The sequence below is a fragment of the Salmo trutta genome, chromosome 4 (assembly GCF_901001165.1).
Source record: "Salmo trutta chromosome 4, fSalTru1.1, whole genome shotgun sequence".
Lineage (NCBI taxonomy): Eukaryota > Metazoa > Chordata > Actinopteri > Salmoniformes > Salmonidae > Salmo > Salmo trutta.
In genome coordinates, this window is record NC_042960.1 from 57,247,182 (window position 1) to 57,319,270 (window position 72,089).

Consider the following 72,089-nt stretch of genomic DNA (forward strand, 5'->3'; position numbering starts at 1 on the left):
ATTAAAAAAGACCCAAGCTACTAATAATAACAACAATGCAAGCCTATCGATACACTTTCCTTCTCATTCATTACTGCTTCAGTGCTTGTTGTAACGCTGAGTGGAAATAGGAAGAAAGCGCATTTTATGTCTTATAAAAGTGTTGAATACAAAGTGTTGACAGTGCTCAGTAAGAACTTAAACATGAACTCAATCATAAAAACAGCAGTTCTTTGCTGTATTCGTCATAAAAACAGCAGTTCTTTGCTGTATTCGTCATAAAAACAGCAGTTCTTTGCTGTATTCGTCATAAAAACAGCAGTTCTTTGCTGTATTCGTCATAAAAACAGCAGTTCTTTGCTGTATAGTTGACAGTCTCTCTCTAGTCATGGTTTTAAATGTTTCAAAATCTCACAGTATCAATTTTGCTGTAGCTACGTTACTGTAGCTACGTTACTGCAGACATGATAAACATCCGATTGGCCAGTAGTAGGTTTATAGTGCGCTTGATTTGCTCTCTGTGCCCACTGGGACGGCAGAGTTTGTACCTTCAGACACATGAAATGGTTCAAAATGGCAGTCGATTGCGATTGATCCGACCACTGCTCTAGAAAGTTAGGTTAAGTTCAATCTCGTGCTCCTCTCCGTGGTCTGATATTTCTACACAGTTTAGAGGGAACATTGCCTGGGGCAGGGGCGCAACTTTCACTGGGGATGGGGAGACATGCCCCCCCACATTCTGAAATTGCATTTTTGTTCCCCCCCAGTTTTATAATTGGAATGTGATACAAAACGAGGCTTGTGTGCTTTAGGACCATGCAGTCGGGTAGGCTGTTTTGAGTGTTTATCCGACTGGATTAAATAAACAAAATCCCCCCCCCCACACACTTCTAAAAACAAAGTTGCGCCCCTGGCCTGGTGTGTCTGTGTAGAAATCCAACAGGCAGGCAGACACCTCTGTTGCTTTGTAAACCATCCAGGCCCAATCCGTTTTTTAATTCACACAGAGAGTGGCTCACTGGGGAAATATGGCCAACACAGACGGCAACCTGTGATCTAATCCAGGGTCCTTAGTCACTGAGATCTGTCGTAATCTGAATTAGTCTAGGTTTTGCTGTAGAAATTCCTAGACCGGAAAATCATTAGTGCATTGGAAAGAGGACACTGGGAGTGTGGAATGTTTTAGAAATTATTATAATTCCATTTTTTTACTCAACTGATATAGCTGTTGGTATTTAGATAGTTCAGATGATCTGTTCCTTTTCTATTTTACATTTTCAAATTCAGATCTGATGTATTTCACCCATAATAAACTGTATTAGACTCCAGAGAATCAGGTTTGGAACCTGTTGAAACACTGGCCTGTAGACTATATGGCACATAAAATATCATCTTCAACTTATAACATGTTTTACCAGAGGAAATAGCTTATCACTTTGTGATTTTGGTTTATCACTGACTTCTCAAGACTTCATTCTTGAGATGTTTTTCTGACAGACAATCCAGACAATATATCCCAAAACAACTGTGTAATGCTCATCTATTTTAGGGACACATCAATCAATCAGTGTCAGTATGCCACCCGTTTTAAAGTGGTACCTTGAAAGTCTTATAATTATCAAGTCAATAAGACTCAATCAATAAATAACCACTAGCTTGTGTTTGTGCGTTTAACGCGTTGTGTTAGGTCTCTGCTTGACTAGATTGAATGGAGAACTAAGGGGAGTTGTCGCTGTCTTTCCAAGTGCCGGAACTGCACATTGGGCTTCGGTTGGTCATTTTAGTCAATACCGTATTTCTCCGGAGACTGCTGTCCGAGTCCTCTTTCTTGAACTTGTAGCGTAATTTATTACAGCACGGGAAACAGAGAGTAAAGTCGTGAAGGAGATGCCCGCTGAAGATCATGTATATCCACGGGTTACAGCAGCTGTTTAGACTCGCGAGGAGCGCGGACAGTGTGACAGCGGTGTTCTCAGATTCTGGAAGGAAACGGAAAAAAGGAAATGACCAAAGATAACTAATTTGTCCAACAGCTGGGGTATAAATCAACGGTGCCGTGAAATCACAATCACTTAATACAATCTCTTACATGCTGATCTATATTTAAACACCTGACATCTCCATATAGTGCACGTTATGGTACATGATTAAAACGACTTTGTCTATGATGTCAGGACACCATACATGTTATGCATATTTAGCTACATTTCCACTTAAACGATTTTATTATTATTTCGATTATATGTATTCTGTGTTTAAATTTTGTAACGGAATTGTGCGGTGTGCCTGGTGCTCAATAAAGGATTATGCACAATTATATCAACACGATCTCACACTCAGTTTGTGCAAATATGTACAAAAAGTATTTCAGCAGATTTCGTTAATTTTTGTGTGGCTTAATTCGTGTGAAAACCCACAAATTTGTTTGCGACTTCATATATATAAAAATACATTTTCGGAGGGCAAACTTCGGAACAATGCATTTTGGTCAATGGTGTTCTACATTGCCTTTTTGTGTCCCACATTTATTTATATATATTTAAAAAACGTGTTAACAACCCAATATTTTTAATCAACCAGGTTGTCACCGATTTCGCTAAATATTTTGGGATACTGGTGCTATGCGAGATTTTATGATGGTTGACAGATTAGAGTAAAAAGCTTTATTTGTCTTATTTTTTTTGTATTGATGAAGGTATTTGATTGGGGAATGGGGATACATTTTCAAGATGGGAAATTAGTTCACCAATAAATGTGGGGAAACAGAAGACCTGGAAAAAAATCTGTTTGTTTTAAATTCCCCTGGTGCAACTGCATGGTATTTGCCACTATAATGAGTCTGGACTATGATCAATTAAACCATATCAATGCAATTAAACAGGTTCATGTAAAATAATGAATTATGTTGGCTTACACTTATGACACTTCCAAGGGCGTTTCATGATGATTATTACGGTCGTGTCAATCATGTTATATACTTAGGCTATTTTAACAGGGCATATCCCAGCATTATAGGCCTACTGCCTCTGCCCAGAGGAATACTAGGCTTTCATGGCAATGGCCGTTAGAGTTCACTTTGCCACATTTGAGCCAGGTTAGACTCCCTGTTGCAGCTTTCACTTTCGTCCGCTGTATTGGTGGAAGTGTTGGGATCATGTCCAGATCATGTCTAGTTAGTGATCTAGTGGTGGGAAGCATTCTGTTTTTCAACATTGTGTTGGGTGTAATTACATTGATATATCTAGAGAACAATGGATAAGCAACAATGGGCATGGCGGATGGAAGTAGTCACTACAGGTGTGATCAAGCGTTGAAGTTGAATTTGCCTGAAGCTGAATGGAAAGTGCTATGCCCTGATCAGTTATTCAGAAGAAAATCCTCTGTGACTGTCTATTCTAAATAAGTTAATTTACCAGGGTTGACCCAAAACAAACACACTGTAGGCATATCAGCACCGGCCTGTACCCTACCTGCCCTAAGCTCTCTCCTGGCCCCTTACACTAAGTCTGAATTTGTCCTGCTAGGTGACCTAAACTAGGACATGCTTAAACCACCTGACCAAGTCCTAAAGCAATGGGAGTCCCTAAACATTTCTCAGATTATTACCAATCCCACAAGGTATGACTCCAAACATCCTCGATGTTATCCTCACAAATAATCCTGATAGGTATCAGTCTGGTGTTTTCTGTAATGACCTTAGTGATCACTGTTTTACAGCCTGTGTTCGTAATGGCTGCTCAGTGAAACTGAGTCATTAGTTCTGACTTGTCATAGATGCTTGCTAAAAACCTTACTTCATGACCTGGCCTCTGTAAATTGGTACAGAATCAACTTCATTCCCTCTGTCAAAGATGCTTGGACCTTCTTTTTTATATATTTTCTGTGATATTGTTATCAAACACGACCCCATAAAGAAAATTAGAACTAAAAACAGGTTCAGCCCCTGGTTCGACCGTGATCTTGCAGAGTTACTCCACCTCAAGAATTACATTTGGCGAAAGGCTCGGCACACATACTCAGGCTGACTGGCTCTCATTCAGGCAAATTAGAAGTAAGTACACCCAGGCTATCTGGAAGGCCAAAGTTAGTTACTTTAAGGAGCAGTTCTCTCTCTGTGGGTCTAACACCAAGAAGTTCTGGAAAACGATTAAAGACATGGAGAATAAACCCTCCTCCTCACAACTGCCCATGTCCCTTAAAGTTGATGATGTGGTTGTTACTGACAAGAAGCACATGGCTAAGCTTTTTAATAAGCACTTCATTAAGTCAGGATTCCAATTTGACTCAGCCATGTCTCCTTGCCCATCCAACATTTCCTCATCTCCCACCCCTTCTAATGCAACTAGCCCTGATGCTCCTCCCTTTTTTCCCCTGCCCGCTACAAAGTTTCTCCCTGCAGGCGGTCACTGAGTGGAGGTGCTAAAGGAGGTCCTTAAACTTGACCCAAAAAAAACATCTGGGTCAGATGGTTTAGATCCTTTCTTCTTTAAGGTTGCAGCCTCTATCATCGCCAAGCTGGTCTCTGACCTTTTTAACCTATCTCTCCTCTCTGGGGAGGTTCCCATTACTTGGAAGGCAGCCATAGTTCATCCTTTATTTAAAGGGGGAGATCAAGCTCATACTAACTGTTATAGGCTTATTTCTATTTTTCGCTGTTCATCAAAACTTGTCAATAATCTTGATGTCTATAGTATTCTCTCTGGAATGCAAGCTGGTTTCCGCTCAGGTTATGGATGTGTCACTGCAAACTTAAAGGTCCTCAATGATGTCACCATTGCCCTTGATTCTAAGCAATGTTGTGCTGCTATTTTTATTGACTTGGCCAAAGCTTTTGATACTGTAAACCATTCCATTCTTGTGAGCCTGCTAACCAGTATTGGTGTCTCTGACGGGTCTTTGGCCAGTTTTGCTAACTACGTCTCTCAAAGAGTGCAGTATATAAAGTCAGAATATCTGCTGTCTCAGCCACTGCCTGTCACCAAGGGTGTACCCCAAGGCTCGATCCTAGGCCCCACGCTCTTCTCAATTTACATCAACAACATAGCTCAGGCAGGAGGAAGCTCTCTCATCCATTTATATGCTGTCATGCCCTGACCATAGAGAGCCCTTGGTTCTCTATGGTGTTGTAAGTCAGGGCGTGACTAGGGGGGTGTTCTAGTTTTCCTATTTCTATGTTGGTGTACTTGGTATGGTTCCCAATTAGAGGCAGCTGATTATCGTTCTCTCTGATTGGGGATCATACTTAAGTTCTCCATTGTTCCCAACTGGGTTGTGGGATATTGTTTTGAGTGAGTGCATGTAGCACTACGGTACTTCACGGTCGTTGTTTGTTTCTTGGTTTGTTTAAGTTTCGCTAAAATAAAGATGCGGAACTCCAATCACGCTGCGCCTTGGTTCGTCTCTCCTCACGACCGTGACATATGCAGATGATACAGTCTTATACTTAACTGGCCACTCCCCGGATTTTGTGTTAAATGCTCTACAACAACGTTTTCTTAGTGCCCCAAAAGCTTTCTCTGCCTTTAACCTTGGTCTGAACACCTCCAAAACAAAGGTCATGTGGTTTAGTAAGAAGTATGCCCCTCTCTCCACAGGTGTGATTACTACCTTTGAGGTTTTAGAGCTTGGGTAGTCACCTCATACAAGTACTTGGGAGTATGGCTAGACAGTACACTGTCCTTCTCTCAGAACATATCAAAGCTGCAGGCTGAAGTTAAATCTAGACATGGTTTCCTCTATCATAATCGCTCCTCTTTCACCCCAGCTGCCAAACTAACCCTGATTCAGATGACCATCCTACCAATGCTAGATTAAGGAGACGTAATTTATAGATCGGCAGGTAAGGGTGCTCTCGAGCGGCTTAATGTTCTTTACCATTCTGCCATCAGATTTGCCACCAATGCTCCTTATAGGACACATCACTGCACTCTATACCCTTCTGTACACTGCCCATCTCTGTATACCAGTCGCAAGACCCACTGGTTGATGCTTATTTATAAAACCCTCTTAGGCCTCACTCCCCCCTATCTGAGATATCTACTGCAGCCCTCATCCTCCACATACAACACCTGTTCTGCTAGTCACTTTCTGGTCCCCAAAGCAAACACATCCCTGGGTTGGTCGTCTTTTCAGTTCGCTGCAGCTAGCGACTGGAACGAGCTGCAACACACACTCAAACGGGACAGTTTTATCTCAATCTCTTCATTCAAAGACTCAATCATGGACACTCTTACTGACAGTTGTGGTTGCTTTGCGTGATGTATTGTTGTCTCTACCTTCTTGCCCTTTGTGCTGTTGTCTGTGCCCAATAATGTTTGTACCCTTTGCTGCTGCCATGTTGTGTTGCTACCATGCTGTGCCATGTGTTGCTGCCTTGCTATGTTGTTGTCTTAGGTCTCTCTTCGTGTAGTGTTGTGTTGTCTCTCTTGTCTTGATGTGTGTTTTGTCCTATATTTTAATTTAATTTATTTTATTTTTAATTCCAGCCCTCGTACCCGCAAGAGGCCTTTTGCCTTTTGGTAGGCCGTCATTGTAAATAAGAATGTGTTATTAACTGTCCTGCCTAGTTAAATAAAGGTTAAATTAAAAATAGAAAATGTTTCAAATTACAAAACTACCTGATTAATGTTATTACAACCATGGTGTTCTTGTGTTACTGAAGCTTAAATATATATCTAATAACCTGACAATGATGCACATCATATGGGTAGACAAATAATGTGTGTTATGCAGCAAAACACAACTAGACTTTTTTGGGGGATGCAAACCAGTAATATGAATCACTGTTGATCCATCCTGTTCTGATCTAATGAGATGGATGCGGGATTTTCTACGGACTAGAATAAAAGCCTTTCCCAGTCATGAAGAACGAAGCTAGGCCTCTCTTCTGTTCTCATTGGCGAAGACTGAAGTCAAGTTAGGGTTTATATGTCAGACTCTCCTATACCACTTTGCCCAACATGTTATGCCCCAGAAGTTGTAAATAAACCTTTTTTTTAAGGTGATATAACTTGTATCATTGTTATAGGGCTGTGAAACCCATAGCTGAATGGCTTCAGACTGAGCATTTCTCACTGGAAATTGCTGCTGACATTGAACATAGCTTAGGGTATTTCATTCATGTCAGATTCTCCTATACCACTATTCCTAACATGTTATACTCCATAGGTTGTACATCAACCGTTTTTTAAGCTGATATAACGTGTCATTATTATAGGGCTGTGAAACCCATAGCCAAATGGCTTCAGACTGAGCATTTCTCACCATTTATTTACGGAGAGCAATTTCCGTTTTTATAACAGGTAGTGTCCATTTATTTACAGTAATGTGTTGATTAATTATTGCTTTCTTAATAGGAAATAAAGAATATGGATAAAAATGTCAAATATACCAAAAGCTAAATCAAGCAGAGATTTAAGACAATTTAACCATGTTAATCATTACTGAAACATGCAAACTATAAACATTTAACCAGTTAAAGATAATGAATACATGACAAGTAGATACAAATATTTAATAAAAAATAATTCATAAAAAATGTAAGAGTTGGCTATAACATGAGTATAAACAAAGTGAGTGTGTATGTAAGTGTTTGTGTGTGTGTGTATTATGGTGTGTATTATAGTTTCCCATCATACAAATGTATCCCCATTCCCCAATCAAATACCTTCATCTATCCCACAAAAAAAACATGTTTCTTTTCTCCAATAAAATTGGACATAGCCTTGTTGACAATGCATTATGTAAGAAATGGTTTAATGTACACGAAAAAGTGGAGCCCTGTATTAAATGCATTATGAAGAAAATGTCGTAATGTAGACTCCACGAAATCGTGTAGGCCTACTGTTGTCTACACGAAAAAGGCGTTTGTGACTACAAGTGCAGAAGTTTCCCAAAGTATTAAGCGAAAACAAGCATAGAAAACAGTATTTGCATTCATTTAAAAAACAACGTAAGGCTACTAATATATTATAATTATTTTGGTGACAACCTGGTTGATTACAAATATTGGGTTGTTGACACATTTTTTCTATATATATATATATATATATATATATATATATATATATATAAATAAATAAATGTGTATATATATAAATAAATGTGAGACACAAAAACAGGCAGTGTAGAACACCATTGCCCATCATGCATTGCGCTGATAACTTTCAAAAGATTGTTCCGAAATTTGCCCCCATAAAATCTATTTTCCTACGTTGCACAACAATGTATGTATTTTCACGCGAATTAAGCCACACAAAAACTCACAAAAACGCACGAAATACTTTTTGTAAATATTTGCACGAATTGAGTATGAGATTCTTTTTTACCATGATACATATGGATACATTTCTATTCTGTTTCAATTGTATACATATTCCACGTATGTGGATATTCATCCCAGTTAATTAGTAAAAACAATATTTTTGGGGGCACAGAATGGATACATCACCAAACACTTTGCGTAATCCCCTATATAGACTGTGGTTTTAACATTAGTTATTAGTAGAGGGAGAGAAACATCATTGAGTGAAGATAGCTCATGTTATTAATTCTATATCAAGGTTCACCTTTTGATTTTGTGTGCGCAATCCAATCTACCTTTCCCAATACAGAGAAGTCACTTACCGTCCCATGCGAAATTCTCATCCCACACCGACCACATCTGCACGATGAAAAAAGGTGACCAGCATATTATGTAAACCAGGACAATCACAAAAGTCATTTTGACAGTTCTCAATTTCGCTCTGGATATAGTAGTAACGTTGCTAACAGAGTTAATTCCCATCAGACCGTTTTTAGACGCATCTCCCGCGTGTGTGTTTCTGGTTTTATACCTTATGTTCTTCCATATGCTGTGGCAGATGAACCCGTAGCATATCATCAGAATGAACACTGGGATTACGAATATACTGACGGTTATCCAAGTGATGTACGCCTTTACGCCCCACGGTTCTATGAAGTGGCCCCAACAGTCGTAGACAACCGAGCCGTTCTTGATCTCACTCAGAGAGAAGATAAAGTACTGCGGCATGCTGAGGACCAGACTACACATCCAGGTGCTGATGATCATAATATAGGACCGCTGGGTGGGCTGCTGAAGGGTCTTCAGAGGGTGGCAGATGGCGATGTAACGGTCCAGGGTCATCATCACCATCATGTAGGTGGAGGCGAACATGCCCATCACCTGGAGGTGCTTCACTATCCTGCACAGGACATCTGGCCCGTAGAAGCGAAAGGTGATCTTCCAGCAGAGCTGCGGCAGGACCTGGAAGAAAGCGACCACCAGGTCAGCTATGCTGAGGTGCCGGATGAAGAGGTGCATTCTCGACTTCTTTTTCTTGGTGTTGAACATGGCCAGCAAGACACTGACGTTCCCAATCACGGCCACCACAAAGGTGATGCTGAGGACCGTTATCTCTATTTTGGCGACCTCTTCGTTTCTTCCAAAAGGATCGCTCCCGTTCGGGAGGACGGTGCCATTGCCAAGGATCCCCATGATCGGATCATCCGTAGGACTGAAAACCATAGACTGGTTGACTCCGTTGAAGAGGAGCCCATGGACGGGAGTGTGCATTGCACAAACCCTCTGTGCGCGCTTTGGCCCTAGTTCCAGTTCCAGAGGGGCAGAGTTGTGTGAATCCCCTTATGCCAAATAAGGAGCTACCTGACTCTAAAGGGAAAGGACTCTTCTTGGTTTCTGAGCTGCTGGGCCTTTTAAACGCGAATCAAATTTCGGCCACCACGCCTTGTGCTGTTGTAGCCATACCCACTTGTGTATCCTGTGGCATGCAGCCAGTCATGTTGTGCAAAACTGGACACAACACCCCCACATCACCAAACCGCATGCCCACCGCCTCTTAACGTAATAGTTTGAAGTCCATCTTTGAAAATGTATGTTTTGTGTGACAAAACATTAGCGCATTGGAACTGGAATTACACAAACAAATCATGTACACGTTGTATGGTAAATCAATTGGAAATGTAAAATATTCGGTAATGTAAAAGATTCGGTTGCTAAAATATAGTTTAACATATAAAATTGTTTTCAATCGTTTAAAACCTCTTACAGGAATCCCGTTCCATATAATACCGTCAACAATTGCGGAATGCTTGATGCATTCCATTTAAAATGTAACTAGGCAAGTCAGTCAAGAACAAACTCTTATTTAAAATGACGGCCTACCGGGGAGCAGTGGGTTAACTGCCTTGTTCAGGGGGGAACGACAGATTTTTACCTTGTCAGCTCGGGGATTCGATCCAGCAACCTTTCTGTTACTAGCCTAACGCTCTAACCGCGAGACTACCTGCCGCTCCTTAGACTATTATGAACACCTCTGACAGGAATCAAGTCCTAGATTTGTATTTAGTTGAATTCGAATTATTTCTATACAGCCTACACTTTTTCGTTCTGAACGATTTGAAATGCCGCTCCAACGCAGTTTACACCTCTGACACAGCCAAAACCTCAGCTGTGGGTTACACTTGATCTGATTGAATCAAGAAAATCGCCTCAAACAAAATGAAAATAATACCATTAGAAACGGTTTATTTTCCATCTAGGCTACTGAGAGGCTGGCTGAAAGAGGCTCAGTTGACAAAGCATATATCAAGTTGTTCATTTCTTTATAAACCAACCCTTAAAAACAACTATTTACAAAAAAGAACAATATACTGTGTATGCAAAAGTATGCATATCCATATGTAGGCCTATTTGGTTAGATGTGGAACATGAGTTAGATATGGAATATACACTCCAAAAGCCTTTCTCTTGGTGATGTTAACAGATAGACATTAGTTGAAATGGAAGCTGGAATGTTGGCTTTGATGCAGCTTGTGCACAGCTCAGTTCACCTTAGCTGTGGCGGCTTTATAATCAAGACACTGATGAACTGCTTAAACTTTGATGTAAAAATTGGTGCTCTTGAAATGTGTTGATGTAACCTGTGTACATACTTCTTTAGATTAATATCTAAATGCATAGTGTGCCAGAGAAATCAACTTCAAAAACCAAATAAGCTTCTCAACTGTACAAAACAAAAGAGAGGCATAATATTTCAGGGTCAGATATTTCATAATAAGTCTGATCCTCAGTGAATGGTGCTGTAGAGTCCAATGCTCCTCTGCTGTATAAAGCTTACTGACAGGGCTTGCCTTTCTGCCACATCACAGACAAGGACCAAACACACCAGTTATCTCACAGTATCAGATATGTGAGAATGAAATGATCAGACAGAAATCGCAATTTCCCAAAATACACTGTATATACAAAAGTATGTGAACACCCCTTCAAATTAGTAGATTTGCCTACTTCAGCCACACCCGTTGCTGACAAGGGTAGAAAATCGAGCACACAGCCATGCAATCTCCACAGACAAACATTGGCAGTAGAATGCCTTAGTGAAGCACTCAGTGACTTTCAACGTGGCACCGTCATAGAATGCCACCTTTCCAACAAGTCAGTTTGTCAAATGTCTGCCCTGCTAGAGCTTCCCCGGTCAACTGTGAGTGCTGTTATTGTGAAGTGGAAACGTTTAGGAGTAAAAACGTCGGTTTCCATGGCCGAGCAGCCGCACACAAGCCTAAGATCACCATGCGCAATGCCAAGCGTCAACTGGAGTGGTGTAAAGCTCTCCACCATTGGACTTTGGAGTGTGGAAACGTGTTCTCCGTAGTGAATAATCGTGCTTCACCATCTAGTGGAAAGTCTTCCCAGAAGAGTGGAGGCTGTTATAGCAGCAAAGGGGGGACCAACTCCATATTAATGCCCATGATTTTGGAATGAGATGTTCTAAGAGCAGGTGTCTACGTAATTTTGGTCATGTAGCGTATATTCTCCCCTCCCAGTCTGGGTGAAGAGGAAGAAAGAAGGAAGAAAAATGTAAGAAAAACATTGTGTTAGAGATTAGATTCCTGTCATTCTGTATGCCATGTTCTGCAGATCTCTCCTCCCTGTGATGAAGACATGACGGAGTGTTCCTCACACTGCAATAATCATCATCTGCCCCTATCACTGTAACAGGGTCCAGCTAAGAGATCCAGCCCCAAGCCTGCTGAGGAAATACAGGAAGTAGCATTGTCTCTTTCCTTTTTGACACCGCTTGTAAACATTTTATGTACTACTGATGTATTGTTTAAACATGTTTGTCTTCCTTTCCCTTCTCTGTCACTTTCTCATTTCTCTCTCTGCTGCCCCCATTGACCGTTCCCGTATTCTCACAACAGCACAATCTTTTGCACTCGCTCTACCTCCCTCAGTGCCTCCCCCCCTTCCTCCCTCTCCTGTGGCCTTGTTTGGTCAGGGAGTCTCGTCATTGTGCGGTTGGTTAGAGCTCCTCTTTGTCCAACAATTATAACGACGCCAGTGTGGTTTTGAAGTGACCCCTGAAAACGTTCAACACAATAACTATAGCCTCAGAAAGGCTATTACAAAAACTGCTGTGGTCATTCAACTGTCAAAACCACTTGGTCATGGTGATGATACTAGCCATGTGCCTCTATTGGCATCCTACCACATGACACTGTAGTTTCACCAATGTCTCAGTTGAAAGGACTCTGGCTGTGGTCAGTGATGTAAGCTGATTCTCCAGTTCACACAGGAACCTCGTCTGAATTGCGTCTCAGTTAAATTGGCTTACTGGAATCATCAAGTGTTCCCACTAATCCTCTGTCATAGTGCACTAATATTCTCATGCATCAGAACCACTGAGAGGACCAGCCCTGATGCCACGGGGTTGCAGACCACAGTCTCATAGACATACAACATCTCTGTACCACAAACTCCCAGAGGGAGTTCCTCTTGTTGTGGTCTCCCTGCTTAACGGTCTGTGTTGTTTACTGTCCTCCCAGACCATTCTGGATAACTCTGGTTAGCTGTGTTCGGTTTGCTGCCTGAGGCTTGGCCAGCGGATGGGTTAGTAAGTTAACCCACTGACTGCTGTAGCTGTAACCCTCCCCTGCCTGGGCTGCCCTCCCCGGCCCTCCCCTGCCTGCGCTGCCCTCCCCGGCCCTCCCCTGCCTGCGCTGCCCTCCCCGGCCCTCCCCTGCCTGCGCTGCCCTCCCCGGCCCTCCCCTGCCTGGGCTGCCCTTCCCGGCCCTCCCCTGCCTGGGCTGCCCTCCCCGGCCCTCCCCTGCCTGGGCTGCCCTCCCCTGCCTGCGCTGCCCTCCCCGGCCCTCCCCTGCCTGAGCTGCCCTCCCCTGCCTGGGCTGCCCTCCCCTGCCTGCCTGCGCTGCCCTTCCCTGCCTGGGCTGCCCTCCCCTGTCTGGGCTAACCTCCCTGCCTGGACTGCCCTCTCTTGCTTGGGCTGTTTCTGGGGGTTCATTGAGGAGAGGCTGATCTGTTATTATGCCTCGGGCTTTCTGTGTTTGATTAGCTATTGTGTCTGGCTGTCTGCTCAACATCCTCCATCCAGACCGTGTGTCCCTCCCTCCTTCCCGAAGAACAGAGAACCGAGAGAACCGAGAGAATGTGTGTTATGTCTACAGCCTGAACGGACATTCTAAATCACCTTAATGACAGCAGGCATCGCTCCTTGGCTTAGAGTTCATTAGGGCTCTGCTTATACTTGCAACGTTGTGGATTCTTTGTCGACCTCCTTTCTTAGCAATCATACCTTGTATGGATACTCATGTATAATAGAATATTCCTAAAAATGAGTCTATTGTTTTTTGTTCTTTTGTTTATGTCACTAATGTGATTAATGCCATAACAGTTTCAAATTGGCTTTGAATGATGAAAAATATAATCCATCTTTTTGCTTTACTAAGAATGCCTAATTTTCTATTTATATGCAGAAAGCGCCAGGAAATACTGGGCAGGATGAAAAGGTTTTTGTCAATGTCAAAGCTCGCCTATTCAAACTTTTCCGTTTCAGGATTTCATAAAGTAAAGGGTCACACAAGGATCAGTCTCACCATGTCTAGGTTACAAAGTATAACACTCACAAGGCAAACACGTTTTTTACAATAAACAGTCTTCTCTTTAGCTTCAGATGGCTACTTGACCTGTGGATGTAGGTCATTGTACTGGCTCTAACCACTGACCTATATATTATGAACTAAAACTTGTTGTTGTGTACAAAGCCTTGGGATTCTGGGATTCCTCTCACTAGCTCATTGTTTAGTTAAAATGGGTTTGTTTCCTCTGGCTTGGAGGCTTGTATCTGTGACGGCCGTGTACTAAAGGGGTAACCCAAACTCCTACTGAGAGGTAGGCTACACAATGGTTTCTCCACAAGGCAACCCCATGGAGTTCAATTAGAGATGATTCATAGCAGCTACATATGACACCCACACTCTCTGAAATTTGTCAAAACAACAATAACTCAATAAACAAAGTGAAGGAAAAGAGCTGCACCCTGAAAGGTCAAAGGCCAGTCGGGGCCGCCTCCTTCACTCCCTGGAGAAATACATTTTATTTTACTGTGTTTGTATACTGTATCTGTCCATCAAATTAAATTACAATTATACAAAAAAAATCAGCAATTAAATATCTACAAGTGAATATTTGTCTTCTACTCAAAGCCTAAATCGAATAGGACATTTCATCTAGGTTTTTATAGATTAAGACAAAGTTCACAGAAGTAGAGTTAGTGGATTGACCGAGCAGGGCTTTTGTTGATGCTGCTAGCTATAAATAATGGGTTCTGTACGTTTTATATACAGTACCAGTCAAAAATTTGAACACACCTACTCATTCAAGGGTTTTTCTTAATTTTTTACTATGTTCTACTTTGTAGAAAAATAGTGAGGACATCAAAACTATGAAATAACACACGTAGCAACCAAAAAAGTGTTAAACAAATCCAAATATATTTATATTTGAGATTCTTCAAAGTAGCCACCCTTTGCCTTGATGACAGCTTTGCACACTCTTGGCATTCTCTCAACCAGCTTCACCTGGAATGCTTTTCCAACAGTCTTGAAGGAGTTCCCACATATGCTGAGCACTTGTTAGCTGCTTTTCCTTCACTCTGCGGTCCAACTCATCCCAAACCATCTCAATTGGGTTAAGGTCGGGTGATTGTGGAGGCCAGGTCATGTGATGCAGCACTCCATCACTCTCCTTGGTAAAATAGCCCTTACACAGTCTGTAGGTGTGTTGAGTCATTTTCCTGTTGTAAAACAAATGATAGTTCCACTAAGAGCAAACCAGATGGGATGACGTATCACTGCAGAATGCTGTGGTAGCCATGCTGGTTAACTGTGCCTTGAATTCTAAATAAATCACTGACAGTGTAACCAGCAAAGCAGTCCACACGATCACACCTCCTCCTCCAAGGTTCGCGTGGGAACCACACATGGGTCTTCCTTTGCTGTGGCGGTCCTAATGGGAGTCAGTTTCATCATAGCGCTTGATTATTTTTGCGACTGCACTTGAAGAAACTTTAAAAGTTCTTGAAATGTTCAGTATACTTTTGAGCCAATCAGTTGTGTTGTGACAAGGAAGGGAGCGTATACAAAAGATAGCCCTATTTGGTAAAAGACCAAGTCCATATTATGGCAAGAACAGCTCAAATAAGCAAAGAGAAATGACAGTCTATCATTACTTTAAGACATGAAGGTCAGTCAATACTATTGACTGACCTTCATGCCTTAAAGTAATGATGGACTGTCATTTCTCTTTGCTTATTTGAGCTGGTAAAATATCGGTTGGCTTTTCATAGAAGTCGAAACAGCAGGTGCGATATATAGAGATAGAGAGAGAGAGAGAGAGAGAGAGAGAGATTCGAAAACAGCAGGTCCGGGACAAGGTAGCACGTCCGGGGAACAGGTCAGGGTTCCATAGCTGCAGTCAGAACAGTTGAAACTGGAGCAGCAGCACAACCAGGTGGACTGGAGACAGCCAGGAGTCATCAGGCCAGATAGTCCTGAGGCATGGTCCTAGGGCTCAGATCCTCCAGGAGGGGAGGGAGAGAGGGACAGAGGGAGAGAGAGAGAGAATTAGATGGAGCCTACTTAAATTCACACAGGACACCAGATAAGATAGGAGAATTACACCAGATATAACAGACTGACCCTAGCTCCCCGGCACATAAACTATTGCAGCATATACACTGAAGGCTGAGACAGGGAGGGTCGGGGGACATTGTGGCCCCGTCCGACGATACCCCCGGACAGGGCCAACCAGGCACTACGTGTTCTACTATATGGATGCCTCAGCAAACATTGTATTAGGTTTTATAACCATGGGAAGATGTACCTGCTGCCTGACACATTACGCAACATTTAGTCCAATGACATCAGGAAGACTCCAGTATCATGAGAACAGACGCTTTTATCTGAATCAACCGGCTTCTCTGTATGTTTAAGATTTATACAGGCCACAGTGGCCGTCAAAGTATATACACAACGTGTTTAATAACGGCAAATAGTTACATAACTGAGACTGGACAGACCTGGGCTAGACAACACCTGGGCTAGACAACACCTGGGCTAGACAACACCTGGGCTAGACAACACCTGGGCTAGGCAACACCTGGGCTAGACAACACCTGGGCTAGGCTAGACAACATCTGGGCTAGGCTAGACAACATCTGGGCTAGACAACACCTGTGCTAGACATCATCTGGGCTAGACAACATCTGGGCTGGACAACACCTTGGCTGGACAGCTTTCATATGCTGGATACATCTTTTTTTTAAGTATACCTACTGTACACTAAGATAACAACTCTCCCAGGGTATGTTCTGTTTACATGGGTTGATGAACTTTCTGGGTTTTTGTTGTTGATCTAAATCACTTCTCATGTATCACATCCCCTTTCCTTGTGCTCAGGGGATGCAAGACAAAGTCATATGGAGTCATTTCCACCAGTATTTACCAATAGTTGTGTTAAAGAATAGCTCCTTAATTTTGTTCTACTAAATAATTCACCATAAATAATAAATAATCGATTGTGCTTGTCTAGTTTTAAGTTAATAATAAGAGAAAGTGCTGAACAAAGTAAACATATTTACACCCTAAAATAACAGCAGCTCTGCCAGGGTATGTTCTGTTTACATGGATTGATGAATTTACTGTGTTTTTATTGCTTATCCTGACCAAAATAGGTAATCTTCTATCTAAATCACTTCTTATGTATAACATCTCTTTTCATTGCGCTCCAGGGGATTGAGTCATTTGGAGTAATTTCCACCAGTTCTTACTAGAAGTTGTGTTTAAGAATAGCTCCTTAATTTCGTTCCACTAAATAATTCACTATAAATTATAAATAGTTCTGTCCACTTGGTTTTCATGCAATTTTCAACTTGATTGAGAAAAAAACGAAAATAAATCAAACCACTGAGCTGTATATGTTATGGGAACCTTATGACGGGCCAAACCACTGAACTGTATTCAATATGTTATGGAAACTTATGACGGGCCAAACCACTGAACTGTATTCAATATGTTATGGAACCTTATGATGCAAACCACTGAGCTGTATTCAATATGTTATGGAAACTTATGATAGGTCAAACCACTGAACTGTATTCAATATGTTATGGAAACTTATAATGTGTCAAACTAATGAGCTGTATTCAATATCTTACGGGAACCTTATGATGGGTCAAACCACTGAGCTGAATTCAATATGTTATAGGAACCTTATGATGTGTCTGTAACGGCCGTCGTCAAAATGAGACCAAGGTGCAGCGGAGAATGTGTTCATCTTGAAAGATTTTAATGGACCGAATGAACACTTACAAAATAAACCAAAAAACGACCAGCAACAGTTCTGTCAGGTTACAAAACTAAACAGAAAACATTCACCCACAAAACCCAAAGGAAAAACAGGCTGCCTAAGTATGACTCTCAACCAGCAACAACGATGTACAGCGCCATACCCGGCCGAAACAAAGCAATCCCAAACATATAAAAACAGACAAAAAATGCCCACCCAAATCACACCCTGACCAAACCTAAATAGAGACATAAAAAGGATCTCTCAGGTCAGGGCGTGACAGTGTCAAACCATTGATTATGTCACGGTAGATGTGGACATGTAGTTATTAATATCCTTTTTATAACAGACAAATAACAAACACAGGAGAATATACTGCTTTGAAAACATCTCTCTGTTCCATAACTAACTCTGGTCACTAAAAATAGCTTGTCAAAGAAATGGCCCATACATTTAAATTAGAGGTAAACATTTTGGAGGCCATCACCGTGGGTGACCACCACTGTCAGATCTTCAAACCGGTGCGACATAACCAATCAGAGCTGCAGTAGGCCTATATGCAAATAGACCATTGCCATATATGGATCTGTGACATTTACTTTGAACTGGACTGTGTTTACAGCATAAGCGGTCGTGAGTAGATGCACTTGTTTTTAGATCAAAGCGAGAGCTGCATGTAGTCACGCGCTCAAATTTTGTTCATATCCTTTGCTAGTTAGTGAATTATTAGCCAAGTTATAGATCATTTGTAATCAGCAATAGGGGAGTGATTGCATCCTACAAGTGCACAAAATGTGTACATTTCTAGATTTTTGAAAAGCCAGTCAGGTAAAGAGCTTTTTTTGTCTTAAAGGGTCAGTGTTGTATTTTAAGACAGGCTTGAATAAGCTGTCATATCGTGGCCCTCTTTGGATATAGCAAGCACCAACTCTCTCTCTCTCACCACCTCTCTCTTCCCCCTACACCCAGTCTCTGTTATCTCAGGACGTAAATTCCTGGAGGAGACTCTCTTCCCCCCCGGCCATGCAGTATAGAGAGAGGGTTCACAGTAGAACAAAGGATCTTCTTCTACCTTACAGAACTTGAGAACTGAACAGTATCCATGTTTTGGAGAATGTGTAAATGATCGGTGGAGAATCCAGCTACGACCGGTCCATTTTGTCTAATGTTTGTGACCTCATGAGAGACTATACAGCCACATTACCATAACTCTGTTTATACAAGAGTCTCCGTTATGAGATTTGCATCTAATTATTATTGTATAAAATGAATGAATAAAGATTAAACTATTTGTGAATTTATGTAATGTGATTTTAAACTGTTTAATGAAAGAGAATCCAATTCCCTTTAAAATTTAACTAAGTCATTGGCCCGCCCCATGAGCACAGACATTGATCTGGCGTTACGGGACAGCCCTTTTCTGCTGTTCCGAATATAAACCCCACCTGGAGAAACCAACTTCAGACCAAGCGTACCTCAATTACCGAGAGGGCTAAGGTTTGAGTAGAGACCATGCATTCCTCGGTTGTTGAATTCCTAACCAAACCACGTGGAGCATTGGCTACACTGGAATGAGTGAGCGTTCATGTGCAAAGGGTTAGCATTTCAATTATAATAATTATCAACTGTGTAGTGACTCTGGCTTTCCCGGCCTTCTCAATCCACACCCACTTCCCTTAACTTCTTTAGGAATGGGGGGCAGTATTGAGTAGCTTGGATGAATAAGGTGCCCAGAGTAAACTGCCTGCTACTCAGGCCCAGAAGCTAGAATATCCATAGATTTGGATAGAAAACACTCTAAAGTTTCCAAAACAGTTAAAATAATGTCTGTGAGTATAACAGAACTCATATGGCAGGCAAAAACCTGAGAAAAATCCAACCAGGAAGTGGAAAATCTGAGGTTTGTAGGTTTTTAAGTGATTGCCTATCCAATATACTGTGTCTATAGGGTCAGATTGCGGTTCGTACGGCTTCCACTAGATGTCAACAGTCTTTAGAACATTGTTTCAGGTTTCTACTGTGAAAGGGGAGCGAATAAGAGCTGTTTGAACCAGGGGTCTGGCTGAAAGCCTTGAGTTGTTTATCGCACGCGGCCGTGAGCGCGAGCTCCATTCCCTTTCCTTTCTAAAGACAAAGGAATCGTCCGGTTGGAATATTATTGAAGATTTATGATAAAAACATCCTAAAGATTGATTATATACACATCGTTTGACATGTTTCTACGAACTATAATGGAACTTTTTTGACTTTTCGTCTGGACTTTGTGAGCGCGCCTTGTGCATTTGGATTACTGGACTAAACGCGCAAACAAAAAGGAGGTATTTGGACATAAAGATGAACTTTATCGAACAAAACAAACATTTATTGTCTAACATGGAGACCTGGGAGTGCCATCAGATGAAGATCATCAAAGGTAAGTGATTAATTTTAATGCTATTTCTGACTTTTGTGACACCTCTCCTTGGTTGGAAAATGGCTGTATGGTTTTCTGTGGCTAGGCGCTGACCTAACATAATCGCATGGTGTGCTTTTGCCGTAAAGCCTTTTTGAAATCTGACACAGCGGTTGCATTAAGGAGAAGTTTATCTTTAATCGTATGTTAGACACTTGTATCTTTCATCAATGTTTATGATGAGTATTTCTGTCATTTGATGTGGCTCTCTGCACTTTCACCAGATGTTTGTTTGAGACAATGCATTTCTGAACATAACGCGCCAATTTCAAATTAGGTTTTTGGACATAAAGATGAACTTTATCGAACAAAAGACACATTTATTGTCTAACATGGAGTCCTGGGAGTGCCATCCGGTGAAGATCATCAAAGGTTAGTGATTAATTTTAACGCTATTAACGCTAGCGTCCCACATATCTTAACCAACCAAGCCGCCATATCGGTTTAGCCCACTAGGGAACATTCCCTATCATTTCCTTGTAACCATATCTACTGTTTGTTTCTTTGTGCATTTCTGTGATTATTTAGTTAATTAGTAAATAAATGATTAAGACAATTGATGTATGGATGATTTAGAGTAAAGACTGAGTTCGTGCAGATAACCAACAATTTACGACATTCGGAATGAGACTAACGTGAGGTAAAGAATGATTCATTAATTAGAAGACTAATTGATCAGATATTAAAATATATGAAAAGTTATATTAGGAAAATTAGAACTTTATAATCTGAAGATTTTCCTTGGTGCCCCGACTTCCTAGTTAATTACATTTACATGATTAGTTTAATCACGTAATAATAATTACAGAGAATTGATTTGATAAAATAAGTCTTCACTTTAATGATGCCAAAGACACGACAAAGCTAAGTAGCCAATAGGCAGAGGGTAGCATAATTTGTCTGATTCTCTGTAATAATGGTATGGGCATAATAATGCATTTGATTTTGTAAAGTGGTTTCTTGCATCAAACAACACAACAACATTTTCAGTCACTTCCTTGTCTGAAGTTGCACAGAATTTCACAACGTGCAAGTTTGCACACAGCAGACCTGAAATTTGCTCAGTTGTGAAAAAAAACGAGGGAACATTGGTTATGACTGTGTCATAACGTGTTATAATGCTGGCTGTCAAGTGAAGAGTTACCACTAAATCTTTGAAGGCTCTGTACAGTGTGCTCCAAAACTGATTGAAGTGATTTCCTGGGTAAAATAAGTTGAAGTCTGTGCTGCTGTTGCTTGGAGCTATGATCAGCGTTACTCAACCAACTAACTGTTTGCTCTTTGAAATGTTACTAAATTGAGAAATAGCTGTTCACTGAACAAAGCACGATTTCCATCATCCTTCTAAGATTATAATCTCATCCTGAAGCGGGATAAAAATTTACGTAATTCGCTTTACGGGAAATTATCTGATTCCAGAGTTACCGTTTGGGTATAAACAGCTTATTGATTGTGTAATAGGATGTTGGTTGTCCAGCGTTCACATATAGAGCTTACTGTTGTAATCACTACAATCCACATTTAACTGATATATGTTACCATCAGTGGTCACAGATAATGAGACAAGTTACATCCAAGACAAACCGTAAAAGCCCACTACACCCACATCACGAGACAGTTATTTGAATGAAGATTGATTGCTGAATGGAAAGTCTTCTTTGGCAAGTTTGTATGAATGTGTCAAGTGAACTGGATTGTTTATCATTCATGGGAATGTATGGGCCATCAACACATCGGATCATTTATCAGGAGAATACAGAGTACTAGTTCAATGTCCTCATTGGTCAACCCCCCACTCTGTCCCCATACCCTTCTCCTCTCCGTGGGGACAGGAAAAGGATGGCCGGCCCTCTGATCCCACTCAGTCATCTTGGACCGGAACTCCTCCGCTCCAATGCTAAACACCCCAGTACACTATGTCTGTTTATGTCCTTATCGAACTAGCCCCAGGATACAGATGCATACACATTATGCGGAAACAATTGCTGATGTAAACACATTACACACGTACACAACAGATGCATCTGGCCAGACATGCACGCACACACGCACACACACACACACACACACACACACCTGGCCAAGTTGGCTTGAGCCACCACTGACAGGTTGGGCTGAAGGGTTCCTCACTCTGCAGTAGCTCTGAAGTGGAGCTTGACTAACAGGTTGTATCCCTGTGACCAGCCAGCTAACCAACCCAGAGAAGTAGATATGTGTGTTTTTGGTTTCTCATTGGATCTATAAGTTATGCTTTCACCCCCCCCCCCCCCCCAACATTCCACACTGATGTCCCGTTAAACCCACATGTGGCTATGTACATAAAAAATGCATTATATTAAAAACCCTTCATCATTCTCTGACAGGGCTATGTGTCTGTTTTTCTCATGTTGCGACCAATCTGATGGATAGCTGGAAAGACCACGATGCCTCGCTGAGAGGTGGAGAGGAAACCCAAATATAAGCGTGGTTGGGGAGCATGTAAGCGACAACAGTAACAAGGGCCCTCTAACATGCCCCTTCAGACAATTAACATGCTCTCTCACTGATCATTTACACTCACCTCTCTCACAGCAGTTGAATGTTTTAATCTTCCTGCCCAGGGGCATGCCCATGGGGTTGAACTAATATTGTTGCCTAGTGCACTACTTTTGTAATAAAACATAACAAATATATACAGTACCAGTCAAAAGTTTGGACACACCTACTCATTCATGGGTGTTTCTTTATTATTTTCTGCATTGTAGAATAATAGTGAAGACATCAAAACTATGAAATAACACAAATGGATTCATGTAGTAACCAAAAACTGTCAAACAATGTCACGGTTGTCGTCAACGAAGGAGGACCAAAACGCAGCAGGTATGTGCAGGCTCATCTTGATGTTTATTTACTTTCAAAAATGAACGTACAAAAATAACAAAACACGAACGATCAACAAAAACAGTCTGGTAAGGCACAAGGCGAAACACAGAACAATCACCCACCAATAACAAACACAAACACACCCTAATATATGGGACTCTCAATCAAAGGCAGATAGAAAACACCTGCCTTCAACTGAGTCCCAACCCCAATTAACCAAACATAGAAACAGACATACTAGACTAAACATAGAATACCTGAAAACCAAACAGTGCCCAAAAACCCCGGAATACTTAAACCAAATGCCCCTTCAACAAAACACACCACCCCGAACCACATAAAACGAATACCCTCTGCCACGTCCTGACCAAACTACAATACTAATTAACCCTTATACTGGCCAGGACGTGACAAACAAATCAAAATATATTTTATATTTGAGATTCTTCAAAGTAGCCACCCTTTGCCTTGATGACAGCTTTGTACACTCTTGGCATTCTTTCAACCAGCTTCATGTGGTAGTCACCTGGAATGCATTTCAATTAACAGGTGAGCCTTGTTAAAGTTAATTAGTGGAATTTCTTTCCTTCTTTCCTTCTTAAGGATTAGCCCCCTTTTTTAAAATATACTGCTCAAAAAAATAAAGGGAACACAAAAAAACACATCCTAGATCTGAATGAATGAAATAATCTTTTTAAATACTTTTTTCTTTACATAGTTGAATGTGCTGACAACAAAATCACACAAAAATAATCAATGGAAATCCAATTTATCAACAAATGGAGGTCTGGTTTTGGAGTCACACTCAAAATTAAAGTGGAAAACCACACTACAGGCTGATCCAACTTTGATGTAATGTCCTTAAAACAAGTCAAAATGAGGCTCAGTAGTGTGTGTGGCCTCCACGTGCCTGTATGACCTCCCTACAACGCCTGGGCATGCTCCTGATGAGGTGGCGGATGGTCTCCTGAGGGATCTCCTCCCAGACCTGGACTAAAGCATCCGCCAACTCCTGGACAGTCTGTGGTGCAACGTGGCGTTGGTGGATGGAGCGAGACATGATGTCCCAGATGTGCTCAATTGGATTCAGGTCTGGGGAACGGGCGGGCCAGTCCATAGCATCAATGCCTTCCTCTTGCAGGAACTGCTGACACACTCCAGCCACATGAGGTCTAGCATTGTCTTGCATTAGGAGGAACCCAGGGCCAACCGCACCAGCATATGGTCTCACAAGGGGTCTGAGGATCTCATCTCGGTACCTAATGGCAGTCAGGCTACCTCTGGCGAGCACATGGAGGGCTGTGCGGCCCCCCAAAGAAATGCCACCCCACACCATGACTGACCCACCGCCAAACCGGTCATGCTGGAGGATGTTGCAGGCAGCAGAACTTTCTCCACAGCGTCTCCAGACTCTGTCACGTCTGTCACATGTGCTCAGTGTGAACCTGCTTTCATCTGTGAAGAGCACAGGGCGCCAGTGGCGAATTTGCCAATCTTGGTGTTCTCTGGCAAATGCCAAACGTCCTGCACGGTGTTGGGCTGTAAGCACAACCCCCACCTGTGGACGTCGGGCCCTCATACCACCCTCATGGAGTCTGTTTCTGACCGTTTGAGCAGACACATTTGTGGCCTGCTGGAGGTCATTTTGCAGGGCTCTGGCAGTGCTCCTCCTGCTCCTCCTTGCACAAAGGCGGAGGTAGCGGTCCTGCTGCTGGGTTGTTGCCCTCCTACGGCCTCCTCCACGTCTCCTGATGTACTGGCCTGTCTCCTGGTAGCGCCTCCATGCTCTGGACACTACACCGACAGACACAGCAAACCTTCTTGCCACAGCTCGCATTGATGTGCCATCCTGGATGAGCTGCACTACCTGAGCCACTTGTGTGGGTTGTAGACTCCGTCTCATGCTACCACTAGAGTGAAAGCACCGCCAGCATTGAAAAGTGACCAAAACATCAGCCAGGAAGCATAGGAACTGAGAAGTGGTCTGTGGTCACCACCTGCAGAAGCACTCCTTTATTGGGGGTGTCTTGCTAATTGCCTATAATTTCCACCTGTTGTCTATTCCATTTGCACAACAGCATGTGAAATTTATTGTCAATCAGTGTTGCTTTCTAAGTGGACAGTTTGATTTCACAGAAGTGTGATTGACTTGCAGTTACATTGTGTTGTTTAAGTGTTCCCTTTATTTTTTTGAGCAGTGTAAATATTCCTAAAATAACATACCCAAATCTAACTGCCTGTAGCTCTGGCCCTGAAGCAAGGATATGCATATTCTTGGTACCATTTGAAAGGAAACACTTTGAAGTTTATGGAAATGTGAAAGGATGTGGTAGAATATAACACAATAGATCTGGTAAAAGATAATACAAAGAAAAAACAACCGTTCTTTTGTATTTTTTTGTACCATTATCTTTGAAATGCAAGAGAAAGGCCACAATGTATTATTCCAGCCCTGGTGCAATTTAGATTTTGGCCAGTAGATGGCGTCAGTGTCTGTGCAAAGTTTTAGACTGATCCAATGAACCATTGCATTTCTGTTCAAACTTTTGTATCAAGACTGCCCAAATGTGCCAAATTTGTTTATTAATAACTTTTCATCTTCAAAATTGTGCACTCTCCTCAAGCAATAGCATGGTATTCTTTCACTGTAATAGCTACTGTACATTGGACAGTGCAGTTAGATTAACCTCTATGGGACCCCTTCCCGTTCTCATCCCGGTAACGGGATTGCTTGACAAGATAGCAAAAATCTAATAATTTCAATTTCTCAAACAATCAACTATTTTACACCATTTGAAAGATAAACACCTCCTTAATCCAACCACATTGTCCGATTTCAAAGCATAAAGTTAGATTATGTTAGGACAGTACATTGACAAAACATTACACACAGCTATTTTCAATGCAAAGACAGGCGTTACCAAAAGCAGAAAACCAGCTAAAATTATGCACTAACCTTTGACAATCTTCATCAGATGACACTCCTAGGACATCATGTTACACAATACATGCATTCTTTTGTTGGATAAAGTTCATATTTATATATAAAAACAGCATTTTACATCGGCGCGTGATGTTCAGAAAATATTTTCCCTCAAATGCTTCCGGTGAATCAGCGCTACAATTTACAAAATAACTATTCGAAAACATTGGTCAAATCTAATATTGTCATTCAAAGAATTATAGATTAACATCTCGTGAATGCAACCGCATTGCCAGATTTAAAAATAACTTTACTGGGAAATCACACTTTGCAATAAGCAAGGTGCTATGCTCAGAAAAATAGGTTAGGCGATACAGGTTAGCGCCATCTTGGAAGCATCTAAAATCAAATATACTATTGTAAATATTCCCTTACCTTTGATTATCTTCATCAGAAGGCACTTCCCGGCATCCCAGGTCCACAACAAATGTAGTTTTGTTCGAAAAAGTTAATAATTTATGTCCCAATAGCTCCTTCTTGTTAGCGTGTTCCGAAGGCTACTCATAATGTACGAGACTTGTCGTCACAAATGTGCAAAAAATATATATTTACGTTCGTTCAAACATGTCAAACGTTGTATAACATAAATTTTTAGGGCCTTTTTCAATCAGAGCTTCAATAATATTCAAGGCGGACGATTGCATTGTCTTACTAAACGTTTCGGAACGAGAGGGTACCCACGGGCGCCCGCATCATAGTAGTAATGGTCCTCCCTCTATGACCAACTTTCCAGGCCTCTCTTTCGGTCAGTTTCTACCGGAGAAGACTCAAACCACTTTGTAAAGACTGTTGACATCTAGTGGAAGCCTTAGGAAGTGCTAAATGAATCCTAACTCACGGTGTGTTTCATAGGCAAAGTGTTGAAGGTGATTCCACAAATCAGATTTTCACTTCCTGCATGGAATCTTCTCAGGTTTTGGCCTGCCATATGAGTTCTGTTATACTCACAGACACCATTCAAACAGTTTTAGAAATTTAGAGTGTTTTCTATCCAAATCTACTAATTATATGCATATTCTAGTTACTGGGCAGGAGTAGTAACCAGATTAAATCGGGTACATTTTTTATCCGGCCGTGCAAATACTGCCCCCTTGCCCCAACAGGTTTTAACAAGAATTTAAGCTTTCTGCCAATATCAGATATGTTTATGTCCTGGGAAATGTTCTTGTTACTTACAACCTCATGCTAATCGCATTAGCCAACGTTAGCTCAACCGTCCCGTGGAAGGGACACCGATCCCAAAGAAGTTTTTGTTGTGACAAGGTAGGGGTGGTATAAAGAAGATAGCTCTATTTGGTAAAAGACCAAGTCCATATTATGGCAAGAACAGCTCAAATAAGCAAAGAGAAATGACAGTCCATCATTACTTTGTCAGTCAATCCAGAAAATGTCAAGAACTTTGAATGCTTCTTCAAGTGCAGTTGCAAAAAACATCAAGCGCTATGATGAAACTGGCTCTCATGAGGACCGCCACAGGAAAGGAAGACCCAGAGTTACCTCTGCTGCAGAGGATAAGTTCATTAGATTTAAATGCATCTCAGATTGCACCGCATCCAAAATAAATGCTTCACAGAGTTCAAGTAACAGACACATCTCAACATCAACTGTTCAGAGGACACACAGGCCTTCATGGTCGAATTGCTGCAAAGAAACCACTACCAAAGGACATCAATAATAAGAAGAGACTTGCTTGGGCCAAGAAACATGAGCAATGGACATTAGACCGGTGGAAAGCTCTCATTTGGTCTGATGAATCCAAATTTGAGATTCTTGGTTCCAACCGCCGTGTCTTTGAGACGCAGAGAAGGTGAATGGATGATATTTGCATGTGTGGTTCCCACCTTGTGATGGTGTGGGGGTGCTTTTCTGGTGACATTGTCTGTGATTTAGTTCGAATTCAAGGCACACTGATCCAGCATGGCTACCATAGCATTCTGCAGCGATACACTATCCCATCTGGTTTGTGCTTAGTGGGACTATCAGGTGTTTTTCAACAGGACAATGACCCAAAACACCTCCAGACTGTGGAAGGGCTACTTGGCCAAGAAGGATGGATTTCTGCGTCAGATGACCTGGCCTCCACAATCACTCGACCTCAACCCAATTGGGATGGTTTGGGATGAGTTGGACCGCGGAGTGAAGGAAAAGCAGCTAACAAATGCTCAGCATATGTGGGAACTCCTTCAATACCATTGGAAAAGTATTCCTCATGAAGCTGGTTGAGAGAATGCCAAGAGTGTGCAACGCTGTCATCAAGGCAAAGGGTGACTACTTCGAAAAACCTAAAATATGAAATATTTTTTGATTTGTTTTACACTTTTATGGTTACTATGTGATTCCATATGTCTTATTTCATAGTTTTGATGTCTTCACTATTATTCTGCAATGTAGAAAATAGTACAAATAAAGAAAAACCCATGAATGAGTAGGTGTGTGTAAGGGCTGCGTACTGGCGGCAGAGAAGTCAGGTGCAAGAGAGCAAAAACTCTGTTACAATGGAGCAGTTTAATAATAAAAACCACCGGAATAGAACAAACAATCAATGGGTACAAAACCCGTCGCACACCAGATCAACGTGCACATGCACTTACAATAAACAATTCCGGAAAAGGACATGGGGGGGAACAGAGGGTTAAATACACAACATGTAATGATGAAATTGAAACCAGGTGTGTGGGAAGACAAGACAAAACAAATGGAAAATGAAAAGTAGATTGATGATGGCTAGAAGACCGCCGACACCGACCGAAGTTGTGACATGGTGTCCAAACTTTTGACTGGTACTGTATATACACTAATGTTCAAAAGTTTGAGGTCACTTAGGAATGTACTTGTTTTTGAAAGAAAAGCAGGTAGTTTTGTTCATTAAAATAACATCAAATTGATCAGAAATTCAGTGTAGACACTGTTAATGTTGTAAATTACTATTGTAGCTTTTTTAATGGATTTTTAATGGAATATTTACATAGGCATACAGAGACCCATTATCAGCAACCATCACTCCTGTGTTCCAATGGCACGTTGTGTAAGCTAATCCAAGTTTATCATTTTAAAAAGGCTAATTGATCATCAGAAAATCATTTTGCTGTCACGTCCTGACCAGCAGAGGGAGTAATTGTATTATAATTTGGTCAGGACGTGGCAGAAGGGTATTTGTTTTGTATGGTTGGGGTTTTGTGTATTATTAAAGGGGTGTTTGGTTTATGTAGTCTGGGGTTTGAGTATATGTTCTAGTGTTGGTTTTCTATGGTTTTCTAGTCTGTCTATTTCTGTGTGGTTTGTGTGGCTCCCGATCAGGAACAGCTGTACGTCGTTGTTCCTGATTGGGAGTCATATATTAGATGCTTGTTTTCACCTGGGGATTTTGTGGGTAGTTGTCTTTAGCACTGCTGTTGTGAGTATAGCCTGTTAAACTGTCTTTTGTCATTCTTCATTTTGTTATTTTTTCCGTGTTCTCTTTATTTAATAAATATAAAGATGAGCATCCACATTCCCGCTGCGTTTTGGTCATCAATACACAACGACACCCGTGACATTTGCAATTATGTTAGCACAGCTGAAAACAGTTGTGATGATTAAAGAAGCAATACAACTGGCCGTCTTTAGAGTATCTGGAGCATCAGCATTTGTGGGTTCGATTACAGGCTTAAAATGACCAGAAACAAATAATTTTCTTCTGAAACTCGTCAGTCTATTCTTGTTCTGAGAAATGAAGGCTATTCCATGCGAGAAATTGCCAAGAAACTGATGATCTCGTACAGTGCTGTGTACTACTCCCTTCACAGAACAGTGCAAACTGGCTCTAACCAGAATAGAAAGAGGAGTGGGAGGCCCGGTGCACAACTGAGCATGAGGACAAGTACATTAGAGTGTCTAGTTTGAGAAACAGAAGCCTCACAAGTCCTCAACTGGCAGCTTCATTAAATAGTACGCGCAAAACACCAGTCTCAACGTCAACAGTGAAGAGGCAACTCCGGGATACTGGCCTTCTAGGCAGAGTTGTAAAGAAAAAGCCATATCTCAGACTGGCCATTAAAAAGAAAGGAAGATTAAAAAAAAATGTTATGGACAGACAAATCTAAGTTTCAGGTGTTTGAATCACAAAGAAGAACATTCGTGAGATGCAGAAAAAATGAAAAGATGCTGAAGGAGTGCTTGACGCCATCTGTCAAGCATAGTGGAGGCAATGTGATGGTCTGGGTGTGCTTTGGTGGTGGTAAAGTGGGCGACTGTACAGTGTAAAAGGGATCTTGAAGAAGGAATTATATAACTCCATGCCTTACCCTGTGGACAGCGCTAAATTGGAGCCAATTTCCTCCTACAACAGGACAATGACCCAAAGCAAAGCTCCGTACTATGCAATAGCTATTTAGGGAAGAAGCAGTCAGCTGATATTAATTTTACATTTTAGTCATTTGGCAGATGCTCTTATCCAGAGCGACTTACAGTAGTGAATGCATACATTTCCTCTCATGCATTTTTTATTATTTGTATTTTTTTTGTACTGGCCCCCCGTGGGAATCAAACCCACAACCCTGGCATTGCACACACCATGCTCTACCAACTGAGCCACAGTGAACACCGTATTCTGTCTCTAATGAAGTGGCAAGCACAGTCACCGGATCTCAACCCTATTTAGCTGTTGTGGGAGCAGCTTGACCGTATGGTACGTAAGAAGTGCCTATCAAGCCAATCCAACTTGTGGGAGGTGCTTCAGGAAGCATGGGGTGAAATCTCTTCAGATTACCTCAACAAATTCACAACTAGAATGCCAAAGGTCTGCAAGGCTGTAATTGCTGCAAATGGAGGATTCTTTGACGAAAGCAAAGTTTGAAGGACACAATTATTATTTCAATTAAAAATTCAATTAAAAATCATTATACTATATTTCCTATTCATTTTGCAACTCATTTCATGTATGTTTTCATGGAAAACAAGGACATTTCTAAGTGACCCCAAACTTTTGAACGGTAGTGTGTGTGTGTATATATATATACTGCTCAAAAAAATAAAGGGAACACTTAAAATACACAATGTAACTCCAAGTCAATCACACTTCTGTGAAATCAAACTGTCCACTTAGGAAGCAACACTGATTGACAATAAATTTCACATGCTGTTGTGCAAATGGAATAGACAACAGGTGGAAATTATAGGCAATTAGCAAGACACCCCCAATAAAGGAGTGCTTCTGCAGGTGGTGACCACAGACCACTTCTCAGTTCCTATGCTTCCTGGCTGATGTTTTGGTCACTTTTCAATGCTGGCGGTGCTTTCACTCTAGTGGTAGCATGAGACGGAGTCTACAACCCACACAAGTGGCTCAGGTAGTGCAGCTCATCCAGAATGGCACATCAATGCGAGCTGCGGTAAGAAGGTTTGCTGTGTCTGTCAGCGTAGTGTCCAGAGCATGGAGGCGCTACCAGGAGACAGGCCAGTACATCAGGAGATGTGAAGGAGGCCGTAGGAGGGCAACAACCCAGCAGCAGGACCGCTACCTCTGACTTTGTGCAAGGAGGACTGGGGGAGCACTGCCAGAGCCCTGCAAAATGACCTGCAGCAGGCCACAAATGTGCATGTGTCTGCTCAAACGGTCAGAAACAGACTCCATGAGGGTGGTATGAGGGCCCGATGTCCACAGGTGGGGGTTGTGCTTACAGCCCAACACCGTGCAGGACGTTTGGCATTTGCCAGAGAACACCAAGATTGGCAAATTCGCCACTGGCGCCCTGTGCTCTTCACAGATGAAAGCAGGTTCACACAGCACATGTGACAGACGTGACAGAGTCTGGAGACGCCGTGGAGAACGTTCTGCTGCCTGCAACATCCTCCAGCATGACCGGTTTGGCGGTGGGTCAGTCATGGTGTGGGGTGGCATTTCTTTGGGGGGCCGCATAGCCCTCCATGTGCTCGCCAGAGGTAGCCTGACTGCCATTAGGTACCGAGATGAGATCCTCAGACCCCTTGTGAGACCATATGCTGGTGCGGTTGGCCCTGGGTTCCTCCTAATGCAAGACAATGCTAGACCTCATGTGGCTGGAGTGTGTCAGCAGTTCCTGCAAGAGGAAGACATTGATGCTATGGACTGGCCCGCCCGTTCCCCAGACCTGACTCCAATTGAGCACATCTGGGACATCATGTCTCGCTCCATCCACCAACGCCACGTTGCACCACAGACTGTCCAGGAGTTGGCGGATGCTTTAGTCCAGGTCTGGGAGGAGATCCCTCAGAAGACCATCCGCCACCTCATCGGGAGCATGCCCAGGCGTTGTAGGGAGGTCATACAGGCAGGTGGAGGCCACACACACTACTGAGGCTCATTTTGACTTGTTTTAAGGACATTACATCAAAGTTAGATCAGCCTGTAGTGTGGTTTTCCACTTTAATTTTGAGTGTGACTCCAAATCCAGACCTCCATGGGTTGATAAATTGGATTTCCATTGATTATTTTTGTGTGATTTTGTTGTCAGCACATTCAACTATGTAAAGAAAAAAGTATTTAATAAGATTATTTCATTCATTCATCTAGGATGTGTTATTTTAGTGTTCCCTTTATTTTTTTGAGCAGTATATATATATATATATATATATATATATATATATATATATATATATACTTTTTTTTATTATGATTTTTCAGAGGGTGTTATAGCACCTCTACTTCCCCATGGGGCTCTGGTCAAAAGTAGTGCACCACATCAGGAATATGGGGCTTTTTAGGGAGGAAACCATGGCATGAAGTCACAACTAGGTAGCACATGGGGCCTGGCCAGCAGAGCCCCCTGAGCTGAGCCAACAACACAGGGACCAGGGACCGGGGACCGCAGAGAGGGATGGGGGACTTCTGTTAGTTGGTCACCCTGTCACCACCAGTCATGCCTCCCCGGCCGTCCCTCTCCCCTGGCTTTGTTATGCTTTCAGTGCCGTGGCGTTGGAGGGCACGAGGCTGTCTGCTAATAAGGATTGTAGTTTAATGAGAGGGTTTAGGGACGACCACCTCTGCCAGGGTAAGCCTTCCTCAAGGACGGTGTGGTGATGTATAGTGTTGGTGTAACCTCAGATGGCTGTAGCCAAACAGAGCTCAAGACTTAGAGCTCAGGGTAAAGAGTTAGGTATGACTGCAGTATCTCACCACCAGATGTACACAACCAGACGCACACTCAGAGGCACAAAACACACATGAACACACACACACACACACACACACACACACACACATATACACAAACACATGAACACATATGGATGCACGCACACACACAAACACACAAGTGATGTACTGGATGGTCTTTGTCAATAGGCTTAAAATTACAAGTCCAGTTAAACCCCCAAAGTTATCCTCTGAGTGATTGTCTCTCTATATGTGCTGTATAAAGTTAATTGTAGTCGTTGATTAATCCGACAGTCTTTCGGTTACTGGCCCAACGCTCTCACCACTAGGCTACCTGCCACCCATGTTGTTACATGTTGTTATGGTGACAGCTTCCAGACCTAAACATTGCAGCAGTGAGCCAAGAGTGCCACATACGGATGTACTTTAAGGTCTGGACAGGAGTGTTCTGTTCTATCAGACCAACTTACCCAAAGGGGTAAGTTGAGCCACCGTTGTTTCTAGGAAACCATACACAAAATGTATCATTTTACAAAATGTTTAGGAAGAGGTAATCATTTCATGGAGTCTGTGAAGAAAGAAACCACATTGAAAAAGTGATAAGCAAGTTTGGTAAAAAAACAGATTTTCACAAAGTCAGAGGTTTGATGATACTTGTATCTAAACCGAAGTAGATCATTTTAGGATTTTTCTATACACAATTTGGGGTCTGTATAAGCTTCAATGAGGTCCTAAACCTAGCATGAAAGTGCATCCTTGTAGCTGTGTGGGCTAATATAGTCAAGATGTTTGCCTTGGGGTAAGTTGAGCCAATGGCCATGGGATAAGTTGAGCCAATGGTTGAGCAACTGGCAAGTTGAGCAAATGTAACTACTTTCTTCCAAGGTGTAAGGCAAAGGCATTATCGCTGGGATATGAGGTAACAACAGGGCCTGGCCTATGATAAAAGTGTAATAAAAAGTACAAAGTGTTTGTTAGGTGTTAAGTATGTGTTAAAATATGATAAAAATTATTAAAAGGCAAACAAGTGATTGTGATTGTGTTGAAATGTGTTTGGTAAACAAAGCTAGACATGGCTTTAAAAAGGTAGTGGTAATATTTTATTCAGTACAGAAATTTGTAGGTGGCTTAACTTACCCTGTCCCGCGGCACATCTTACCCCATGCCCGGGGTAAGTTGTGTCAAGAGACCACTTTTTCTGGACCAGCTATGTTTTAAAAACTGTAATGTTTACATGAATTCTGATTATTTCCAGCGACACACAACATCCTGAAATATATGTAGATATCTTTGTGAGAAAGTAAACTATATTTCTCTCAACGGAGTGATGCTGAATGTAGAAAACATGGCTCAACTTACCCCACTCTCCCCTATGCTATGCTCTGGTCTGATGGGGTTCTGTGGGAGCCTGGCACTTCTCCATAAATCATTTATATTTATTACAGGGATGTACTTGATCTGGCTGTCAGGGTAGAGAACACATGCATTTGAGCTCTCTGGGTTTAAGCACATTTGTGTCGATGTGAAGTCATGATGTACACTTTCCTGTGAATGAGCATTCCTAGTTTGGTGCATTGTACTGTAGGTCAACCAGAAAGGCCAGACAAGTTAATTGGTTTGAAACTTAATGTTGACCAATCAAATTGTTCCACTGAAAACACTCAGAGTTCCATCATTGTCTTTTTTCTATTTTCTTTGCTATTTTCCCGGCTGTAAAGAACATTGTAAAAATATATATATATTTAACTTGTATTTATTCAGGGGCGCCCAATTGAGACCAGGTTCTTATTCTCAATGGTGGCTTGAGAACAAACAATTCACAAATCAACATGACAAAAAAAAAGGAAATGCAAGATACACTACATTTCAACACAAATAAATTATTACAATCAATCAAAACAATCACCCTATTGGCACCAGGGCTTCAAGATGTAATGAGGATTGCAAATTATTCCAAACACGGGGGGCATTAAAACTAAAGGTTGCTTGCTTTGGTTACCAGAGCTGGGGGAAAATTACAGATATCCCCACAATGGCATTGTGTATGAGCCACTATCATGCATCAAAAAGTGATGCCTTGGATGGATATATGGTGGTATTGTCATTAATGATGGAGGTCACACTTTATTTGGATAGTCAGGATTTTTTGATCTGTAGATGCTCTACAGATGGTCATACTATCAATAAACTATCTGTTGATAAGCAACTGCTGGCTAAGGTTAGGTTTAGAATAAGCATAAGGGTTATGTTAAGGGTTAAGATGAGGGTTAAGGTAAGGGTTAGTGCTAGTGTTAAGGTTAAGGTTAGTAGATAGTCTGTAGAGCAGTGGTCACAAACCTTTTCTGAGTCAACATCACTTTGAGTCAAAATGCAGGCTGCTTACATTTTTTTTAAATGATGACTTAAAAACATAAGCCTTTGCAAAATTAACCAATTAAAAACAGTTCTGTAGCAGTGAGTTTGTGCAGTAGGCTATAAGCCCAATACATGATCACTGCATATTGGCTACTGTATGCTTGAATTGCCCTTCCAATGTTGTTCTTCTCAGACCATTTAGAAATGATATAAAATGGTATATGATCACACTGGTAATACATATTTTGTTGTGTTACTTTTGAGGCACAGCAGAGTGAACATAATAATTTGCCTTTATTTTGTATTTTTTATACTGAACTGATTGCCTGCATTTGATGGTCAGTCTAAGGGAGGGAGGGTGCACTCACCGTCCCTCTGCTCTCACGCCACTGAGAAGTTCAGCTGACGGTGAAACTCAAGTCGCACTGCATTATTTCTGCCTCATGCACCAATTCATGTAGTTATTCCTATGACCAGAGAAAGTGAAATATTCCCCGATATTAAAAAAGACACAAGCCGCTAATAATAACGTAACACTTTGCTATACTCATTAATTGCAGCAGGAGTACGCTCCTTTTATGGTTTATAAAAGTGTTGACAGTGCTCCAAATTAAACATGAACTTACTCATAAAAACAGCAGCTCTTTGATGTATTCATTGTCTCTCTCTAGTCATCGTTTTAAAGTTTTGAATTCTCACAGTATCAACTTTGCTGTGTGTGTGAAGTTTCTTTTTAACAGTCTATTGCTCGAGGAAAAGGTGCTGCCACGGTGGTCTCAGCTATTTGATTGGCCAGCGGTAGGGCTATAGGTGCACTTGATTTGCTCTCTGGGCCTGCCAGGTAGGCAGAGTTCTACCTTCAGACACATGAAATGGTTCAATATGGGAACACTTTGCATTCCTGGCGCCAGGGCTGCTGAATCAAATGCACCTATCGCCACCCGCACGAAACAAATAAAAAATAGGAACACAAGGCTTTATCGTTTTGTGTGTGTGATTGAATGGCTTGGAGATCGAACAGCCGATCGTGATGACCGGTTGGTGACCACTGCTGTAGAGCATCTCCAAAAAGGTTTACCAAGATAGAGCCAATTATACTGAACAAAAATATAAACGCAACACGCAACATTTAAGATTTCATTGAGTTACAGTTCATATCAGTAAATCAGTCAATTGAAATAAATTAATTAGGCCATAATCTATGGATTTCATGACTGGGAATACAGATATGCATCTGTTGGTCACAGATATGTAAAAAAAAAATATATATATATATATATATATATATGGGCGAGGATCAGAAAACCTGTCAGTATGTGGTTTGACCACCATTTGCCTCATGCAGCGTGACACATGTTCTTCACATAGAGGTGATCAGGCTGTTGATTGTGGCCTGTGGAATGTTGTCCCACTCCTCTTCAATGGCTGTGCGAAGTTGCTGGATATTGTCGGGAACTAGAACACACTGACGGACACGTCGATACAGAGCATCCCAAACATGCTCAATGGGTGACATGTCTGGTGAATATGCAGGCCATGGAAGAACTGGGACATGTTCAGCTTCCAGGAATTATGTACAGATCCTTGCGACATAGGGCCATGCATGGCATGACAATTGGCCTCAGGAACTCGTCACGGTATCTCTGTGCATTCAAATTGCTATTGATGAAATGCAATTGTGTTCATTGTCCATAGCTTATGCCTGTCCATTCCCTAACCCCACCGCCACCATCGGGCTCTCTGTTCACAACGTTGACATCATTAAACTGCTTGGTCACACGACGCCATACAGTACACATTCCTGCACTCAGCAGGCCAATTGCAAACTCCCTCAAAACTTGAAACATCTGTGGCATTGTGTTATTTGACAAAACTGCACATTTTAGAGTGGTCTTTTATTGTCCCCGGCACAAGGTGCACCTGTGTAATGATCATGCTGTTTAATCAGCTTCTTGATATTCTCACTAACAGGGATAAGATACAAAAAGCTTATTTATCTCAAATGTAAGTATGGAAAATGCCCTGGATCTTTTATTTCATCTCATGAAACATGGGACCAGAACTTTACATGTTGCATTTAGATTTTGGTTCAGTGTAGAACGGCTGTGGAGTTCTTGCCGTTCAAATTGCATACACCTAACTGTTGAATTGGCTTTGACCTACACTCATAAAAAAAGGCCAGAAACCAGGATCCAACCAATCAGAAAGGAGTCCACCAACTGGAATTGATAATAGTGGAATTTGTTAGAAATCTCTTATGGTAATAATTACAGGAACAATAAGGTGATGAATTTACTGTCAAGAAAATAATTTCTATCAGCTCAGAATTATATTGGTCAATTTCTACTAGCCATAATAAACATGATTATTACTTATGATTTATTATTTTCCATTTCCAGTAAATTCTATGCATGTTCATTTGCTGGCCTTTGATGAATACTAATATTCATAATCATTAACGACAGAGGGTGAGGATAACATTGGATTTCAAGTGAGAATGTGCATAGTTCTTTGCATGTGCAGTATGGATCATGTGCAGTATGGACCATGTGCAGTATGGATCATGTACAGTATGGATCATGTGCAGCAGGCCCTGAAACCTGCACATACAGTGCATTCGGAAAGTATTCAGACAGACCTCTTGACTTTTTCCACATTTTGTTACGTTACAGCCTTATTCTAAAAATTATTAAATATTGTTTTTCCTCATCAATCTACACACAATACCCAATAATGATATATATATATATAAAGGTCCCACAGTAGACAGTGAATGTCAGAGCAAAAACCAAGCCATGAGGTCAAAAGGAATTGTCCGTAGAGCTCCGAAACAGGATTGTGTCGAGGCACAGATCTGGGGAAGGATAGCAAAACATTTCTGCAGGATTGAAGGTCCCCAAGAACACATTCTTAAATGGAAGAAGTTTGGAACCACCAAGACTCTTCCTAGAGCTGGCAGCCTGGCCAAACTGAGCAATTGGGGGTGAAGGGCATTGGACAGGGACGTGACCAAGAACCCGAGCTCCAGAGTTCCTCTGTGGAGATGGGAGGACCTTTCAGAAGGACAACAATCTCTGCAGCACTCCACCAATCAGGCTTTTATGGTAGCATGGCCAGACAGAAGCCACTCCTCAGTAAAAGGCACATGACAGCCCACTTGGATTTGGCCAAAAAGGCACCTAAAGGACTTTCAGACCATGAGAAACAAGATTCTCTGGTCTGCTGAAACCAAGATTGAACTCTTTCACCTGAATGCCAAGTGTCACGTCTGGAGGAAACCTGGCACCATCCCTACGGTGAAGCATGGTGGTAGCAGCATCCATGCTGTGGGGATGTTTTTCAGCAGCAGGGACCTAGAGACTAGGCAGGATCGAGGGGAAAGATGAACGTATCAAAGTACAGAGAGATCCTTGATGAAAACCTGCTCCAGAGTGCTCAGGACCTTAGACTGGGGCAAAGGTTCACCATCCAACAGGACAACGACCCTAAGCACACAGCCAAGATCGCGCAGGAGTGGTTTCGGGACAAGTCTCTGAATGTCCTTGAATGTCCCAGCCAGATGCCAGACTTAAACCCGATCAAACATCTCTGGAGAGACCTGAAAATAGCTGTGCAGCGACACTCCTCATCCAACCTGACAGACCTTAGAGGATCGGCAGAGAAGCATGGGAGAAACTCCACAAATACAGATGTGCCAAGCTTGTAGCATCATACCCAAGAAGACTTGAGGCTGTAATCGCTGCTTCAACAACGCACTGAGTAAAGGGTCTGAATACTTATGTAAATGTGATATTTCCGTTTTTTATTTGTAATAAATTTACAAAAATGTCTAAAAACCTGTTTTTGCTTTGTTATTATGGGGTATTATGTGTAGATTGTTGAGGGGAAAAAACTATTTAATCAAAATGTTCAAAAAGTCAAGGGGTCTGAATACTTTCCGAATGCACTGTATGTGAGCTAAACAGAGAAATCCATTTCAAGGTGTCAATGAACAAAGAAGTGTCCCTAGTGTAATCTGAATTCAACTCTTCGCTGAGAAGATTATGGTCTCCGGACAATGCACTGTGTCTTGAATCATTTTCCAGTCTATAGGCTACTTCTGATTCCATCTCACTGACAATGTTCTTGCCGAGCATCACAAATAATATAAAATCAGAATTGAAAAAAACTGAGTCGAACATTTGACAACATCCAAAGTGTGCATGTGTCCTCCCGTACTGTATCAGTGCCCATCAAGAGTTCAACAAGACAGAGAGACAAAATGGCTGGAATGCTTTCTTTAGCTGACTAACGTGACTAATGTGAAAAATGTTACAATAAAATGTTGTGCCTGGTTCTTTACCTGAGACTTCTACATGTACACTCACTTGAAAGGCTTCTGACTCCTTCATGCAAAGTACACCTTTTGATTTTATGGATTTCCAATAGTTCTCTCTTGCATGCAGACTCGGAGATGAGTCAAAAAATAAACTTCCCTCATAGTGTCATCAGTTAGTCGGTGTAGTCATTTCAATTTACAGGCATCTTTTTTTTATCCTCCATGGAAAACTGCCACGAGGCCTCAAGCATGGAGATATTTTAATTCATATAATTCTTATTCAAATCATGTCTCACCTTAATTACAGATGACAATTGCCAGTCATAAGATCTTATTTAGAACTGCCCAGTGATATTTAGAAATAGCACAGCGAGGGGACAGTAGAATTAGTGTGAATAACCATCATAGATGGTCATAGTAAATAATAATGTGTTCTAAGACTTTGGGAAAGTATTGCATACTAACTCTGTATAGAAACCTTGTTAGCTTCCTGCTGATCTCCTCCATTTGAATATACCATAATTTCCGGACTATTAAGCGCACCTGAATATAAGCCGCACCCACTGAATTAAAAAAAAATATATATATTGAACATAAATAAGCCGCACATGTCTATAAGCCGCAGGTGCCTACCGGTACATTGAAACAAATTAACTTTACACAGGCTTTAACGAAACATGGTTTGTAACAAAAATAAATAGGCTTTAACGAAACACGGCTTGTAACAAAAATACATAGGCTTTAACGAAACACGGCTTGTAACAAAAAATAAAAAATTTGCAGTAAGCTTTAGTTGTCTTTTTGCACTGAGTCAATTCCTCACACTGCTGTTTCCAACGTCTTATCATCGACTCATTAAGACCAAACTCCCGTGCAGCAGCTCTATTTCCTTTTCCAACAGCCAGATCAATCGCCTTCAACTTGAAAGCTGCATCATATGCATTTCTCCGTGTCTTTGCCATGATGAGGGTGACAAAATGACTACCGTAATAAGTTTGAGAGCGCTCAATTTAATCTAAACAGTAAACAAAAAGTTGTTTGACCTTAACCCGTTCGGCAATTTCATTGGTCTAATGAAAGCTTCATGCCACCAAAAAACTGAGCACGTCACAGAATGTGTTTTTTTGGCTGAAAAAAAATTGAAAGCGGGAAAAATCCATATATTAGCCGAGTCATTGTTAAGCCGCGAGGTTCAAAGTGTGAGAAAAAAGTTGCGGCTTATTGTCTGGAATTTACGGTACTGTACTACAGTGATCCTACCAGTGACCGGGCCATCTGGAATCTCCTTCTCACTACAATTAGCAACACAACAGGCATGAAACATATGCATGAAGAACTCAAACAGAAATATACACGTACACCTGCACGCACCCTCACACAAACACACACACACACACACACACACACACACACACACACACACACACACACACACACACACACACACACACACACACACACACACACACACACAGAGGACGCTTGAGAGGGAAGCAGAAACCAGGTGTGTGTTGCATCGAGGAGTTAATCAGTTATTGAGATAAAACAGCATGAAGGTCTATGTGGAGGATTAGACTTGTGGTTCTCATTCATGACTTCAGCTTCTAGCAAACAGCCTCATCGCCATCATCCTTTCCTTCCGGTTGCATTAGTGATTTAGCACAGGACTCAGCTGCAACCCCTTGAATTAGTGATTTAGCACAGGACTCAGCTGAAACTCCTTTCCTGTACAAATCCACAGTCTTTTGTTTTTGGGGATTTAGCTGGCAAGATGATGTGTTTAGAATTTCATTCTAATCGGGGAGCGAGAGAGAGCTATATTTTATGTTCATAATTATCATACATCATCTTCATAATGATGTTTGACCTCCAACTGACTAATCAGTGTGGTCATCTTCAAGAATCTCTCTACCCAAGGCTGATTCAGTCTTCTGGGTGACCAGGATAGCCATGTCCAGAGTGGGTTAGCTGTGAGAGGTCAATGGTCATACAGTAATTGACCCTACACAACGGATGGGTCATCAGGGGTGACAGTGATATCCCAGTCTTGGTCTCTCCTGGTTCTGTCCTCTTGCTCACATATCTGGTCAAGATATATTTGTAGACTACAGTCAGTCACAACAGTATTCTCTCTTATGAATTAAAGAGAGTTGAATTGAAAGTGTTAAGTCTTATACTAAGACTAATACATGCACCAACATGTTGCATTACCTGTTACAGCTGAGTTGAGCTGTGTGGTAATATGGGGTTTCATGGGCATACTTTAAAGCTGCAATATGTAACTTTCTGGGCAACCTGACCAAATTGTCATAGAAATATCAGTTATAGATGTGTCATTCCAATTTAAAGCAAGTCTAAGAAGCGGTAGATCTGTTCTATGTGCACCATTTCTATACTTCCCGTTCATAAGTTTCGTTTTTGGGTCTTTTACTTTCAGTTTTGTACACCAGCTGAAAACACAATATTTTTGATTATGTCAAATATATTTCACGGTACGATACTACAATGGTTGCTGCCATGCTATGTTGTTGTCTTAGGTATCGCTTTATGTAGTGTCTCTCTTGTCGTAATGTGTGTTTTGTCGATCCCGTTAAAGGGATCGATTTGACAACATCAGGTGAAATGGCAGAGCGCCAAATAAAGAAAAAAATTACAAATATTAAACTTTCATACATTTACAAGTGCAATACACCATATTAAACTGAACTTCTTGTGAATCTAGCCACATTGTCGGATTTCAAAAAGGCTTTACGGCGAAAACAAACAATGCTATTATGTGAGGACAGCACCCCATTAAACAACACAGACAATCATATTTCATCCCGCCAGGCGCGACACAAAACTCAGAAATAACGATATAATTCATGCCTTACCTTTGACGAGCTTCTTCTGTTGGCACTCCAATATGTCCCATAAACATCACAAATGGTCCTTTTGTTCGATTAATTCCGTCGTTATATATCCAAAATGTCCATTTATTTGGCGCGTTTGATCCAGAAAAACACCGTTTCCAACTCGCGCAACATGACTACAAAATATCTCAAGTTACCTGTAATCTTTGTCCAAACATTTCAAACAACTTTCCTTATACAACTTTAGGTATTTTTTAACGTAAATAATCGATAAAGTTTAAGACGGGATAAACTGCGTTCAATTCCGGAGGAAAACAAAGTGGAGAGTGCTTTTCAGGTCACGCGCCTCTATCAAACAATACATTTCCCTCGAGCCTCATTCTGAACAAGGCTACTTCTTCATTACACAAAGGAAAAACATCAACCAATTTCTAAAGACTGTTGGCATCCAGTGGAAGCGATAGGAACTGCAAGCAACTGCCTTAGAATTATGGATTCTCAATGAAAACCCATTGAAAAGAGAGTGACCTGGCTAGGACAGACAAGCCCCATGTTATTGTGGAGGACTTAATTCTTGGATATGGCTGTGACAATTTTTATTTTATTTTTTTATTTCACCTTTATTTAACCAGATAAGCTAGTTGAGAACAAGTTCTCATTTACAACTGCGACCTGGCCAAGATAAAGTAAAGCAGTGCGACACAAACAACAACACATGGAATAAACAAATGTACAGTCAATAACACAATAGAAAAAAAGAAAGTCTATATATAGTGTGTGCAAATGGCGTGAGGAGGAAGGAAATAAATAGGCCATAGTAGCGAAATAATTACAATTTAGCAGATTAACACTGGAGTGATAAATGAGCAGATGATGATGTGGAAGTAGTGATACTGGTGTGCAAAAGAGCAGAAAAGTAAATAAAAACAATATGGGGATGAGGTAGATAGATTGGGTGGCTATTTATAGATGGACTATGTACAGCTGCAGCGATCGGTTAGCTGCTCAGATAGCTGATGGTTAACGTTAGTGAGGGAAATATAAGTCTTCAGCTTCAGAAATTTTTGCAATTTGTTCCAGTCACTGGCAGCAGAGAACTGGAAGGAAAGGCGGCCAAAGCAGGTGTTGGCTTTGGGGATGACCAGTGAGATATACCTGCTGGAGCGCGTGTTACGGGTGGGTGTTGTTATCGTGACCAGTGAGCTGAGATAAGGTGGAGCTTTACCTAGCATAGACTTATAGATGACCTGGAGCCAGTGGGTCTGGCGATGGATATGTAACAAGAGGCCAGCCGACTAGAGGATACAGGTCGCAGTGGTGGGTAGTATAAGGGGCTTTGGTGACAAAACGGATGGCACTGTGATAGACTGCATCCAGTTTGCTGAGTAGAGTATTGGAAGCTATTTTGTAGATGACATCGCCGAAGTCAAGGATCGGTAGGATAGTCAGTTTTACTAGGGTAAGTTTGACGACGTGAGTGAAGGAGGCTTTGTTGCAAAATAGAAAGCCGATTCTAGATTTTATTTTGGATTGGAGATGTTTAATATGAGTCTGGAAGGAGAGTTTACAGTTTAGCCAGACACTTAGGTATTTGTAGTTGTCCACATATTCTAGGTCAGAACCGTCCAGGGTAGTGATGCTGGTCGGGCGGGTGGGTGCGGGCAGCGAATGGTTGAAAAGCATGCATTTGGTTTTACTAGCGTTTAAGAGCAGTTGGAGGCCACGGAAGGAGTGTTGTATGGCATTGAAGCTCGTTTGGAGGTTAGTTAACACAGTGTCCAAAGAAGGGCCAGATGTATACAGAATGGTGTCATCTGCGTAGAGGTGGATCAGGGAATCACCAGCAGCAAGAGCAACATCATTGATATATACAGAGAAAAGAGTCGGCCCGAGAATTGAACCCTGTGGCACCCCCATAGAGACTGCCAGAGGTCTGGACAACAGCCCTCCGATTTGACACACTGAAGTCTGTCTGAGAAGTAGTTGGTGAACCAGGCGAGGCAGTCATTTGAGAAACGAAGGCTATTGAGTCTGCCGATAACAATACGGTGGTTGACAGAGTCGAAAGCCTTGGCCAGGTCGATGAAGACGGCTGCACAGTACTGTCTTTTGTCAATGGCGGTTATGATATCGTTTCGGACCTTGAGAGTGGCTGAGGTGCACCCGTGACCAGCTCGGAAACCAGATTGCACAGCAGAGAAAGTACGGTGGGATTCTAAATGGTCAGTGATCTGTTTATTAACTTGGCTTTTAAGACTTTAGAGAGGCAGGGCAGGATGGATATAGGTCTATAACAGTTTGGGTCTAGAGTGTCACCCCCTTTGAAGAGGGGGATAACCACGGCAGCTTTCCAATCTTTAGGGATCTCAGATGATACAAAAGAGAGGTTGAACATACTGGTAATAGGGGTTGCAACACTAGCGGCGGATAGTTTTAGAAATAGAGGGTCCAGATTGTCTAGCCCAGCTGACTTGTACGGGTCCAGGTTTTGCACCTCTTTCAGAACATCTGCAATCTGGATTTGGGTGAAGGAGAAGCTGGGGAGGCTCGGGCAAGTAGCTGCGGGGGGGGGGGGGGGGGGGGGGGGGGCTGTTGGCCGGGGCAGGGGTAGCCAGGAGGAGAGCATGGTCAGCCGTAGAGAAACGCTTATTGAAATTTTTGATTATCATGGATTTATCGGTGGTGACCGTGTTACCTAGCCTCAGAGCAGTGGGCAGCTGGGAGGAGGTGCTCTTGTTCTCCATGGACTTTACAGTGTCCCAAAACGTTTTGGAGTTAGAGCTACAGGATGCAAATTTATGCTTTCCTGACTGACTGCGTGTATTGGTTCCTGACTTCCCTGAACAGTTGCATATTGCGGGGACTATTCAATGCTATTGCAGTCCGCCACAGGATGTTTTTGTCCTGGTCAAGGGAAGTCAGGTCTAGAGTGAACCAAGGGCTATATCTGTTCTTGGTTCTACATTTTTTGAAAGAGGCATGCTTATTTAAGATGGTGAGGAAATTACTTTTAAAGAACGACCAGGCATCCTCGACTGACGGGATGAGGTCAATATCCTTCCAGGATACCCGGGCCAGGTCGATTAGAAAGCCCTCCTCGCAGAAGTGTTTTAAGGAGCGTTTGACAGTGATGAGGGGTGGTCGTTTGATCACAGACCCATAGTGAATGCAGGCAATGAGGCAGTGATCGCTGAGATCCTGATTGAAAACAGCAGAGGTGTATTTAGAGGGCAAGTTGGTCAGGATAATATCTATGAGGGTGCCCATGTTTATGGATTTAGGGTTGTACCTGGTGGTTTCCTTGATTTGTGTGAGATTGAGGGCATCTAGCTTAGCTTGTAGGACTGCCGGGGTGTTAAGCATATCCCAGTTTAGGTCACCTAACATAACGAACTCTGAAGATAGATGAGGGGCAATCAATTCACATATGGTGTCCAGGGCACAGCTGAGAGCTGAGGTGGTCTATAACAGGTGGCAACAGTGAGAGACTTATTTCTGGAGAGATTCATTTTTAAAATTAGAAGCTCGAACTGTTTGGGCATAGACTTGGAAGGTATGACAGAACGTTGCTGGGGGAAAAGGCAAATAAATATATACAGACAATGTCTTCATCAAACAACACTGTTTGACGATGCATTAGTGACATGGCAGGAGATGTTTTGAAACAATTACTGCTTCACATAACAAGCCAGTGAATTATATGCTTTACAGCTGGACGAGTCAACAGGTGTGGCGGGCATGGCACAGCTCCTGGTATATGTCCGTTATGTTTATGGGGGGTCAATTAAGGAAAACATGCTCTTCTGCAAACCACTGGAAACTAGGACAACAGGAGAGGATATTTTTAAAGTACTGGACAGCTTTGTGACATCAAATGGACTTTGATGGTCAAGATGTGTTGGTATCTGTACTGATGGCGCAGAAGCCATGACAGGGAGGCATAGTGGAGTGGTAACGTGCGTGCAAGCAGTTGCTCCTGATGCCACTTGGGTACACAGCAGCATCCACCGAGAGGCTCTTACTGCCAAAGGAATGCTTGACAGCTTGAAATACGTTTTGGACACTACAGTGAAAATGGTTAACTTTGTTAATGCAAGGCCCCTGAACTCTCATGTATTTTCTGCGCTATGCAATGATATGGGCAGCGACCATGTAACTCTTTTACAACAGAAGTGCACTGGTTATCAAGGGGCAAAGTATTGACATGTTTTTTTTATATTGAGAGACAAGCTTACAGTTTTCTTTATTGACCATAATTTTCACTTGTCTGACCGCTTGCATGATGACAAGTTTCTCACACGACTGGCCTATCTGGGTGATGTTTTTTCTCGCCTGAATCATCTGAATCTAGGATTACATGGACTCTCCGCAACTATATTCAATGTGCAGGACAAAATTGAGGTATGATTAAGAAGTTGGAGCTCTTCTCTGTCTGCATTAACAAGGACAACACACAGGTCTTTCCATCATTGTATGATTTGCTGTGTGCAAATTAACTCAAGCTTAGGGACAATGTCAAATGTGAAATTGTGAAGCACCCGAGTTGGGTGCGCAATTACGCGGGTACTTTCCAGAAACGGATGGCACAAACAACTGGATTCATTATCCCTTTCATGCCCTGCCTCCAGTCCACTTACCAATATCTGAACAAGACAGCCTCATTCAAATTGCAACAAACGGTTCTGTGAAAATTTTATTTTATCAGAAGCCACTGCCTGGATTGGGCTGTGCTCAGAAAATCTTGCCTTGGCAAATCGCGCTGTTAAGACACTGATGCCCTTTGCAACCACGTACCTATGTGAGAGTGGATTCTCAGCCCTCACTAGCATGAAAACTAAATACAGGCACAACTGTGTGGAAAATGATTTAAGACTGAGACGCTCTCCAATACAACCCAACATTGCAGAGTTATGTGCATCCTTTCAAGGACACCCTTCTCATTAATCTGTGGTGAGTTATTCCAAATTTTCGATGAACAAATAAAGTTTTATATGTAAGATGATTATTATTATTATTATTATTATTATTATTTATGCCCTGGTCCTATAAGAGCTCTTTGTCACTTCCCATGAGCCGGGTTGTGACGAAAACACACACTCATTCTTATGTTTAATAAATGTATCGTATAGTGTGTGTGTGTGGCAGGCTTACAATGATGTCAAAAAACAACATTTGAAAGTGCGTTGACATTGGTGCTAGAGGGCGTACGCAGCTGGAGGTTGAACGTTTGAAGGGGTACGGGACTATAAAAAGTTTGGGAACCACTGCTCTACACTATACTTGCTTGTTTATCACATCAACTGAAATTAGGCACACTATTTGAATTTTAGCAGCCAGAAAATGGTAGAGCGATTTCTTCATAGTGCATCTTTTAGGGACTTGAAAGTGAAACTATTACTCTGGTTTTAGGACTGTATTTAAAGGTACAGGCAAAATTAGAAATTGTGTTTTTTTTACATTGGATTAAAGTAGAGACTCAGAGCTACAAAATGGTATATCATATACTGCATTTCTGAGGAACAATGGGAAAGTAATTCTGCTTTGAAAGTTAATAAACTTGTAGGGTCACTTCTGAGAAAATGGCCTTTAAATGTTTTGGTATCTAGTGAAGAGCTCTTCTTTGTCTACACCCATTCAGCATCGTTCACACCCTCTTAAGCTTTAGCCCCACCCATCTCGTTTTGCTCTAGGAGTGTTCAGAGCGCACACTTGACGCTCTGGCCAATGATTTGTTTACCTACTGTATGGATAACATGGAAACAGCCTAACCAGCTCTGCTGGCAACAATTTCATAATGTTTTTTGCAGACATTTACTGACACCGGTCATATTCAACGGGTGTTGTACACTTTAGCTTAAGACATGTAGCTAGCTAGCTAGGTAAATGATGAGCCTAGCTAGGTAAACAACATGTAAGATCACACACACGTCACGTAACGTTAACTAACGAGCCAACCAGCTAACTTTAGCTTGTTAAACAACAATGAACATAATGCCAAATCATGTCGTTACTACCCTGCATGAATATACTGGGAGCTAACTAAACAGGTTCAACATTAGCTAGCTAACACTAGGCTCTAACTAGAAAAGCAAACGGCTCTGGGATACGAATAATAATGTCAGCTAGGGAACCAGCCAGCTAATGTTAGCTAGCTAGCTAACAGTACACTTTAGCTTAATACATGTAGCTAGCTAGGTAAACAACATGTAAGATCACACACGTCACGTAACATTAGCTAACGAGCCAGCCAGCTACCGTTAGCTAGTTAAACAACAATGAACATAGTGCCAAATCATGCCATTACTACCCTGCATGAATAAGCTGGGAGCTAACCAACCAGGTTCAATGCTAGCTAGCTAACATTAGGCTCTAACTAGAAAAGCAAACGGCTCTGGGATACAAATAATAATGTCAGCTAGGGAGCCAGCCAGCTAATGTTAGCTAGCTAACAGTACACTTTAGCTTGAAATGAAACCACTTTCTGTCAAAATTAGAAACGTGTAATATCTGAAAATGTAGCTTGCTAACACTAGATCTTACCTGTATACATCAACATGCATGATGGACGCATCTCCCTGTCGCGGATGCCATGCCACGGTTGCCTTTAGTTTGAAGATGTAATCCGGAGACAGGTGTTTTCTCCATCTCTTTAGCTATCATACTCTTATTCCACTGATATCAAAACTTGATCCTCCAGAAAGTGGAGAGCAACACTTATGCAGCTCCACTACACAATACATTTTTAAAAAACAGCGTTCGACAGGATTACCAACACAGACTGGCCAACTCAAATAGACAGAAGTCTTCTATATGGCTGTAACGATCATCTGGAAGAGGGGACCAAGATGCAGCGTGGTAAGTGGTCATAATTATATTTAATGAAACACTTTAAAACAAACAAGAAAACTAAAGCCAACAGTTCTGCCAGGTGAACACACACAAGACAGAAAACAACTACCCACAAAACCCCAAAGGAAAACAGGCTGCCTAAGTATGACTCCCAATCAGTGACAACGATGTACAGCTGTCCCTGATTGAGAGCCATACTAGGCCAAAACAAAGAAATACAAAAACATTAAAAAAAGGACATAGAATGCCCACCCAAATCACACCCTGACCAAACATAAATAGAGACATAAAAAGGCTCTCTCAGGTCAGGGTGTGACAATGGCACAGATATCCGAACTCCTCTCTCGGCATGTCCAGCCCAAATCGTCCCACTTACGTAACAGCCAGTTGAATCCTGTGGCGCGATTTTCAAATACCTTAGAAATGCTATTACTTCAATTTCTCAAACATATGACTATTTTACAGCTATTTAAAGACAAGACTCTCGTTAATCTAACCACACTGTCCGATTTCAAAAAGGCTTTACAACGAAAGCAAAACATTAGATTATGTCAGCAGAGTACCCAGCCAGAAATAATCAGACACCCATTTTTCAAGCTAGCATATAATGTCACAAAAACCCAGAAGACAGCTAAATGCAGCACTAACCTTTGATGATCTTCATCAGATGACACACCTAGGACATTATGTTATACAATACATGCATGTTTTGTTCAATCAAGTTCATATTTATATCAAAAAACAGCTTTTTACATTAGCATGTGACGTTCAGAACTAGCATACCCCCCGCAAACTTCCGGTGAATTTACTAACAATTTACTAAATTACTCACGATAAACGTTCACAAAAAGCATAACAATTATTTTAAGAATTATAGATACAGAACTCCTCTATGCACTCGATATGTCCGATTTTAAAATAGCTTTTTGGTGAAAGCACATTTTGCAATATTCTAAGTACATAGCCCAGCCATCACGGGCTAGCTACTTAGACACCCAGCAAGTTTAGCCTTCACCAAAATCAGATTTACTATAACAAAAATGTTATTACCTTTGGTGTTCTTCGTCTGAATGCACTCTCAGGACTTCTACTTCAATAACAAATGTTGGTTTGGTCCCAAATAATCCATCGTTGTATCCAAACAGCGGCGTTTTGTTCGTGCGTTCTAGACACTATCCAAATGGTAAATAAGGGTCACGAGCATGGCGCAATTCATGACAAAAAAATTCTAAATATTCTATTACCGTACATCGAAGCATGTCAACCGCTGTTTAAAATCAATTTTTATGCAATTTATCTCGTAAAAAAGCGATAATATTCCGACCGGGAATCTGCGTTTCGGTAATTAGAGGGAAAAAAAGAAAGACGGGGGCAGCCAGTGCACGAGCCTAAGCCCTTTGTCTACTGATCGGCCACTTGACAAAGGCGATAATGTGCTTCAGCCTGGGGCTGCAATGACGACATTCTGTTTTTTCCCGGGCTCTGAGAGCCTATGGGAGCCGTGGGAAGTGTCACGTTACCGCAGAGATCCTTTGTTTTGGAAAGAGATGTCAAAGAAAGCCAATAAATGGTCAGACAGACCACTTCCTGTAAAGGAATCTCTCAGGTTTTCGCCTGCCATATGAGTTCTGTTATACTCACAGACACCATTCAAACAGTTTTAGAAACTTTAGGGTGTTTTCTATCCATATCTAATAAGTATATGCATATTCTAGTTACTGGGTAGGAGTGGTAACCAGATTAAATCGGGTACGTTTTTTATCCGGCGGTGTAAATACTGCCCCTTAGCCCTAACAGGTTAAACTCAGTTTTTCACAATTCCTGTCATTTAATCCTTGTAAAAATTACCTGTCTTAAGTCAGTTAGGCTAACTACTTTATTTTAAGAATGTGAAATGTCAGAATAATATTAGAGAGAATTATTTATTTCAGCTTTTATTTCTTTCATCACATTCCAAGTGGGTAAGAAGTTTACATACACCCAATTAGTATTTGGTGGCATTGTCTTTTATTGTTTAACTTGGGTCAAACGTTTCGGGTAGCCTTCCACAAGCTTCCCACAATAAGTTGGGTGAATTTTGGCCCATTCTTCCTGACAGGGCTGGTGTAACTGAGTCAGGTTTGTAGGCCTCCTTGCTCACACACGCTTTTTCAGTTCTGCCCAAAATTTTCTATAGGATGAGGTCAGGGCTTTGTGATGGCCACTCCAATACATTGACTTTGTTGTCCTTAAGACATTTTCCACAACTTTGGAAGTATGCTTGGGGTCATTGTCCATTTGTAAGGCCCATTTGCGACCAAGCTTTAACTTCCTGGCTGATGTCTTGAGATGTTGCTACAATATATCCACAGAATTTTCCATTCTCATGATGCCATCTATTTTGTGAAGTGCACCAGTCCCTCCTGCAGAAAAGCACCCCCACAACATGATGCTGCCACCCCCATGCATCATGGTTGGGATGATGTTCTTCAGCTTGCAAACCTCCCCCTTTTTCCTCCAAACATAACGATGGTCATTATGTCCAAACAGTTCTATTTTTGCTTCATCAGACCAGAGGACACTTCTCCAAAAAGTATGATCTTTGTCCCCATGTGCAGTTGCAAGCCATAGTCTCGCTTTTTTATGGCGGTTTGGAGCAGTGGCTTCTTCCTTGCTGAGCGGCCTTTCAGGTTTTGTCGATATAGGACTGGAATCCCGTGGTGCGTTATTCAAATACCTTAGAAATGTGTCATGACGTTGGCCTGTGGGTAAGGTTTATGACCCCCCCCCCATAAATACCTTTCTCCCTTCCCCTCTCTTACTGACCCTACTGAAGGACTGCTGTCCTGTTAAATATAGAGAGTCTGGGAACATCAAACAAATGGGGAAAGGAACCATATTTTGGTAATAAAACCAGTTGGAAATATGCTTGATAACGTAATGAGTATGGAGGTCAGTTCATTGTTATCTGGGACATTATGATTGATGACAGGACGACATAAACTGTACCTGAGAAAGTATACACCCTCTAGTTATCAGAGTCACATGGAATTGTTATGCAATTGAAATGTTTGATATTGAAATTGTTTGTTAGGAGATTAAATGTAATTTTAGCTTCCAAATGAGAGAATTGGGTTTTCATAAGGAAAGTGCCCTGCTCGATCAGTGGCCCAACCCTGTGAAGAGACAGGGGTTATAAACGATGAAACACCTCCTTCCCCCCTCTCCACTATATAAGCCTTTGACGAAAAAAGATAACCGGTAGTTCCAGTACGTGAGGTCTGCAGCCTCTACGTTAGAAGGACACATGTCAAGAACAGAACTAAGCCAACCTTGGCGTGAGCTATGGTATGAACTGGTATGAACTTTGAGCTTATTCACTACAGAAGTGATACTTCCTAGCCGTTGAGTTAGCAGCGGCCGCTGTCGACGGGGGCTAGGAAAGGACGGACGACGGATCCAGTCTAACAAACAGACGAAGATACCACCACGTATCCAATTTACCACCAGAGACATTGTTCCGAGTACAAGAAGATCTGTTGGCCAACCCGGCCAGCATCTATGACCAATCTACCGAAGCGCAGCTCAGAGTAAATATTTATTGCATTTTCCTTTTCCAAATGGGCGGTAATTTAGAATGCATAAGATAATGTATTTACGATAGCATAGCTGCTGTTTCTCTGTTCCTAAATCTTCCCGCTCTTTCATTCAAGCCCAACCCCCTTTCCTTTGTGTAACCAGGTTCCGTCCACCGGGACGTTTTCTGTATGACATCATTGGTATTCTGTGTATTTGTAATTCTGTGTGATTAGTTAGGTATTTAGTAAATAAATAATTAAACCCAATTTTGTATTGCTGATTCAACTTGTTAGCCAGGGTTCGTGAAGATAACCAAGAATTTACAACTTTCATTATGAGACTGAAAATAAGATAAGGGTTAATATTGACTGCTATCGATGTAAAATATTACTAAGTATTTTAAGAGTTTATTCGGAAGATAACAGCTCTATAAACGTTCTTCCGTGGTGCCCCGACTTTCTAGTTAATTACATTTACATGATTAGCTTAATCAGGTAATATTAATTACAGAGAAATCATTTTATAAGTTAGCATGTCATATCACTTAATCCGGCATAGCCAAAGACACGACAAATGCTATTACTTCAATTTCTCAAACATATGACTATTTTACAGCTATTTAAAGACAAGACTCTCGTTAATCTAACCACACTGTCCGATTTCAAAAAGGCTTTACAACGAAAGCAAAACATTAGATTGTCAGCAGAGTACCCAGCCAGAAATAATCAGACACCCATTTTTCAAGCTAGCATATAATGTCACATAAACCCAAACCACAGCTAAATACAGCACTAACCTTTGATGATCTTCATCAGATGACAATCTTAGGACATTATGTTATACAATACATGCATGTTTTGTTCAATCAAGTTCATATTTATATCAAAAACCAGCTTTTTACATTAGCATGTGACTAGCATGTAACTAGCATTCCCACCGAACACTTCCGGTGAATTTACTAAATTACTCACGATAAACGTTCACAAAAAACATAACAATTATTTTAAGAATTATAGATACAGAACTCCTTTATGCACTCGCTATGTCCGATTTTAAAATAGCTTTTCGGTGAAAGTGCATTTTGCAATATTCTAAGTAGATAGCCCAGACATCACAGGCTAGCTATTTTGACACCAACCAAGTGTGGTACTCACCAAACTCCGATTTACTATTAGAAAAGTTTGATTACCTTTGGTGTTCTTCATCAGAATGCACTCCCAGGACTTCTACTTCAATAACAAATGTTGGTTTGGTCCCAAATAATCCATAGTTATATCCAAATAGCGGCGTTTTGTTTGTGCGTTCAAGACACTATCCGAAGGGTAAATAAGGGTCACGCGCCCGACCTGTTTCGTGACAAAAAAATTCGAAATATTCCATTACCGTACTTCGAAGCATGTCAACCGCTGTTTAAAATCAATTTTTATGCCATTTTTCTCGTAAAAAAGCGATAATATTCTGACCGGGAGTGGTGGTTTTCGTTCAAAGAGAGAGAAAGTAAACATGGAGTCGACTCGGGCACGCGTGCCCCGTCCCATTGTCCTCAGATCGACCACTATCAAAATGCGCTAATGTTTTTCAGCCATGGGCTGCAAAGCCACGATTCAGCTTTCTGGCACCTTCTGAGAGCCTATGGGAGCGTTAGAAAATGTCACGTCATGCCAGAGATCCCCTGTTTTTGTTAGAGATGATCAATAAGGCTATGAAATGGTCAGAGAGAGCGCTTCCTGTTTGGAATCTTCTCAGGTTTTGCCCTGCCAAATGAGTTCTGTTATACTCACAGACACCATTCAAACAGTTTTAGAAACTTTAGGGTGTTTTCTATCCAAATCAAACAATTATATGCATATTCTAGTTACTGGGCAGGAGTAGTAACCAGATTAAATCGGGCACGTTTTTATCCGGCCGTGCAAATACTGCCCCCTTGCCCCAACAGGTTAAAACCTGTTTTGAGTGATATGCCCTGCAGACACTATCAGAAGGCGGTAACCACCTACGCTCATACTCCTCCTGTCTGGGTCCCACCATGACTGTCTGAGGTTCTGGGAATACGACTGGTTTTCTGAGAACACAAGGCCACCGCAGGCTTGATGGAAACCGCCACCTGGCAGAAGATGCTTAGACTTTTCTGTTGTGAAATGTTAATGGGGAGGCTATATAAGTTGCAGGATGTCTTAGACACCTTGCAGAACCTGGGGAGAGCTATCATATACTGTACTCTGTACTAACTTCTGCCTACAATTGTATTACTAAAGGAGAATTGTAATACTTAAACAAAGAGTCTGTGTTTCCTTTCCATTACTAATATGTTTGATAATTATATAGACCTGATCTGTTGAAGAAATTGACCAACATTATACACATGCCGAGTTCAACCAGTTAGCGTGTCGTAAATTTGCATTATTTCCAGAGAACTCATAGAGCCCCGAGTTGATTATCCCTTTTATACCGTGGCTATAATTTAACACATTTACCATGAGAAATGTGTTAATATGCAGGTAGAAATGTGTTCAACATCCATTGTAGGGTGTTCACCCATAAAATTATTAATTAATTGAAGGTTTAAACAAATATGTCCATTCAATCGAAAATTCAGTCCAAGAAACCACGCCTCTACCATAGAGTGCATTCAGAAAGTATTCAGACCCCTTCCCTTTTTCCACATTTTGTTACATTACAGCCTTTTTCTAAAATGGATTAAATGCAAAAAATCCTCATCAATTTACCAATAATACCCCATAATGAGAAAGTGAAAACAGGTTTTTATAAATTTTCGCTAATGTATTAAAAATAAAAACAAATACCTTATTTACATACAGTACAGGTCAAAAGTTTGGACACACCAACTCATTCAAGGGTTCTTCTTTGTTTTTACTATTTTCTACATTGTAGAATAATAGTGAATACATCATAACTATGAAATAACACATATGGAATCATGTAGTAACCACAAAAGTGTTAAACAAATCAAAATATATTTTATATTTGAGATTCTTCAAAGTAGCCACCCTTTGCCTTGATGACAGCTTTGAACACTGTTGGCAGTCTCTCAACCAGCTTCATGAGGTAATCACCTGGAATGCATTTCAATTAACAGGAGTGCCTTGTTTCAAATAAATTGGTGGAATTTCTCTTCTTATCTGTTTGAGCCAATCAGTTGTGTTGTGACAAGGTAAGGGTGGGTATAAAGAAGATAGACCTATTTGGTGAAACACCAAGTCCATATTATGGCATGAACAGCTCAAATAAGCAAAGAGAAACGACAGTCCATCATAACTTTAAGACATAAAGGTCAATCAATCCGAAAAATGTCAAGAACTTTGAAAGTTTCTTTAAGTGCAGTTGCAAAACCCATCAAGCAACTATGATAAAACTGGCTCTCTTAAGAACCGCCACAGGAAAGGAAGACCCAGAGTCACCTCTGCTGCAGTGGATAAATGCATTAGAATTAAATGCACCTCAGATTGCAGCCCAAATAAATGCTTCACAGAGTTCAAGTAACAGACACATCTCAACATCAACTCTTTAGAGGAGAATGTGTGAATCAGGCCTTCATGGTCGAATTGCTGCAAAGAAACCACTACTAAAGGACACCAATAATAAGAAGAGACTTGCTTGGGCCAAGAAACACGAGCAATGATATTAGACCGGTTGAAATCTGTCCTTTGGTCTGTTGAGTCCAAATTTGAGATTTTTGGTTCCAACCACTGTGTCTTTGTGAGACGCAGAGTAGGTGGGTGGATGAACTCTGCATGTGTGGTTTCCTCCGTGAAGCATGGCGGAGGAGGTGTGATGGTGTGGGGGTGCTTTGCCTATTACACTGTCAGTGATTTATTTAGAATTCAAGGCACACTTAAGCAGCATGTCTACCACAGCATTCTGCAGCGATACGCCATCCCATCTGGTTTGCGCTTATTGGGACTATCATTTGTTTTTCAACAGGACAATGACCCAACACACCTCCAGGCTGTGTAAAGGCTATTTGACCAAGAAGGAGAGTGATGGAGTGCTGCATCAGATGACCTGGTGTAACGGGTGTCGTATGGAGTAGACCAAGGTGCAGCGGGTTGAGTGCTCATCTTAACTTTTATTGAACACTTAACAAAACAAAACAAGAAAACGAACGAACGCACAGTATTGCAGGCTATACACAGCTATGCAAAAACAACTTCCCACAAACGACAGGTGAAAAACGGCTACCTAAGTATGACTCCCAATCAGCAACAACGATGTACAGCTGTTCCTACAGCCGGTTCCGGACTGTAGGGCGACTCTGGCTGCACCGGTTCTGGACTGTGGGCCGTCTCGGCAGACTCCGGACTGTGGGCCGTCTCTGCTGGCTCCGGACTGTGGGCCATCTCTGCTGGCTCCGGACTGTGGGCCGTCTCTGCTGACTCCGGACTGTGGGCCGTCTCTGCTGGCTCCGGACTGTGGGCCGTCTCTGCTGGCTCCGGGCTGTGGGCCGTCTCTGCAGGCGCTGGACTGTGGGCCATCTCTGCAGGCTCCAAACTGTGGGCCATCTCTAGACGGGGCACTGTCGCCGGAAGCTCTGGACGGGGCACTGTCGCCGTACACTCTGGAAGGGGCACTGTTGCCGGACACTCTGGACGGGGAACTGTTGCCGGAAGCTCTGGACGGGGTACTGTCGTCGGAAGCTCTGGACGGGTACTGCGCACTGAAAGCCTGATGCGTGGGGCTGGCTTAGGAGGCGCCAGCCTAAGGACACGCACCACAGGGCTAGTGCGAGGAGCAGGAGCAGGGCGAGCTGGACTGGGCTGACGCACTGGAGGCCTGGTGCGTGGGGCTGGTAGTGGAGGTACCAGACTGGAGACACGTACCCCAAGGCTAGTGCGAGGAGCGGGAACAGGATACACTGGGCTGTGGAGACGCACTGGCGGTCTCGAGCGCAGGACTGGCACCACCCGTACTGGCTGGGTGCCCGCTTCCCCCTGGCAAATGCGGGATGCTGGCACCGAGCACACCGGCCTGTGAATGCTCGGCCTCGGCGCCGTGCGCATAACCCCATAGCACGGGGCCTGACCAGTATCACGCTGCCTCCGGTAAGCACGGGGAGTTGGCTTGGGGCTCAACCCTGGCCCAGCCAAACTACCCGTGTGCCCCCCCAAAAACAAAAAAAAAGCCTCATAACGTCACCGTTCCGCCTTGGCTGCCTCTATCTCCTCCGGTGGGCGACGGTATTCACCAGCCTGGTGCCATGGTCCAGCCCCATTCAGAATTTACTCCCATGTCCATGATTCCTTGTAGTCCACATAGTTCCTCTGCTGCTCCCTCCCCCGCTGCTTGGTCCGTTGGTGGTGGGAAGTTCTGTAACGGGTGTCGTATGGAGTAGACCAAGGCGCAGCTGGTTGAGTGCTCATCTTAACTTGTATTGAACACTTAACAAAACAAAACAAGAAAACGAACGAACGAACGTACAGTATTGCAGGCTACACACAGCTATGCAAAAACAACTTCCCACAAACGACAGGTGAAAAAGGGCTACCTAAGTATGTCTCCCGATCAACAACAACGATGTACAGCTGTTCCTGATTGAGAGCCATACCAGCCCAACACAAAGAAATATACAACATAGAAAAACCATAGAAATACAAAACAGAACAAAACCCCAAAACCCCGACAATACAAAACAAACACACCCCTGCCACGCCCTGACCAAACTACAATGACAAATAACCCCTTATACTGGTCAGGACGTGACAACTGGCCTCCACAATCACCCAACCTCAACCCAATTGAGATGGATCAGGATGAGTTGGACTGCAGAGTGAAGGAAAAGCAGCCAACAAGTGCTCAGCATATGTGGGAACTCCTTCATGACTGTTGGAAAAGCATTCTAGGTGAAGCTGGTTGAGAGAATGCCAAGAGTGTGCAAAGCTGTCATCAAGACAAAGGGTGGCTACTTTGAAGAATCTCAAATATAAAATATATTTTGATTTGTTTAACACTTTTTTGGTTACTACATGATTTCATATGTGTTATTTCATATTTTTTATGTCTTCACTATTATTCTACAATGTAGAAAATAGTAAAAATAAATAAAAACCCTTGAATTAGTAAATGTGTCCAAACTTTTGACTAGTATTGTCCGTAGAGCTCCGAGACAGGATTGTGTCAAGGCACAGATCTGGGGAAGGGTACCAAAACATTTCTGCAGCATTGAATGTCCCCAAGAACACAGTGGCCTAAATCATTCTTAAAGCAATCGGGGGAGAAAGGCCTTGGTCAGGGAGGTGACCAAGAACCCGATGGTCACTCTGACAGAGCTCCAGAATTGGGACAACCTTACAGAAGGACAGCAATCTCTGCAGCACTCCACCAATCAGGCCTTTATCCTGTTGAGGATCTTATCCCGATCTTATCCCGGTATTGGGATTCATTGTCATGTGACCATGGCGGGGAATTCAAAACTGCAAGAGTAATCATTTCAAAAAATCAAATAATCAACTATTTTCCTCCATTTTTAAGATATATCTTCTAAATCTAACCACGCTGTCCGATTTTCAGAGGCATTACGGAGAATGCATAAAGTTAGGTTATGTGAGGAGAGTACATTGACAATAGCTGCGTGTAATGTTTAGCCAATTCAAAGAAGGGCATCAACAGACAGAAAACTAGCTAGAATTATGCACTTACCTTTGACAATCTGCATCAGATGACACTCATAGGACATTATGTTATACAATACATGCATTTTTAGTTCCATCAAGTTCATATTTATATCCAAAAACAGCATTTACAGTCGCGGTGAAATTCAGAATTTTTTTCGGCTCGAATGCACCCAGTGAATCCAGCATTACAAATCACGGAATTACTATTCGAAAACATTGGTAAATTATAATATTGTCATTCAAAGAATAATATATTATCATCTCGTAATTGCTACCGAATGGCCAGATCTCAAAATAACTTTACTGGGAAATCACATTTTGCATAAACTGGGTACTATGCTAACAACAATAAGCTATATGCTAAGCTAAGCTAAGCTATACCGTTAGCATTAGCATCATCTAATATCGATAATAACATTCTAAATATCCCCTTACCTTTGATTATCTCCATCAGAAGGCGCTGCCAGAGATCCCAGGTCCAGAACAAATGTGGTTTCTTTTGACAAAGTTCATAATTTATGTCCAAATAGTTAGCGTTCAGTAGGCTCCCACAAAATGAGGTGGGCAGTGTAAAGTCACGTCGAAAAGCTAAAGAAAACCTAGTAAATAATCTATTTACGTTTGTTTAAACATGTCAAACGTTGTTCATCATTAATCTTTTGGTCCATTTTTAACGTGAAACATCAGTAAACATCAGTAATATTTTCACACAACCTATCAAGTGTCTAGAATAAACGATAATGACAAAGGCACTCTTCTCAGATTCATGCGCAGGCGCAAAAAATGAAGTGATGACGTGTCAACTTGTAAGCTTTCTTATTCGGTCTGTATTCATCACAGATGCTTCCAACAACTTTCTAAAGATCGTTGACATCTAGTGGAAGCAGTAGGAGTTGCGAACTGAATCCTTTCTCACTGTGGTATCTTTAAAACAATGACACTAAATAGTACAGTCACAAAATTCTCATTTTTTTTAATCTATTTTTCACAGGTTTTTGCCTGCAATATGAGTTTTGTTATACTTACAGACACCATTCAAACTGTTTTAGAAAATTCAGAGTGTTTTCTATCCGAATGTGTTAATAATATGCATATCCTAGCTTCTGAGTTGGTGTAGGAGGCAGTTAAAAATTGCCACATATTTTTTTCAAAATTCTCAATACTGCCCCCGTGGCCCGTAGAGGTTATGGTAGAGTGGCCAAACAGAAGCCACTCCTCAGTAAAAGGCACATGACAGCCTGCTTGGAGTTTGCTTCAAGCCACCTAAAGGACTCTCAGACCATGAGAAACAAGATTCTCTGGTCTGATGAAAACAAGTTTGAACTCTTTGTCCTGAATGCCAAGCCTTATGTCTGGAGGAAACCTGCACCATCCCTACGGTGAAGCATGGTGGTGGCAGCATCATGCTGTGGGGATTTTTTTAAGCTGCAGGGACTGGGAGACTAGTAAGGGTTGAGGGAAAGATGAACGGAGCAAAGTACAGAGAAATCCTTGATGGAAACCTGCTCCAGAGCGCTCAGAGCCTCAAACTGGGGCGATGGTTCACCTTCCAACAGAACAACGACCTTAAGCACAATGCAGGAATGTCCTTGAGTGAACCCGGAATGAACCCAATTTAACATCTCAGGAGAGACCTGAAAATAGCTGTGTAGCAACTCTCCCCATCCAACCTGACAGAGCTTGAGAGGATCTGCAGAGAAGAATGGGAAAATCTCCCTAAATACAGGTGTGCCAAGCTTGTAGTGTCATACCCAAGAAGACTCGAGATTGTAATTGTTGCCAAAGATGCTTCAACAAGGTATTGAGTAAAGGGTCTGAATACTTATGTAAATGTGATATTACCTGTTTTAAGTTATTCATACATTTGCACAAAATTGAAAATTCTGTTTTTTCTTTGTCATTATGAGTTATTGTGTGTAGATTGATGAAAAAATGCAATTATTTAATCCATTTTAGAAAAAGGCTGTAACATAACAAAATGTGGAAAAAGGGAAAGGGTCTGAACAGTTTCTAAATGCACTGTATATGTTTCAAAAGTTACCGGCAATTTAGCATGTTTAGAGAGAATGGAATGGAATGTCGTCACAGGCATGATCAAAAAGTGGTCACTGCTCAATAGAACTCTGGCGCTGCTCCACGGCAGAACAGCGGCAGAACGGCACTAACATTGAACATGACGTCAATTGACAAGATCCTGTTACTACTAGCTGCAGGTTCGTGAGTGAAAACATGGGCTTTTTCTAAATGAAATCCGCTGAATACAAAACTAAATTGGGACTAATTATATACAGTATTTATTTACTAAGTGAACAGACTTAATTTCAGCATGCACCCTCTGCGAAGACAATAGCTGTGTTTGAATACCCATACTAACATACTGTATACTACATACTTAATGAGTATACACTATATACTATATACTATTAGTTCATTTTAGTATACTGTAAACGAACGCTATCCTTTCAGTTGAGCGTACTAGCTCTTCGCCTGTCTACCAGAAGTTGATGCTGTTGCTATGTAATCTCTTGCTAGCTTATTAGCATAACAAATGACTAGCTTGACTTAGGGTGTGTTCGTAAATTCAATTTGGAGTGCCAGAGTGGGCTCTGGGCGTTTGTAAATTCAGGGAGTTGTCAGATTGTCCATTCGTTAATTCTGAGAGTTTCACTCTCGGAGCATTCAGAGGGTACACTGGACACTCTGGCCAAGGAGTAGGGTTGATCCGAGCGTTCTGACCTCACAACGGCAGTCAAGCACCTAAGCTAATTGGCTAACTTGGTAGCAATTCCAGACACAAATGAGAGAACACCTCACTCTGACCATTTTACTCACCCTAGCAGAGCTGGTTAAACAGTTTTCATGTTATCCAGATCATTGGTGCCTGTAACTGTGCTGCTGGCAACAATTTCATTTAGCTTTTTTGCCGACGTTTACTGACATCAGCCACATTCAATGGGGGTTGAGCCTTCGTAAATTCATCAGTTATTCTGCACTCTGGCACAGTCAGACGAGGGTGCTCTGAAATCGGAGTAGATAGCCAGAGGGAATTTATGAATGCACCCAAACAACTATACCACTTAGCTAAGCTATGAATGATGTAAATAATCAAGTGAATTAACGTTGGGTAGTTAGTAAGATAGCATAAACTAAATATACTGGCAAGTTTGATGTATTAGTAGCCAAATAACGTTACAGTAGGTAACTGACATACCCGGTACATACTGCTGTATTGATATGGTTTGTGGTTCGTAAGGATAGCATAGCTAACAAATTGTCAGCCAACATCACGTGTAGTGTAACTTATTTGAAAAGTCATTACTTTATTACATTGCTCAATATTTTCTTAACATTTGTCATAATTAGTTAAAGCAACAAATTTGTATCCGCTCTCGTCAGACTTCGGCTGCATATTTTCCGCCATTTTCTTCAAATCTGATAACGTTGCAAAGCCATGCCCATTTTCTGAAGAATTGCATTATGGGCCCTAAAAGTACGGAAATTGTGTCCATTGATTGTATACTTTGTACTTTGGCGAATGTAGTACGACATCCGTGAACTTTTGGCATACTAACTATATCTATACTATGACTAATAAGCGTACTACATACTCAATTTATGTCACAAATAGTAGTTAGTGCGGTTAGTATGAGTATTCAAACACAGCTAATATGTTCCTGTTTTCATTGTGTATTTCTGAGTCTTTCCCTTTAAATTGCCATAGAAACACTTCCTGGAGGTGAAAATGACAAAGGTATCAAGATTATTTTGATTGGTCCATTCAGCGGAAACACCTCCAAATGGTACATACTCCGATTTCAGAGCACTCTCGTCTGAGTGTGCCAGAGCACAGAATAACTAATGAATTTATTAGATGGGGGAGTCAGTAAACATTGGCAAAAAAATGTAATTAAATTGTTGCCAGCAGCACTGTTACGGTCCCCAATGCTCTAGATAACATGAAAACAGCCTAACCTGTTCTGCCAAGGCGAGTAAAATGGTCAGAGTGAGGTGTTCTATCAAATGTGTCTGGAAGTAGCTAGCAAGATAGCCAACTTCAGCAAGTTAGTTTGGGCGCCTGACTGCCGTTGTGAGGTTAGAACACTCGGAGATCAACCCTACTCCTCGGTCAGAGCGTCTAGTGTGAGCTCTGAACGCTCCTAGAGCTAAACACTCTGAATTTACGAACACACTCCAGAGTGAATTTGCGAACACACTCAAATACAACTAGCAACGGTCACAGCAAATTAACGTTCTTATTTAATCAACATTGTCAAGTTAAAGCATATTAAGGTAATAATATTGTAGAGAACAATCTAATGGTTCATTCATTCAAACTAACCAAACCATCAGTCCTAGCTTGCTATTATGAAAATCTAATTCAACAATGCCAATAACGTTTTCAATTTGACTTTTGCTTTCAAAAGCAGCTCAAACATAGAACATGTAAGAATTAACTATAGGCAATGGATTCTATCTTGCTTATATTGTCAGAGTTTGCGCAACTGGTCGAAGGAAGTCAGGTGCAGGAGAGCAGAGATGAGTGAACAAGCACACTTTATTCAGGCAGAGGAAAACAGCCGGACGCAACTGCGTCACAACACTCAAATTACACAAATAGGTACAAATAACAAAACCACAGATTACAACAATACCCGGCGCAAAACCAGCCTGTAGCGTCACACACGTAACGAACGAACAATACCACACACAGACATGGGGGGAACAGAAGATAATATACACGTAGACTAATGAGGGGATGTAAACCAGGTGTGCAGGAAAACAAGACAAAACAAATGGAAAGTGAAAGGTGGAGCGGCGATGGCTAGAAGACCGGTGACGTCGACCGCTGAACGCCGCCCGAACAAGGAGAGGGACCGACTTCGGCGGGAGTCGTGACAGATATACATAGGGAAATAATACACGCTCTAGAATGCCCTTCAAGCCAATCAGAAACAAGTATTCAACAATGCCATGGTATAAATATTATTATAAACTGGGTGGTTCGAGCCCTGAATGCTGATTGGCTGACAGCCATGGCATAGTGTATCAGACCGAATACCATGGGTATGACAAAACATTTATTTTTACTTATCAAATTACGTTGGTAACCAGTTTGGCCATATATCACACCTCTTTGGGCCTTAATGCTTAATTTTAACCTGGGTGGTTCGAACCCTGAATGCTGATTGGCTGACAGACTGTATACAATGGGTATGACAAAACATTTATTTTTACTGCTCTAATTACGTTGGTAACCAGTTTAGAATAGCAATAACGCACCTCTGGGGGTTTGTGGTATATGGCCAATATACCACGGCTAAGGGCTATATCCAGGTACTCGTATTGCGTCTTGCCTTAGAACAGCCCTTAGCTGTGGTATATTGGCCATATACCACACCCCCTCGGGCCTTATTGCTTAATTAATTACTAGGAGGACAGCTTGTGCCTCAATTATTTCACATTTCTTATACATGCAAATATACTGAATATATTTTCATCAGTAACATGTCAAAGTATTAGTCATTCAGGTTGTGTTTTCAATAGAGACACATTCCATTAGGTTATGTGTTCCTTGGCTGACTCAAACATCACCCTGGTGACAAGCCAAGGACATTATCTGAACAAGTCTGATTTTCCCTGCTGTTCGTCAGGTTCGGTTGTTACGGACCCCTCTGGCAACACCGTGTGTCACCTCTCTGCTTCATTTCCTGAATCCCTTTACTGAATGTTGTAAAGACCGTAAATATTGATCCAAAGTGTATGGCGCATGGCCGAGCATGGATTTATTTTAGGTCTCTGTTTCAGATAAAGTGACACCAGAAGAAAAAGTTAACAGTCTTTATCATAAGTAGTAAGGGAACTCTGCACCACAGTCTCAAGCCTATACAATATGGTCTCCACAACATAAGATTCATATGCACCATAGTTCAGCAACTACGCACTCATCAGTATTTGACACAGATCATGAATGAATAAGTGTTGAGTAATGAGTGGTCTGTGTTAATACTGTTAATGGGAAAATAATTGACCCAGTCTATGGGGGTTAAATAGGGATTTGTTAACTGATGGAACAATCCCTGAAATGTGTTGCTTATTCATGATCACTTGTAGAGATATCAATTAAATCTGTTGTCTTGTGTCCTCAAGTCTAATAGGACATTGCTCCCCTTAATAAACCTTACCAATTGTATTTATTAAGAGGTGTCTTACTGTTTTAAAGTTATATTGACTTATGTTTCTCAAAATGTGATGCACATTTTCATGTGCAAAAAATTACGCATTTACAGACGTAACAGTTAACTTCCCTAGGCATTTCAAATGGCTGCCCACTCTACCCTCGTATGACCACTCCCTTCTGCTGAGCTGCTGGGAGACATACTGGCAGAAGCACACCCCTCCCTCTATGTGACCCTTGGATCTGGGTTGGGGAAAAGGGAAGTGTCTCTTGGCCAGACAGCAGGTGCATCCTGATGAGAAGAAGAGAACAGCTCTCTTGAACATCTCTTCAGCACAGGCCTGCTCATGGAATGTGTCACCAAACTCTTTCCTACAACTGTCAATAGACACATAGACTAGATAGAGTTTGGCATTGGACAACCCACCCACACTTTCTCCCCTGAAAGGAGTAGGTTAGCCTGACCGACAGCTTTCTGCATCTCACGTCTAATGTACTTTTCATTATCGTTCTTCAGCAAAATAACGATATGGATTATTAACCTCAATGGTGCAATTAAAAATACCAATATTTCTATGTCACCAGCACAAATGTGTACATGAGAATAACACAACTATTATAGCATATACAAGCCGTGTGAGTGCTCTAAACAACCTGGATAGGTGCCACACTTTGTTCTGAGAGACACTGTTGACCATCCTTACAGCTCTGCTGTACTTCTCCTGGTCCTCTATGACCAAGCCTAGTTGGTCCGGCACTTCCATCTCACTGAGCTGACTGACCTCCCATTTCTGGAGCCCCTCCTCGTTGACGGCACACAGAGGCTGCAGGGCCTTCCCCTTGTAGATGGAGGGGGGCTGGAAGGGCACCACAGAGGAGCCCCAGAGCTGCTAGTTGGGGGTGCAGAGCACCTTGAGCACCTGACGTTACCATTATGGATCCCCATTAGCTGCTGCTAATGCAGAATTAAGGCAGCTATACCATTTTTAAAATGTTACAATACATTTCACAGCTCATTAAGTGTGTGCCCTCAGGCCACCACTCTACTACCACATTTCTAAAACAGAAAATCCATCTGTACATTTGTGTATAGTGTGCATGTTATAATGTGTGTGTGTAAGTCTGGGTCCCTGGCTTCCAGGTAGGTGAGGTGACAGAGGTGCATTGTGATGGGACTTCTGGCTCCAGCAGCACAGGCACCACAGGTTTCCGCTCCAGACAGTCTCTGAACAGGGACAAGTTGGCCTCCAGGAGACACCAGCGGCTCCTCACAAACTCTGGACCAGCAGCACCTTCTGGCTCTCCTGGATGCAGTCGGACATGTTCGCTGTAGCAGACCTGAAGGCCATTGGATTCCAGACTGTTGACCATGGAGCGGGCCCAACGCCAGTCAGTGCTACTGTAACTGATGAAGACGTGGCAACTCTCCTCTAGTTTGGGAGGGGAAGGCGGGATACTCAATGTAGGTAAGAGAGAATAATTCGGATGCTGCTCCTCGTCATCCTCAAACTAACTCCCGTTTTTAGATTCCATTATCTAATGGAACAAAGTCAGATGTGAGTACTGAGCAACTGTTAGAGATGTGTGGATTCCATTCATCATACTGTTCGCCAGTTGTGAAAATGTATTTATTTACATGTCTGCTATCCTAATATGACCAGTTTTTCACAGCAGGAAAATAATCTTGCAGCAACAGGAAATGTTAATTATTATGTGGATTATATAATTAATGGGCATTTTTGTATGGGTTAATAAATTATTTGTTAGAGCAAATCAAGTCTGAAATGTTCAAGTGGAAATTACAAACTTTAGAAGCCTTTTTAAACCTTGAATACACTACAAGTTGCATTTCCTGCTACGAAGGAAAATTCTCACCGATCAAATTAAGATGGCACATCTGTAGTACTGTGATATTTTGAATGGTAAATTACAACTATCCCATTAACTTCTATCAAGCCTATTTTATATAATGTTCACTACTCTAAAATGAGGTAAAATGTTAATAAATATTATATAAATAAATACAATCTTAATAAATATGATATCAATAAAGAACCTGATTGTACCTCATCAGATGATCACCAGCTGTGTGAGATATCCAAAAGATATTGTGGCAGATAATTTCAAAGGAATACAGAAGTGAAACCTGCTCTGAGGATGTGACAAGTGCAAAACACAATTTAGGGGACTGGTTGGTTCCAAATTTGAAGCAATAGTCCACTGTTTTTATTTTTTAACACATGAAGGCTTTGTTACACACAAACACCCACAAACCAGAGAAACACACATACACACACAGTTATGTGCTCAGTTATGTGCAGTCACGTCAATTGGATGGTGAGTTCATTGTGCATTGGCCAGAGTCTTCCATCTGAGAGTCAGACTGATTGACGGGTGGACTGGGACTGGGAGTCACAGACAGCACAGTGATTAAAGGAAGTTCACAATATGTTCATGTCAGATTAAACAAGCCTTATTAATTAAATGTGTACCGTGTGTTGTGTGTACCCACCCCAGTAGCGATGTGTGAGTAAAATCACTGGGGAAGCCAAGCCAGAAAAAAAATGCCATATTACAATCTATGTGTTATGATAATTGTTTCCTTTATAAATCCTGTTAGTTCACAGTGGCAAAATAAATTCAACCACACCTGTGTTTCATCACAAAACCAGAGAGCAACATCTGTCTGGTGAAGTCCACAAAGCATATTTTATGTAACAAACAGTTACATGACCTACAGCATGGTCAAGCAAGTTAATGTTTCCGACATTTTCGGACTACAAAACAACTATTGATTTAGAACCATGTACAGTTAAGCTACCGCAAGTCGCAAAGAAAACAGGAGCTTCCTCCACTATTCCAGCATCATTTCAACTTGAACATTTCAACATAATCAAATCACAAATACAGTGACAACTAAAAGATACCAAAACAATTTAGTCCAAACACCATAAGCTAAATATGATGTGGCTGTCCATGGTAATGATTTCTGTGTGTGTTTTTGCTCGTGCTTGCAAGAAGAAAAACTCACCCTACTTGTAGAGAAATGCCAATGCCATCCTCCTCTATTTCATGTTGCCGAAATGGTCTATGACTCTGTCATACAGTACACGCTATCGGTTTTTGTTGTCCTAGGCTACCTGGCAAAAATTATTTCCTGCTAGCCTAACTTCAATTCATGTGCAGTGATGAGCCTACTACATCTAACTACATATTGAACTTCCATCCTCTCAGGCCAGGGGCACAATGTATGAATTTATGGTTGGATCAGAATCGCTGTTATAATCATTGGCCAGTACAGCGAATCGCTGTTATAATCATTGGCCAGTACAGAGAATCGCTGTTATAATCATTGGCCAGTATGGAGAATTAAGTAAAACCACAAGTCCAAATCTCTATCTCCATCCATGGCTAATTTAGGAAAGCGACAATTTTAGCTCAACACTGATTGGCTATTATTTTCCATATTTTTTATCAAAGGAGGCTAAATACTCTCTGGCTTCCCTTGCATCCAATGTTATATGCGGCAACAACATCCTAGTCTTTTTTTCACCTTTATTTAACCAGGTAGGCTAGTTGAGAACAAGTTCTCATTTACAACTGCGACCTGGCCAAGATAAAGCAAAGCAGTGTGACACAAACAACAACACAGAGTTACACATGGAATAAACAAACATACAGTCGTTAATACAATAGAGAAAGTCTATATACAGTGTGTGCAAATGAGGTAGGATAAGGGGGGTGAGGCAATAAATAGGCCATAGTGGCGAAATTATTACAGTATGGCAAATTAAACACTGGAGTGATAGATGTGCAGAAGATGAGCGTGCAAGTAGCGGTACTGGAGTGCAAAGGAGCAAAATAAATCAAATAAATAACAATATGGTGATGAGGTAGTTGGATGGGCTATTTACAGATAGGCTATGTACAGGTGCAGTGATCTGTGAGCTGCTCTGAGAGCTGGTGCTTAAAGCTAGTGAGGGAGATATGAGTCTCCAGCTTCAGTGATTTTTGCAATTCGTCCCAGTCATTGACAGCAGAGAACTGGAAGGAAAGGCGGCCAAAAGAGGAATTGGCTTTGGGGATGATCAGTGAAATATACCGGCTGGAGCGCGTGCTGCGGGTGGGTGCTGCTATGGTGACCAGTGCGCTGAGATAAGGTGGTGCTTTACGTAGCAACGACTTATAGATGACCTGGAGCCAGTGGGTTTGGCGACAGATATGAAGCGAGGGCCAGCCAACGAGAGCATACAGATCGCAGTGGTGGGTAGTATATGGGGCTTTGGTGACAAAACGGATGGCACTGTGGTAGACTACATCCAGTCTATCCAGACCTGGATAGCAAGACAGAACTCTGCAGGCTATCCCCGCAGTAGATTGCAACTCCGCCCCCTTCACGGTTACAGAAGTCAAGAAATGAGAGCGCCTGGGGAATGGGAGGGGAGCTAGGCACTGCAGGGCCTGGATTAACCTCTATATCACCAGAGGAGCAGAGGAGAAGTAGGATAAGGGTACGGCTAAAGGCTAAAAGAACTGGACGTCTAGTACGTTCAGAACAGAGAGTAAAAGGAGCAGATTTCTGGGCACGGTGGAATAGATTCAAGGCATAATATACAGACAAGGGTATGATGGTAGGATGTGAATACAGTGGGGGTAAACCTGTGCATAGAGTGACGATGAAAGAGATATTGTCTCTAGAAATATCATTTAAACCAGGTGATGTCACCGCATGGGTGGGAGGTGGAACTAAAGTGTTAACTAAGGTGTATTGAGGCTCTACAGTGAAATAAGGCAATAATTACTAACCAAAACAGAAATGGACAAGGCATATTGACGTTAGGGAGAGGCATGCGTAGCCGAGTGATCATAGGAGTCCAGTGAGTGGCTTCAGGCAGCTAGCGGGCCGGGGATAGCAAGCTAGCAGAAGGGCCTTAGGGGGACGTCGCGATGGAAGAAAGTCTGTTGTGGCCCCCTCGTGCAGTTACGTTGGCAGACGGATCAGCAGGGCTCAGTGTGGTAAACCAGGCCAATTGGCAAAATAGGTATAGCGGCCAAAGAATTTGTCCGATGGGCCTCTTAAGCTAACAGTCCGATGTGCTCTAGACAGCTAGCGGGCCGCGGCTAGCAGGCTAGCGGGTGGGCATTCAGGGGACATCGCAACGGAGGAGCCAGTTGATAAAATCCCCCTCGGGCAGAATTACATCGGTAGTCCGGTCCAATTGGCAAAATAGGTATTGTAGCCCAAGGAGTGGCTGATGGGCCTCTTCAGCTAGCCAGGAGATGGGCCTAGTAGATGGGCCTAGCAGATGGGCCTAGCAGATGGCTAACTGACTACTAGCTAGTGGGGGTTCCGGTACTTAAGTATAAAAAATAGCGGATCGTACCACATTGGGTGATGTGGGTTGCAGGAGAGTATGTTCAGTCCGTAGATGGAAAGTGATATTAAAATATATACAAGGTATATAAGAAAAAACAAGGAAAACCGATATTTACACGGGACAGGACAGGACAAGACAAAACACACGTCCGACTGCTACGCCATCTTGGAAACCTTTTTGACAAGACAACATCAGATAGATGGGCTACACATACAGAGACAGAGGGGAGCTGTTTGGTCGATCGGTTGCTTTCTCAGGTGAGATTCATTCAGCCTCTTGCGAATTGAATGAAAATTTTGAAACACAGCGAGACAAAAGCTAAATTATTTTATGTTATATTTGTAATTTTTTTATTGGTAAATTTTTTGGGAAGCCTGGCTTCCCTTGGTAATCATGAATACCTGCCACTGACCCAGCACACCCCAGCAGAAGCTAATGTCCTCCATTTCCCATAGGATATATCTAATAAAGCTCTGTGAGCAAACTCTGGCTATGTCTCTGACCTGGGGGCGTTTTAATATCGCTGTGGGAATTTCCTGGGGAATTTCTATTTTTCATCACAACCCTTTTTCTAAGCAAAGTGACATTCGGGAACAAATGAGACAAGGTATATTAAACCACCAACATCTGTGTCATCTCTCCTCATGCACTGTGCCTAGGAACCGGAGGCTTCCACTACTTTCCAGTTGATTACGCCACCCTAACTCAGAAAAGTGAAAGTATTTGACCTGAGGGGTGGTAGGATAAGTCTGTATGTTTTCATTCTGTTTCCTGACCGCCATATGGCCCAACATTAAGATGCTGGTAGTGACAGGACTTGACAAGAGCATGAAGGTGAAAATAAAACCAATCTTAACAATTTTATGTAGTTTCAAGTTAAAATCTCGAACATTAATCTGCTGCCCGCTTGATGCCTTGACCCCTGG

The 72,089-nt window shown here is 41.9% G+C and overlaps 1 protein-coding gene across 1 annotated transcript; it reads right to left on the reverse strand.

Annotated features, from left to right (window-relative positions):
- Nucleotides 1–848: 848 nt before the first annotated feature.
- Nucleotides 849–9,757, reverse strand: LOC115192682 (arg8-vasotocin receptor-like). Its single transcript, XM_029751451.1, has 2 exons — nt 8,605–9,757; nt 849–1,958 (listed from the first exon to the last, which is right to left on the reverse strand). Exons 1-2 carry the CDS (start codon nt 9,551–9,553, stop codon nt 1,696–1,698), a joined length of 1,212 nt encoding a protein of 403 aa, XP_029607311.1. The 5' UTR covers nt 9,554–9,757; the 3' UTR covers nt 849–1,695.
- Between the last annotated feature and the right edge of the window lie 62,332 nt (nt 9,758–72,089).

What these genes read in the sequence shown, in the direction of transcription:
- LOC115192682 (XM_029751451.1), bottom strand. Translation starts at nt 9,553, where the DNA reads ATGCACACTCCCGTCCATGGGCTCCTCTTCAACGGAGTCAACCAGTCT. An exon ending in TGAGAATTTCGCATGGGACG is followed by an intron (nt 1,959 to 8,604) that starts GTAAGTGACTTC and finishes GTTTCCTTCCAG; the next exon opens with AATCTGAGAACACCGCTGTC.